Source organism: Anolis carolinensis, chromosome 1, assembly GCF_035594765.1.
Source record: "Anolis carolinensis isolate JA03-04 chromosome 1, rAnoCar3.1.pri, whole genome shotgun sequence".
Lineage (NCBI taxonomy): Eukaryota > Metazoa > Chordata > Lepidosauria > Squamata > Dactyloidae > Anolis > Anolis carolinensis.
This window is the reverse complement of record NC_085841.1, coordinates 140,986,712-141,058,800: the sequence shown is the minus strand read 5'-3', so window position 1 is coordinate 141,058,800 and position 72,089 is coordinate 140,986,712. Positions and strand designations below refer to the sequence as shown.

General features: G+C 39.5%; 1 long non-coding RNA gene across 1 annotated transcript; it reads right to left on the bottom strand.

Moving 5' to 3' along the window:
* Window positions 1–32,460: 32,460 nt before the first annotated feature.
* LOC134299676 (uncharacterized) lies at window positions 32,461–43,524 on the bottom strand. The gene is made up of 3 exons (XR_010006942.1): window positions 41,786–43,524; window positions 40,782–40,882; window positions 32,461–38,523 (listed from the first exon to the last, which is right to left on the bottom strand). It is a non-coding gene; the product is annotated as an uncharacterized LOC134299676 (long non-coding RNA).
* Window positions 43,525–72,089: the final 28,565 nt, after the last annotated feature.

Below are 72,089 nucleotides of genomic sequence, written 5' to 3'. Positions count from 1 at the left end.
AAGGATAGGCACATCAAGCCAACCCTGACCGGAACTGTCTTCCACCTGGAAACCGATGTCCTCACTGCAGAAGAACATGCAAGTCAAGAATAGGTCTTCACAGCCACCTACGTATCCACTGCCAAGACACTACACTTGGAGGGCCATCATACTCTGACAATGATGGATCGCCTAAGTAAATAAGTAAAGTAAGCGTGCATATGCGTGTGTGCATGCATGTATTCCTTCCAATTGCCTGTTGACATGGTAACCCCAAGAATTTCATAGGAATACTCAGAAGTGATTTTCTTTCCTCTGGAATGCAGACTATAGCATCTACTATTTGTTGGTGCTCTCTTGTTCATATTACTCTGTTTAGTCTCCATGTTCATATGGGATAGGATTACTTATTCTAGAATTTGAGCATCCTTCCTTGAAACTCACTCTCCTTCCCTTCCATGCCCACATGTAGCCACAGAGCTAACTTAGGCATTAATATCACCAGTTTATTTGCATAGATACTGTTTGCTCCATTCTGCTCTCCATTCCACAGTGACTCCTCTTCCAGAACTTGTTGCTCAAATCTTAAGGTTTACATCATTTGATATTATACTGCTTTTGATTACATCTACATACACAGACAAAATCTGTATTATGAGTCAATCTTAAGAGTCCACTTAAGATATTTTGTTGCCTGTGGCAACAGAAAAGATTGACACTTTCCCATTCAACATATAGAAGCCATCTAGACTGACAGGTGATTTTCACTTCAATGCTGGCAGTTGAACAGCATCCCCTACCATGGTACATAGTGGAATGGCATCTTGTGTGTGTGTCAGGCTTCTAGTTGCCTGTAACTCATGGCAACCCCAACTCAGAGATAGTTTTTCCAGTTCCTTAGGGAACTTATATGTAAAACTCTCTGTCCCATATACAGAGAGTTGTAGCTGCTTCACCCTGTCGGATGGCATGGCGAGCAAAGAATAATAAAATCCCTAGTAATATCAAAGCTCATTCTTCAACTTTGGAAGAAAAACAAAACTGTTCAATTTAAGTACTCGTGAATTAAAAATCAAGTAATTATCAACTTTGACAGGTAGATGTCAGTCAATATGTCTCTCACCCCCACCTCACATTAAAACAAATCTGAAGTGGCCTTTAATGTAGTCTTTTAATAGATTTAATGGTGTAGTTAATGGCAGTTTGTTGATTGACATATTCTTTTAATAGATTCCATCGTTTGTTGACTGATTTTTATTACAACAGTGTGGTTCAGTGTCTTACCCAAGGGTACCCTAAAATTGTTTGAATTCACTACAGCAAAGAAAGGTTTCCTGTAGTGAAGTAGTCCTTTTGATGGTATTGTTTACTCACATTTTACTATAACCACCTCTCTACACTAAGCAGTCTGCCTACCTCTCAGCAGTCCAACTCCGCAAAAATCACCTGGAAGGGTCTATGACATCCTCCATTCACAAACAGATTAGATATTTGGGTCTTTAATAGCTTATTTCATGGTAATATCTTTAGGAAGTTCACATATTGATCAGGAAATGTAAATGGGGTAATCTAGAGGCATTAAAAACCAAAATCTGAAGGAAAAACCTTTACAGGTACATTTATATTCTACAAAGCCTGTCCATGCTTATATGCACATTGGATGCCTGTCGCAATAATTCTCTCATAAATTTAATGGCCCAGGGAACAGGCCAGATGATTATTTTGGCAATAACATTAGTTATTTTCTCATCATACAAGGACTTTATGCACTTATTTACAGAGTCAGACAGGGTCACCAGATCAGTTTGTTTCCATTTTCATAACATCTTTCTGCGTCATTTGAAGCTGTGACTTGTCTTTCTGCAGGTTCTGAAAGCACCCTTAGATCAAATTGTCAAAATGACATCTTTACTATGAAAGAAATGACTTTAGACAAACCTATAAAAACAGGGAAATTAGAACTGGCAATGTTTTATGAACAGTTATGCAACATTATAACAAAGATGGGCAAAATGCACCCCATGGGCTACAGTCAACCCACAGAGGTTCCTTTTCAGCCCCCGACAGACCTCAACAGGTTTCCTTCTTGAGCTCCCATTGAACCCCTACATCTCTTCCAAAAATAAAAAAAACATAGCAGTAAAACTCAACTTTCTCCACTTTGGAGGTAAAAATAATTCTTGGAGTGGTCCACAAATGGGAGATGGCATTAATAAAAAGGTGAAGGTAAAGGTTTCCCCTAACGTTAAGTCCAATCGTGACCGACTCTGGGGCTTGGTGCTCATCTCCATTTCTAAGGCGAAGAGCCGGCATTGTCCATAGACATCTCCAGGTCATGTGGCCAGCATGACTGCATGGAGCGCCATTACCTTCCTGCTGGCGGGGTACCTATTGATCTACTCACATTTGCATGTTTTCAAACTGCTAGGTTGGCAGGAGCTGGGGCTAACAGCGGGTGCTCATTCCGCTCCCAGGATTTGAACCTGGGACCTTTTGGTCTGCAAGTTCAGCAGCTTAGTGCTTTAATTCACTGTGCCACCAGGGGCCCCATGGCTTTAATATATCCCTCCACATGAACATTTTCTATTTACCAGTCATTTGATTGTTGATTAAAGTGACTGCAGGCATAAGAAAAGACAGCAAAATTGCCCCCCTCACTCTCCATTCCTAGATTAGTAGAATTTAGAACAGCTAGTGAATGCAACCTCTAGCCTCATGATATTACAATAACTTCCCCAAGTTAGTTCAATCTCCATCATTTATGTAGGCTGTGGAATTAATATCACTTTAAGGCAAAATTGATCCTATTGTGGCATCCATTCAGAGCAGTTAATAGTCAATAAGACCAGGGCTAAGGAACAGCATTGTAAACTTTGTTGCCCCCTTATTGTTTCTGTGTTTTACAACACATAAACATTCAGTAAATTTTCCAAATCCAGCTCTTCCCATATATTTCTATTTTAAGAGGGGTCATTCCTTTCACATCTTTGTTCTAGGTTATTCCTAAAACAAGGCCAATAGATATAAATGTGGCCCATGATCTTCACATGCACTCCTGTCGTTGTTGCTGTGTGTGCAAGTGGGTGAAGCTTCACAACTCTGTTTTTAAAAGCAAGGCAGTTTGTTCAGTTACACTCACTGCTTTCTTCATAGGAAAGACTTTTAAAGGTCATGCACATCTTTGAAGAGGAGATGATTACAGCTGACACAAGTCAATACAACTTAGGAAAAAAAGCCTTGGCCTGTTTAAGCCAAATAATAATACCTACTGTAAAACTCAATGGATGATAAATTGATTGCCTTTTGTGCCACATAAAGCTTAGAAGGAGGAGAAAGAGGAGGAGAAAAACAGGACTTTGAGGCAATGATTTCAACAGTGCACTAAATAACTGTAGTCTAGGACAAATCAATTGGTAGAGTCTCTTTCTCTGGAAGTTTTTAAACATAGTCTGGATGGCCATCTACTCCAATTCTATTGTGTCATGCAGAAATACACAAAGCATTCCCAATAGAATACGGTATGTGGAACTTGAACATCGCAATTAGAGAGAAATGTCTTTCTCATATGCTCTTAAAATCTGAGCAGAGGTCATGAAAAATCCATTGTTTCCTATTTTATATAAATAAAGTGCTGAAAAACAGAAGCTGTAGAAAAACCTTTTTTCTCTTGTTTGTTTGGTACATTTCATGTCTGTGTGGGTACATGCACATGCATGCGCTCACACAGCCTGCTTACTTAATCTTGCCATATGTAGAAGACAATCCTAATTCATAGAAGTTAGAAGGATGAATTAAGCAGGCTGTGTGTGTGCATGTGTGTGCCCACGCAGACATGAAATGTACCAAATGAACAAGAGAAAACAAAGGTTTTCCTACAGCTTCTATTTTTTGGCACTTTATATATAAAATAAGAAACAATGGCTTTTTCATGACCTCTGCTCAGATTTTAAGAGCATATGAAAAATAAGTTTCTCTTCAGTTATGATGTTCCAGTTCCACATACCATATTCTTAATAAAATCTAAATGAAGCCCCTAGAACAACAAAAACCAAACCAACATACAGGCTTGGAGCCAACTTTGAGTACTGGGGCCACAAGAGTCTCATCTGGTTCATGGAGCACAGCTCTTAACCCAAGGATGTGCAACATATTGGGACCCAAGAGCCATAACAGTTATCAGTGGAAGAGGGCAGGGACTCGGGCTCATGTATACCTGCACATACGTGCATGAAGCTCAAATATTGGCATAGGAAAAAGAAGCTGTGGCTGGGCAACTGGGGGAAAGGAAAAGATTTATTTATTGCCCCCTTTCTTCCCAATAAAGAATAAACCCATACAGCACTGATGCTCCCATGCCATCATTAGCAGCATTGAAGCATAACATTACGTAACACAATTTTTGTTACTGGATTATAAATGTCATTTCCTAATTGGTTCTATCATAAAATATGGAAAAAGTTTATTGCAAAAACTTTGTTTTCTGCAGGACATCCTGCAGCACATTTTGCTATAGTCTTTCGAAGAATATCACATATGCTCCTTCTAAACTGCCATATAATCCATATTATCAAAGCAGAAAATCCACATTATCTGCTTTAAACTGGATCATATGATCCTACACTGTCATATAGTCCAGTTCAAAGCAGATACTCTGTGGATTTTATATGGCAGTGTAGAAGGGGCCATAGAGTCTCAACTAAAATGTGCTGGTATATAGGCTACAACTCAGCTATTGAATTGAAGAACATTGCCAACACTTCAGCTTCAACTTCTGAGTTCAGGAACGTCCTCTTTGGGAGCAAGATTCTTTAACTGAGGAAGCATAACGCCTTGCCTCACACCAAAACATTCACCATTCCCTGGACTGGCCTAGTTAACCCATCTCTGCTAGACTGACAAACCAAGTCAAGCAGGGATCAAGAAGGACTACATACTTAGCCAGCAATAACTTGAGCCTCATGCTGCAGCCTATAACTGGATGGGAAACTTTTGAAGCCCAGTATCATGTGGATGTAAGTAGGCTTTTGCTCAATATTAGGACTAAGAGAGAAAGGGTAAGATCTCCCCTTCAAGTCTGCTATGGCATTGTTTTTTTCTTCTTTCATGCCTATCTAAAACACTTTTTTAAAAAATGGTATGCCTCTGTTTAGTATAGGTTCTCTCAGAGTGGTCACATCCCATTTCTCTTCTCCTCTACCCTTGGAGTTTGATTTGCTTGATAAGAATCTGCAACTGCTGCTCATGTGCACAAAACAGTACAAAGACAGCAGAAATAGTGAGACGTGGAATTTCTAACAGAGAAAACTGAAAATTCAGCTAGCTATTCATAGTTCCTGTTATGGGACCAATTTATCTATGGAAGGCATTTTCATTAACATGTCAAATAAGCAGCAGATGCTGCTGAAACACTATTTTTTATTTCTAGTCCAATTGGGGAACCACAATGCACAACAAACACACTAGTTTAGGATTTTTTAAAATGGCTAAAATCTTGAATCAACAAACAGTTCTAAATAAAGAGCATTTAACTCAACCATGATCTAATTTTACATCTAGTTCATATTCCTAGGGGTGTCTTGTTGCTTTGTATTTGTGATAATAGGGCCAGATGTTGGGTGCACCTGATTGGAAGCAATTTTTACCTAATGGACATTTTGAAAGGATCCCAGTGGCATCTACTCAGCATTTTAAAAGAAATAAAAGTGGTTGATTGCCTCCAGAAATCTTGACCAAGGCAAGATTAGTCTGAGCTGAAACTACCAAATCTGCAAGAACAAGGGATTTATTCAATCGGCATTTTTTCTTGCTTTTTGTCTTCTTCTTCTTCTTGAATTCTAAGGTTCTGTGGGTTATTTTCAATATCATTCAACACAAAAGCTTAAATTTGTGCCAACATCACTGCCCCCATGAAGCAAGACAATAGGGTACAAAAGGAAAAATATCAACTTCGGAAGGGGGGATTAAAAATAGATGAAGGCTAATCTTACTAAACCTTCAGAAAATGTCATTGTACTACAATTTTCTAATCAGCTTGGTGGTAAGATTGTGGGCCTGCCATCCAAATCTTATTTTCCATCTAGATTGCCAGAAAATGCTGTGTAGGTGTTGCATTAGTTTGGGGTGTCCAAATGACACACCCAGGCTAATGCAGAATAACCTGGGATTAACCTTTTAATGTAGTTTATACCCACATTTTAAAAATGCCTGCAAAGATCCAGATCTTCTTTCAAGATCCAAATCTTTGCAGTTGTTGAGACAGTGGGGACTGACATCTGGGATTGCTCTCAGCAATCTCAGGTGGTGTTCCCACAACCTTCCGAGGTTCCCTGGGCTCAGGCAGCTTCCCTTTCCAAGCTCCATCATTGCAGGAAATCAAGGAAACAGTCAGGCTCCAGGAATGGTAAGGAGGCTTTCTATGGATTTTGGGGGAGATATGGGGAGCAGAGAGCGTAGGTTGGCACTGGCCATGCCCAACTATGCTGATCTGGTGTCAGCACTGCTGGGCTTGTGTGGCCAATCCCCTGCCAATGAGGCAGGTTTTTAACACATGTGCGCCCAAAATGCCATGCTGATCTGGCATTTTTATTGCTGGTTCATCCCACATTTTGTGTCAGTGTGGAAGGAACCTGGAACAAAAGGAAAGGATTACGTTTTGATGAAGCAGTATCATAAACTAGTACAATGGTTCATGTCTAAAACTATGAATGTTTGCTATTTTGGCCTTCCCTTGAGAATGTTGCCTACTCCTTTTCTTTGGATGTATGAATTCTATTCCTAAATATTGAACTAAACTTTTAAGTAACTGCTGTACTAAACTTGTAAAAATCCAATTTCATTCTAGCACTAAAATAAAATACAAAATAAATGATATAGGGGTGTAATTGATGCAAGGGGAGAATTTTAAGTAAAGTAATTGTCCCCAAATAAGAAATAACCTCCTGCTTATAATTATCCCCCAGGCCAAAAATTTCTAGTACAACTACTTAAAACTTTAGAAATAGAATTCAGATATCCAAAGAAAAGGAGCGGTCAACATTCTCAAGGGAAGGCCAGCATAGCAAATATTCATAGTTCTAGGCATAAACCATTTTGCTATGCTATAAATGTTTACTTTCTTATTATATTAGATATTTGGGGATCCAGGGGAAAATTTGTTGGAATAAAGTAATTCCTATTGGAGGCATTGCCTCTATTCCCATACACACAGCTGTACTCCTGGTTTGAGTCAACTCTTACACGCAGTTGCAGAGTGTGTTGCAACTTTTTCATCTAGGTGTTCCTAGCACAGGTGTTGGTTGTTTTGCTTTATTTTATTCTCATTCAAATGCATAATAAAACAGTAAATACATATGGGATAATTTAATCACCTATTTTCATTAGTAACTTAATCAACCATTTCATCAGTAGCATTTCAATAGATTAGCACCAGCATGCTGTAATCTAGCAAGCAAGAGCCCCATTCATCGTACATTATAATATTTATTTGAAATTTGTATTTCTTTAAAAATAACATTTTCTGTGTGCTGCTCACATCAAATATTCCTTTTTTAAAAAAACAAATTAAAATTAAATACAAGAAGCATTACATAGAGGAAAACATAAAAAACCATATATGAATTTAAATGAGAAAAAATTAAAGGCCTGAGGAAATTCAATAGAGTGGGGAGGAGCAAGACCCAAGATAACTGAAACACAGCAAAAGACTCACCAGCTAGATTCTCAGAGGGAGGGTGTTAACTCATATACAGTATCCATCCCCTTCTCTGAGTCAAATGTTGAAAGGTGTTTTTGAGTGTCGGTGGCAGCAACGAGGGCAACTGGTCCCTGAGAAGTCCTGCTGTGCCAACCAGCCAGAACCCAACTGGCAACTGTCACATAGAGGACATTTTCATTGGCCAACCCACAATTGTGAAACAATCTGCCAGAAGAGCTCTAACAGCTAGATGAGGTGTCGGAATTTAAAACGCACTTGAAGACCCATCTCTTCCGGCAGGCCTATCCACTCAACTTTAAATTGTGAATTTTGATTTGCATTCTATTACCACTATATGTCAATTCTATAGCTGTGTTTGATATAAATTTTCATACACACAGAGATAGACACACACACAGAGGATGTACATAAAGTCTCTTTACCATTTCTCTTCACCATTACCTAAGCAACCCAAAAGACAGATGCATCTGTAAAGTACGGAAAATTTAGGGACTGCTTATGCGGGGAGGCTAATTTGACTAATTTACATCACAATAAAAATGTTCAGGAGCATACATGTGGAAAAATGAGGAAGTACTCCATCACGGACTCAATGTCACAGTGGATGATGAAGCAGCAGCTCCCCCTGTGGTCGGAATTGAGCATACCCTCATGAAGGTATGGAAAATAGTTTCTGTGTCTCTGTCTATATGTTGTATGTCTAATGGCATTGAATGTTTGTATATTTACATTGTGATCTGCCCTGAGACCAAATACTGTAAATAAATAATAATAAATAAATTTGGTAAATGATAGAATTGTAAATGGTAAAGGGACTTTGTGTAAACCTTGTATTTATATGTGTGTGGGTGTGTCTGTTTATCTGTGTGTTTTATCTATGGAATTTAGTAATTTATTGTATTTTATATTCATTTTTCGTGAATTGGTTGTATCCCATCTCAAACAATCAGGGGATGTGGGTAATAAATAAAATGTAATAATAATAATAATAATAATAACAACAACAACAACAACAACAACAACAACAACAACAACAACAACAACAACCTTACAAGTAAAACAAGCAGTCAAAGGAGAAAAACATGCCCTGGCAGAATATGTAAAGCAAAGTGAAGAACCTGCTTTGGTTGAAGTCAAAAATCAGAAACTCCTCAAAGCACAGCAGAAAAAAAAACCAGTACAAGAAAACCACACTACAAACTAGAGCTGACAGCCGGCACAACAAAACATCGCATGGAAAGTTCCTTGACAGAATTGAAGGGAAAACTGATAAGGAGAAGACCTGGCTTTGGCTCACGAATGGGACCCTGAAGAAGGAGACAGAAGGCCTGATCCTTGCAGCCCAGGAGAAAGCCATCAGAACAAATGCAATTAAGGCCAAGATCGAAAAATCAGCTGATGACCCAAAATGCAGACTGTGCAAGGAAATCGACGAAGCCATTGATCATATCCTCAGCTGCTGTGAGAAAATCACACAGACAGACTACAAACAGAGGCACAACTATGTGGCCCAAATGATTCATCGGAACTTATGCCTCAAGTACCACCTCCCAGCAGTAAAGAACTGGTGGGATCACAAACCTGCAAAAGTATTGGAAAAGATACTGTGGGACTTCCGAATCCAGACTGACACAACACACCAGACATCACAGTTGTGGAAAAGAAAAAGGTTTGGATCATTGATGTTGCCATCCCAGGTGACAGTTGCGTTGATGAAAAACAACAGGAAAAACTCAGCTGCTATCAGGACCTCAAGATTGAACTTCAAAGACTCTGGTAGAAACCAGTACAGGTGGTCCCAGTGGTGATGGGCACATTGGGTGCCATGCCAAAAGATCTCAGCTGGCATTTGGAAACAATAGACATTGACAAAATTACTATCTGCCAACTGCAAAAGGCCATCCTACTGGGATCTGCGCGCATCATCCGAAAATACATCACACAGTCCTAGACACTTGGGAAGTGTTTAACTTGTGATTTTGTGAAACAGAATCCAGCATATCTATCTTGTTTGCTGTGTCATAATAATGCAATACTGAGTGTTGCCCAGGGTCTGGTTAGGGAAGCTGTTAGTACTAAGCCACGTGGGCAATTGCAACCATAACATTATCTAATTAAATGTTTTCAGGGGTTGCTAAAATACAAGTCTCACACAGGCACATTTCTTTCATTTCAGAAATGGGGATTTCCTCTTTTTAAAAAATGAAGGGATTAGTTAAAAGGAAGTGTAAGGGAAGAGTCAGGAAGGTCAAATCCCTTCAGGAAGCTGGGAGGTTATTTAAAACCACTATAATAGAGGCTCACATAAAATCTATACTACAGATTAGGAAGGGTATGAGAAAATCTGAGAGGATGCTAGAGTGATTAAATGACACAGTCAAAGAAGTCATAAAATGCACGAAGTCTTCTTTTAAAAATGCCAATTCTGTCCAAATGAAATGGGGAAAAGAGAGAAAAGAGGGAGAAAGCACACACTCTGGCAAAACAATTGTATAGTTCAGATGTATAAGAGGGAGAAAAAAAACAGGCATGGAACTTGAGAAGTAAATACCTAAAGTGATAACAGCAAACCACAAGCACTTTTAACCCCCTTCATGGGAAGGGGAAACCCCTTAATTTTTAACTCCTTTGTGGAAGGCAGGGAGTTGTTGATGGGAGCTTTAGGTAGCAAATGTGTATAAGTTGCAGTGTGCAAAATGGGAGTGTGCAAAATTATTTTTCCCCTTCAGGCTTCTCAATGGAAGATGTTGGAGCAAGGCCAGTGTCCAAGTGAATATATTTAACTTGTACTTAATAGTTGCAGTAATATCAGTAGTAGAAATAGTAGCAGCAGCAGCTGCTCTGTGTTTGCCTTTGAGTAATCTTCAAGTCACCATGAATTTCATAAGGTTTCTTAAGCAAGTAAAACACAAAAGTGGGTTTGCCAATTCCTTCTCCTGCAATATAGGTTAATCACACTAGGAGACAAAGGCCTATCTAGAATCTATAGATTCTAGTGGGGAGCTCAGAAACAACAAGCAAAGTGAGCAATAGCAAGACAGTGAGAAAAACTATTTGAGTGCAGAGAATTGTGAGAAAAGAGTTAAAAGATAAAAAGAGCCAGTAATGCCTCCATATATGTACAGAATGGCAGCCCAATTAGAATAATAGATATCACACACACATCCAAAAGAGGATAGTATAGCAATGTACAGGCAGTCCACAAGTTACAAACACCCAACTTGTTACAAATGGGGTGGAAAGTGAGACAACAGGAACTGAGAGGAAACCTACTCCTGGAAAGGGAAAATCATTCATGGAACAGTTATAATGGGAAAAAGATATATCCACTGGAGCTTTCTTGCCAATCCTTGTTTCCACAACAAGCCAAAATTTTCAAAATCCAATTATCAGTGGTACAGAGAATGAGGTAAAATCCTCTGAACAGGGGCACAGACAGCAAAACAAATGTAACAGGTGTTAACCCTTTTCTATGCTATCTAAAACTTTTAAAAAATTCACTGGAGTTACACTTAAAAATCTACCTGTTCTGAATTACATACAAATTCAGCTTAAGAACAAACCTACAGAACCTATCATGTTCATAATCCAGGAACTGCCTGTACTATGTTGTGCATTCTATACTATCCAAAGAAGACTAGAAAAAGCAAAGGGCAGCATACAGGTTTGAAAAATTAAGTTTTTCTTAGTAATGAGTGAAGTAACAAGTAACATCTTGGGTGATTTCCAAACATGATAATTACTATATGTTATTTTTTTAATATGATAGCTAGCACATTATCTATTTATATAAAAATGTATTGTTCGTTTTACTATGGAGTAAACAACAAAACTACTGAACCAAATCACACCAAATTTGGCCACAAAAGACATAGTCATCCAAAATGTGTCTTTCAATCAAAAAGACCTAGAAAAATAGTCCAAATTACAGAGGATGAGGAAGAGCCTTTCTCCCCCAACTGCCAGTTAGAAAGAGCCTGCTGCCTTTAGCCCCCCCCCCTCCCGCTGCCTTTAGGCCCCGCCCCTTCATATCCTAGCAACTCCCTTAGCCAAAATGGCGCTCAGAGCACAGGCAGAGTGCACTGCCTATAAAATACAGATTATTTGATTTGAACTGGATTATATTGCTGTGTAGACTCAAGGTTCTTCCACACAGCTATATTACCCATTTATAGTCTTATATTATCTGCTTTGAACTGGATTATCTTGAGTCCACACTGCCATATAATCCACTTCAGTGTGGATTTTATACAGCTTTGTAGAAGGGGCCTCATATAATCCACTTCTAAACAAATAAGATTATAAATATAATATGAAATAATTACTGTGGCATAATAATACAGAACAATATAATCTCTAAAACCAGGACAGTAAATAAAGAGCAACACTCTGAAAGCAGGGAAATTGGGAATTTCAGAAAGGAAACAATCAGGGCCAGCTAACACTTCCCAACAAAGGATTCCCCCAGGCAGGAAGTAGCCATGCTTTGAAGCTGCAAGGCCATTAAATGCTAATCAAGGTACCTAACTGCAGCATTCATACCTGCCACACCGAGACTATTGATTGCTATTCAAACTGGCCAACCAAGGATTCCGCAAGGTAGAAAGAGGCCAGGCTTACAAGCAGCAAGGCTATTCAGTGCTTTTCAATCCAGCCAACCAAGATTTCCCCTATGTGAAAAATCCCCAGGCTTTGAAGTCATGAGGCTACTCCGTCTCATTCAACCTGGCCTAGCAAGGATGCCCTATGTAGAAAGCAGCCAGACTTTTAAGCTATTCAGTGCAATTCAATCTAGCCAAACAATGATTCCCCTACAAAGGAAATAGCCAGGCCTCTTTGATTGAGGGTGCTACTCCAGCTACTCCAGAAAACGGCCAGGATTTGAGGCTGCAAGTCTATTCACTGCTTTTCCACCTGGCCAACAAATGATTCTCATAAGCCACAGCAACGCGTGGCCAGTCAAAGCTAGTTACTCCTAAAAGGTAACTTTCCAAGTTCTATCATTGATCTCTAAGCCTCCATTCCCCCACCTCCCAACAGCAATGGACAAAGAGAACTACTGAAGTGAGATATACAGAATACTTTGAACACTCAGAATGTGCTGTATAAATGCTAAGTGCGATTATTTACTCTATTGTCTCCAAAGCAGCCATTATACTCCATGAGAAAGTATAAATTGTAAGTGAAGCTATACATCTTTAATTGATTAAAAACTTAAGTCTGGAAAGTACCAGCAGCAAAGCATTCCCAGACCAAGAAAATATGCTGAACATAACTGAATTACTTGTAATCCAACCTAGTAAATGAAAGGGAGGAAAGACTTTCATCTTCCAAGAAGAAGACATTTGTAGCAAATATATGTGTTAGACAAATGTCCAAGGAAAATACATTTTAAAAAATAGGACATTACTGTCAGCACATATAAATAATTATTGTTACCAAGTCTCCTCTAGTGGTGAATCATGTAGCCAAGACCAATCATGGTGTAATGAATTGCTATCAGAGTAATAGTCTGCTCACGTCACTAACAATGGAACCAGATGGACCTCTCCAATTCTATCTTCCTCCTCACCCAATTTTTTTCTTTTGATCACTATGATGTTCTCCTACAGAAGGCACCCCACAGAAACAACACAGCAGACTTTAAAAGAAACATGGGTGCAACAGTGTTTTAAATTAAGCAGTCTTTGAATTCAACAGCTGAGTTGAACTGTGGTGGCGGCTGTCATGAATATTAAGAGCTGGGAAGATTAGTTTTCAGAACTGGAGTTAGCAGGAGCCTAGACAGTGCTGGCTGAAAAATTACAGGAACTCGGTGTAATCTGGTGATTCTGGAATTCGTAGACTTAATACACATTTGCATCCTTAGCCCCATGAAGATGGATTGAGGGCTAGAACTGTTCAGAGAGCCACATTAATGTTTCTAGGGCAGGGTTAGTTACCATCACCCTGGCTGAGCACCATTAGAATAAATGAGTCATTCACTGAATTCATATAGTATTGTCTGCTCTAGACATATATCAAAATGCTTCTGGTAGGATGCTGTTTCCAAACACCATTAAAAAAAACTTGAAATAAAAAACCTAGCCACGGTCTTAGCCCAATGTATTTTTCTTCCTTCCTTTCCATTATACCCTGCCTTTCTACCAATGCAGGAACCAAAGCGCCCATTGTGAGCTGCTCTTCTTAGCTGCGAAGCAAAAATTTAACCCTTTCTCCCTCGATCATGCTGATGGTTCCCTTTAAAAAAATGAAGTAACTGCAATAGTTTTTGCCTCATATATGAATTTTTCCTGTTAATTGAACTTTTCTCTTCTTGCAAGGCAACAACATTTTGCAGAATTTCTGACACATACATGCTTTTGCCTCATTAAAAAGCTCTAAAGTTTAAAGTACACTTTCCAATTGCCAAATAAATACAAGAAAAATACACCAATTCCATAGTGTTTGTTTAAAAAAGAAAGAAATACAATGCATATAATAGGAGATTCATTACTGTGAAAACACAAGTGTTCAGTAGGTGCACAACTTTGAATCTCTGAACATGTAATATTTTTTCTTACATAAAATACAAGAAAAAAACAGGGCATGTATGAAGACAGGGACAATACAGAATGGGAGGAGTAATATCCAGGTAACTGGTTTTTGAGCTTTCTCAAAGTGCATTCAAAAATGCTTTGTATTATAAGATGAAGGGCTAGGCAGGCCTGCTTCCATCTCTGGCAAGATGGTTTTACCATGGCACAAGCTGTTTTAGGAGACATGTGTGATCATGTTCTATGTTTTTAGAGTACAAGGTAAGGAATCATTTACCCTCATCTTTATCACAGTTTAAGTACAATAAGTAACTAAGGCCAATAAATATTTATATTCATGCTCTACAGTTTAAGCAAGAAGCATTGATGACTGCAGATACCTCCAGATCTCCATCCTATGTCATGATGGATCCCATCAAAAGTTACAAAGGGGAAAAAGAATGATTTCAGCTCTTAGATGTTTGTGCTTTTAAAGTAATTTAAAAAACCATAACCTTAGCCTTTGCTCTTTCTTCAAGAACTATCAACTTTCTGCAAGTTCATTTGCCTTCCTCTCCCCACCACCCACATACTCTGCAAGCTATTTTTGCATGTATGAATCCTGTCCCTGCTGGCCAGTCAGCCTTGACTACTGCCCCAGCCCATTGGGATCAAAAGGCCTGGAGAAAAAATGCTTTGAAATAATAGGCACCAAGTGTCATTTTATTAAAAATATTATTCATGTTTACTGTGCTTGCATCTGGGGACCAACTAAAAGCAAGAACCACTGAGCCAAGCACATTACAGTCATTCCTCCAGAAAGTATTCAGCCTAAAAAGAGACAATGCAAAACACAGTTTGGTGGAGAAGATGGGCCATAAAAATAATAGTGAGGAAGAAAATGGAAACATTCCATGACATTCTAATTGTTTTATAAAGGAAGAACAAAAGTGTGTGTTGTGTTGTGTTGTGTTGTTAATAGAGTGAACATTTACTCAAATCCTCTTTGGAAGGAGTGCAGAGTGAGGGCAAAACTCTCTCATTTCGAAGAGATATTAGAGCAAAGAAATGGGTAAAACCATACACTGACAAAATAAGCTTTCTCTCTAGTAGCATGGGGTTGGATCATTTTCATTGCCCACCTTTATATCACACTGGAGATTATTATCCTATGGACTGAACCAAGACATTCTCCATCACTATCTATTTTGTTTTGTTTGTTGTCAGTGACAATGGTCTATAAGCATAGACAAGAAAAAGGAGTTCCCAGATCCCACCAACACCCCTGTCCCCAATCATTGGACTTCCTGACATTTCTTCCTCTTTTTAAGTAAATGAATTCCAGGTGTTCCTGGTACTTATAAATGAATATTCTGTCCCAGAGCATTCCATGCCAACCATGAAGAGTGAGAAACCTCTACACAAGACTTAAGGTCCCAAGAGATTTTAAAACTTTCAAAAACACTTGAATAAATAGGGTTGTGTTGCCTGTAAGAGTAAGGAGAGAATATCATTATACATTTTCATGAGACTGGGATACTGTCTGCAAAGACTGGTGCAAAAATCACATATTTCTATAAAATAAAAGGGGAGGGGGTTGTGTGCTGTGGGAGACTGATGGGAACTTGAGGGGACACAAAAGGGGCCACATGCGACCTGTAGGGTACATTATGCCCATCCTGAGCTATATTCAATGTCTTAGGTTAGTTATGGCATTTTGTAGAGACAAGTATCCGTGCAGACGGGGTTTAGATTTGAGAAAGTGCAATTTTGGAGGTGTGCACATACTAATTCCCTCTACATTTCTGAGTATGTCACATGTGTTCCATTATATTATTAGACTTGAAAATCTCTTGCAGCATAACAGTTAAGCCTGAAATGAACGGTACCTGGCCAAGTAGATGAACAGAAAGAGAGAGCTAGGACTCCTCCTCCCTCTAATTATAACCAGAATCCAAATGTGCTAACTAGACAATAGGATATGTGAGTGAGCAGATATACACATACAAATGTTCATTATCTGTAATATGCCCTCCTAGCATTTTGTGGATTAGAATTTATTTTCCACATGTTTCTGCATATGAAAATTGGCTCACACTTTGTAATCTTATTAGCACTGTGGTATGTCATGTATTGAGACTGTGCTTTAATTTCTAAATTATAAGTCACTGGTTATTCTAAATATCTTCCAGGTTTCATTATGTCCTTGAAAAGCCTTCTGAAAGAGAAAGCGGAATGATCTCTAATTATTGTAAGGAATGGAATCTTGCATTTCCATCCCATTGCTATGATAGTGGGTTCAAAAGGTGCCTGCTAGAACAACTCTATCTATATGCTAGGGTTCTACTAGATTTAGGTTTACTATAAGCCTGAACTTTTTTTCTTGCTTCTGTTTTTCTCGCAGCTACTTAATGTGACCTCCCACTGAGCCAGGAAATCAAACAGATATCTCAGACATCTGTCTTTATGCCTGCCTCGCTTGGCTAATCTTCTTTACGTATTTATTAGAAATATTTCTATACAGTTTCTCATTTGTGCAAATCCCAAAGAGGTTTACAACAATATCTTTAAAAAAACAGACAATATAAAATACAATAATACAATGGGCGAGAGAATCCCAAGGGTCTTATGGCAAAAAGAAAGACAAAGTGAAAAGATACATTCTGTTGATGAGAACTGCTTCCAAACACCTTCATATGTGTATACGCAAACATCTGTCAGTACTCCATTTTTGATATATAACTTCCTATTGGTATTACATTCCATTACAAAAATGAGCTATATCAGAGGTAAAACAAAACCAGGCAGTTCTGCAGAAATTGATTTCTCTTTATTGAACATATGATGCTTTTTTTTTTTTTTTTTTTTTGGAATCCCATGCTTACAACAGAAATTCCAGTAGTTCAATCAGTAGAAACCATGGCAGGCTAACAAGCTGTTCTGAATCAGTATTTATGCACTCTCATAACTGTTGACCATTATATATTAGGGTATCTCTACACTGCAGAATAAATGCAATTTGACACCTTTTTCACTGCCTTGACTCAATGTTATGGAATTCTGGGATTGGTAGTTTTGTGAGGCAACAGCATTCTTTGGCAAAAAAAAAAAAAAGCCTAAAGATCTTGCAAAGCTAAAACTCCCATTTCATAGCATTGAGCCATGGTGATTTGACATCACTTTTCACCTTATCCCATTGAGAAATTTCCCAGTCTTAGGTCATTTCAGTCTCTTTTCAAGTATGGAGATGCACTGAGCTCATCACATGAGTTAAAGTGCATCTGGCTCTCATACATAGCCCTTAGTGGTTGAAAAGAGGCAGAAGTGTCCTGAAAGGAGGGAAGTCTGGCAATCTGACCTCATCACATTGAGAAATTTCCCCGTCATAGGACACTTCAGCCTCTTTTCAAGCATGGAGAAGCACAGAGCTCATCACATGTTCCAGGGCTGAAAAGAGGCAGAAATGTCCTGAAAGTAGGGAACTGGCAATCGTATTCAGAGCACCTACCTCTTACCACACTTTACTCCCATCTTTACAACTGAAAAACCGGTGCAAAGGGAACCATCAATAGTTTCCCCTCCTGTTTCCTTGCCCAACTGTCAGCAGTCTCTTGTATCTTATGGGGTTTGATGCAGAACAATAGGATCACATGGAAAGCAATAGTTTTAACCTGGAGCACTGTCTCTTGTATCCTATGGAGTTTGGGGGAGAACAATAGGATCCCATGGAAAGAAGTGGTTTTAAACTGATGCCAGTCTCCTTTAATGTGAAGAGGTTTGGCCAGGGCAAGGGATCTCTTGGTTTTTGGATACTGTTGTTTTGCCTGATTAAAAACAAAAAGTAATACTGACCTACCTTGTGATGAATGTAAATGATGAATATATTGCCAGCTCTTAAGTTTCCACGTGTGAGTGTAATGGGGAGGCAACATTCAAAATGGAACTGCCAACGATATAACAGGGGTAATTCTCTACTCTCAGTGTGATGAGGTTGTTTGTGCCAAACTACATTCATTCTACATTCATCTTTTTGACATATCATCCATCCTTTTTTTCTATTAGGAACTCACATGTGTCATTTGAATTATTTCTATTTTGCCTTTTGCTTTATTATATTATGTAATAAAGCAAAAACAAACCCCCAACACTCCAGCTATATATGTTAATAGCATTGGCCTAGTCCACATATTAACTGATTTATCTATATTCTGATTGATAACTGAATGAATGAACTAATTCTCATGAAAAAGCAATGTTCGAGCAATGTTAAGTGTGCATTGTGCCTGCTGATGGCCTATTCACAAATTCTGTCAGGAACTGTCAGAACTGGAGCCAAGTACATTTAGTTCTGGATGCAATACTATCTAGGGTACTTTCAGTACTGTAGCTTGGAACATCTTGCAAGCTCAGTAGTCCAGGTCTGCTTGGGTCCTGCCCACCTAAGTTGATAACTGGGCCTCCTGACAAAGGCATATTAGATATTAATGTGAAGCAGAGAGTGCCTGCTTAGTGCAATGTAGATTTATAACAAAAACAGGAGTCATCATTATGGATGTTCTAATAAGGTAGATAGAAAAACTTACTATATCACAAAATTTATCTAAGATAGGAAAGGAAAGAAATTAGAATTGGTTAGATGAGCCCTGTGACATGTATATAGCTCTACATCTGGATCTACACTACCCAACCCTATATTCCAGGATCTGACCCCAGGTTTTCTGTTTATCCCAGATTATCTGGCAGTGTGGATTCATATAATCCAGTTTAAAGCAGAACACCTGGGATGAGATCCTAGGCTATAGGGCCTGTCTGGAAGGCCCCTGAGTCCACACTGCCATATAATCCAGTACAATCCAGTTATACAGCCCTGAGGCCCCTTCTACACAATCATATAACCCAGAATATCAAGGCAGAATAACCCACAGTATCTCCTTGGAACTGGAATATCCACACTGCCATATATTCCAGTTCAAAGCAGATAATGTGGGATTTTATTCAGCTGTTGGAAGGGGCCTAAGTCTTCTAGGACAGCAAAGTCATCCTAAATTCTGTGTCCCATTTTAGCTGACTCATATTTTTAAACAGTCAGAAAAATCTGCTTGAGGCACTTGCGTCACATTGCCATAGCTCTTGGGTTTCTAAATTTTGGAAAAGTCCTGTTTTATTGGTCTTCAAATGCTTCAATTAGAGGCAAAGAAGTTCCTGAGCCCCTCAGTCTAGATTTTTTTTGAAAAAAAGTTTGGATTTTTGTATTGGAAGCACAAAACTCCAAAGTCCTTTAGGCACACAGCCAATTTACCATGGGCTACAGCAGCTAGAAGCCAGCCTTAGCAGTGCTTTCTCTGCATTCCCTGCATTCAGCCAGATGGCTCATGCAAACAAGCCATTAGTTCTGCAGCTGCTTAAAACAGATTTGGAAGCAATGGATGCAACAAAAATTCAGATTTTTACTTTTCCACCAACAGGCGAATTCACCCCTAAGGAACTTTGCCTGATGCTTCAAGAGCTACACAATATTTTCTGTTTTGGTTGTTTTTATCTGGAGTCAAATGCTGAATTAAGATACAAAAAAGGAGCATTCTCTGAGTCAAAGGGAATAAATGAGGAGCTTACGATTAATCAGGGGGAAAACATGATTTTCTGGGGAAGTGAAAATCTGTCAGTCATACATTTGCATTTTCCTAGTTTCATGCTGTATTTCAAACCCCTTTTTAACATTCCTGCATAGGAATTCATTCACATTTTGGTGTGCAGTTTATCCATTGTTCTAATGCTGATAAATAAGGATACATTTTCTAGTCACTAAAGCCTGCTTGTGTGGTTTTTCAAATGTACCCATTTTAAGTGAGTATACGTTTAATGGTTGTTGCGTTTTTTTCTCCAGAAAACTCACAAATGAAAAAATTTCCAAGGCCAAATGTGCTTTATTGTATTGTAAGCCGCAGGAAATGCAAAACTAATATTTTCAAAAGGAAACACAAATCCAACCATTTTCCTTATTATAGTATTTCAAACTCAAAGTCAACCTGTGTTACGTGAATTCCGGTACTACTTTGCAGATGACACAATGCTTCTATTTACACCAACATCCTATTCCATTATGACAAAGAACAAGATGGTTCATTTTCAACCTTTCAGAGGATGAGATGTGATGGCAAAGAGATCAACAGATTTCCAAAAATATCCTAATTCATTAAATGAGACATTCTGTTCAGCTATGTTTGTTTATAAGACTGTGACTCTTCCCTCCATTTAGAGAGGCAGCATGACATTGTGTAGATCTTTCCAAACTGTGTGTCGCAACACACTAATGGTTCACCTGTGATTAACAGGTGTCACAGACAAATGCTCTCTTCACTCCACCCCCACGAACAAAGGAAGACACAATTGAAGTCCTCCCAACAGACAGCCATACAGCCTCCAGATAAGGATGCTCTACTGGGCTCCCAGGCACTTTATACTTTGGTAGCATTAGAAGAGACTCCCCAAAGGGCATCTAATCCAACCTCCCTACATCCAGGCAGGAACGCTCGATCAAAGCAACCCTGGATGACCATCCAGCCTCTGTTTGAAAACCTCCAGAGAGGTTTAATCATTACAGAAGTGGAGTGCTGGTGCTGTTCAAGTATGCTATCTTTTATAATTTGCACAGTTTGTCGATTAAGTTGTAGTAATTACCACTAAAATTGATAAAATTCTAATTAAGGACACAAAACTTGTTGACAATGATGTTTGTGATGAACCACATGAAGCAGCTATAGAGGACTACACATAAATCAATCAAAACTTACGTGTATTATATATTGTAATGGGAGAGAGAGAAAAAACTCTTATAAGGGGTTAGTTTAATCTCCAGTTGGCTAGTAAAACTGAATTATCATGTTGTGAAAGGTTGCATGTCTAAAAAGTGTTTCACCAACATGAAAGTTCAAAATCATTATCAAAGTGTATCATACTTGTGGAGAATTGTATTTAACTGATACTATACACTAACAAGCTTTAGCATCTTAGAGTTCAGTTATAAAAGCACTAAAATAAAATTCAATGGAAATTTAAAGCATAACAGGTGGATCTGTCTGTGTTAGTTCCCTTCCTACCAAGCAGATTTTTAATTAATCTTTCTAAAAATAGTTTTGCTAAGGAGAATTATTTTTCCTTACGATGAGCATTTTATGTGTATCATCTATTACTAACTGAAGGGAGTGGATGACTTTAGCGTTTTAGAAAACCAGACATAAAGAGCTTCTTAACATTCCTTCATAATTACCTCAATGCTTATGTTTTAAGGGAAATACAAAGTTTTGGGTTGGTTTTTTAATTTGTTTTTATTGTTGTTTTATCCCGTCTTTTCCTCTCTCAAACATTTCCTAATCACCTTCTCAAATGGACTGTCCTGTTCTCTAATTTTTTCCCTCAGTCTAAAAATTTCCTGTCTTATAGCCCAGCTTTGAATCCAATTCCCTGATCCTATCCAATTCTGAATTTCTTTTTGTTCTACGGGGTCTCCATCTATTGTATACAAATCCTCCACTAATCTTTTCCCTCTACTTTCAATTGATCTCAATGTTCTGCCTATAATTTCATTATTATTGTAATTAATTTGCCATATAGTTGCCATCTCATTGCCTGGACTTTCTCATTGCCTGGACTTAGCTTCTTTCTTTTTTCCACACTTTTATTGTTGCTTTAAAAGGTTCCTTAAATTCTGCTTCTTCTCTCCTACTCCATTCCCTAAATATTATTTCTTTTTCTTTAGTATTATTTATTATCTTCTCCATATTTGCCCCTTTTTTTTAGTATACTGTATTTCCAATAATCTTTGGAATTGAAACGCATCATGGTAGACTTCTAACCTTGGAATCCCCCAGCCTCCCTCTTCCTCTTTTTGCATTTAACCATTTGTCCCTTATTCTGGGCCTTTTTCCTCTGACTGCCCATTTTCTTATTCTCCTATCCCATGTCTTTAGTGTCTTCCTATCTACTGTGTTCGGTAATGTTTGAAATAAATATATCAATTTTGGTATTATAAACATTTTAGTGCCCTTATTCTGTCCACTCTTGTTAATGTTTTCCCTCCCCAATTCTTAAATTATTTCTCTATTACTTTTCGTTTTTGTTTATAATTAAAGTTTTGGGTTGTTAATGACTATGCGATCCCAATAAGATATGAAACAGGTTTGCCTTGAGCCAAATGCTACATAATATATTGGCCATTGTCTTGTGGACAGTAAAGTCTCACCAAAAGAAGTTATCATATTACTCAGTCTTTAACGCAAAACTGGGCAGCAGATAAAAGTTTTCATTATTCAGGTATTCTCTTTAATGAGCCATTATTCCCCAGTAATTTCTTATTTCCCAAAAGTAAATGTAACAAAACTCTTCAAGACAGCAAACAAGACAAAATAATATCTGCCAAAAAATGGAATCAAAGGAAAGTAGCCGGGGGGGAGGGGGGATGAAAAAAATCCGACCATTTAAGGTAAAGGTAAAGGCTTCCCCTTGACATTAAGTCTAGTTGTGTCCGACTCTGGGAGATGATGCTCATCTCCATTTGTAAGCTGAAGAGCTGATGTTGTCTGTAGACGCCTTCAAGGTCATGTGACCGGCATGACTGCATGGAGTGCCGTTACCTTCCTTCCAGAGCGGTACCTATTGATCTACTCACATTTGCATATTTTCAAACTGCTAGGTTGGTAGAAGCTGGGGCTAACAGTGGGAATTCACCCCGCTCCCTGGATTCAAACCACCAACCTATCAATCAGCAAGTTCAGCAGCACAGTGGTTTTATCTGCTGCGCCACCAAGGGCTCCAACCATTTATATATCTGTTAATCCATTTATTGATAATTCTGTTTACAAAATTTAATTGTTTTAACTGAGTGGGGGTTGTTTTTCCACAGATGAATATGTTTTACCTTGATATATAATACTTGTATAAATGCTTGGAATTTCTTTGGGCTTCATTTGTGAAATGGCCAAAGATAAAATCCCAATGCCAATGTGATTTCCCTGTCCCTGGTTCCCATTGTAAGCCATTCTTACAATGGCACAGGGAAGCAGCCTTCACCTCAAAAGCTGGTTCACATGGCATGATGGCACAGAGCAGATCCTGAAGCCAACCATTTCCCTCTTCACATTTCTTTTGTGTCTTCACCTCGTATGTTCTATTGAACTGCTTTCTTCTTGGCTTTCAGCCAAGTCAGTGCTTTCACTAAGCCTTACAAATATTGAAACAACCCTTACAGTCTTCTGCCTGATTTCTCTCTTCTCTTCTAGGACTTTCTCAAGAACACATTCTTCAACCCTATCAATACAGCTGGACACAGATTCTGTACCCAGAGATTCAATCATCCACAGCATGTAAATATTTTCTAAAAATCCAAAAAAGGAAACTTTGATTTTGCCCTTTTATATAAGGGACATTATTTTGCAATGCCAATGTATATACAGTGTTCCCTCACTTATCACGGGGGTTAGGTTCCAGGACCACCCGCAATAAGAGAAAATCTATGAAGTAGGGACACTATATTTATTATAATATTTATACATTATTTTACTAGTTATATACACTATTTTAAGTCTTTATCAACCAATCGTGTGTTGATAAATGACCTCCTCCTCCTCCTGTTGTCACTTGGGCTCCTTTTCTCTCCCTTTTCTCTCCCTTTGGCTTCTCCTTCCTCCCTTTCTTAGGCTGTAAATTTTAATCTTTATGATTCATAATACTCTTTTAGAGTTTATTGAAAAACCGCAAAACAGCGAACCCGCGAAAAGTGAACCGCGAAGTAGTGAGGGAACACTGTAATGGGATTTGAGCATCCATGAAATTTGATATCTGCTTTTGAATACCTGGGTGGGAAAATGATAGTGTCAGCATCTGGGGGCAGCTGGCCCCACATTGGCATTGTTGCTTTCCCCTCTTTGCAGAATGACCCTCAATTTATCCAGAGGTCAGGTCATATCAAAATCCAAAAATGTAGGCTGACAACCTGCCTTTGACTTATACATGAGGTCGACTTATGCATGAGTATATATGCTACTTATATTCTTTTCTGTATTCCTAAATGCCTTTGTGTGATTTGCATGAAGAACACCATTTAAATTAAATTTTGGGACATTCATACAGTTCCATGAAATTAGATCTTATAGTTTCCACCTATCTTTTTTGCTATGCATTGTACAAACAATGGGGTGGTGGGAATGAGATTAGCTTCATCGTCATAGAGGGAAAACTCTACAGGTTAGAATTTACTAGGAATAAAAATGGTGCTCACTTCTCTGGCTTAATAGACTATATGGAAAAGAAAATTGCGGCTAGTTAGTCTTCCCAAATATCACACCATTTCATCCTTGAGATTCATGATTATATCTGTAAAAGACAGAGAGCCACTTCTTTTCTCTGCTGATTAAGTATAACTGAACTAAAATGTTCCCTGTAGGCCAGCAACATTCTTCCCTGCCTCTATCCTTACCTCATCTCACCGAATTAGCAAATCACATATATAAAGGAGTCAATACTCCTAAAATATCATAAATCTTAGTTATTGCAGCCTATGACCTTTGCATAAGGGGCCTGAACTGTGTAGAGGTGAACACATTAGCTGCATCAAGCTGCATCAAACTAATTTCTCCATATATGGTGATGGCACTTGATAAATTTACAGCTTTTGGAGCTGAACGAATGACTTCAGCTCCCTCTGGCTGCTTGGCAAAACAAGATTTGTGGCTTCAAGATGCCTTGTATTTGGTTATAGATCAAAAAATATGTAACACCGCATTCAGTAAATAAAATGTGTGTTGACATAAATCAAATGACTTCCTCTGTCCCATCATGGCTTACTGGAATGGAGTACACACATGTTTTAAAAAGAACATGCCTTAAGGCAGCGGGGAATGAAAGACACCAAGGCTATTCTTGTGTGTTATCTTGAGATCTGCAGAAGTATTCTGTAGAAAACCAGGGTTGTAGCTGCTAAAAAACATACTGCCATAATCAACAGTGTCATTGCAACAAAAATTATTACAAATCTCTCTCACACCCTCCAGCAAAACATCATCTCCACTTCTTGTCACTTGCTTCCTTCTAACTGTCCTTCCTCCACTCCCCTTTTTCTATTCAATAAAATCTTCTGAGGAGGGGATTTTTGTCAAGGATACAAATGCGGAGGCCTTTCTTCGGCTTCTATTTACTTTTTAAAAAATGCATCTTCTTCACATTTACACGTTAGATCATCTAGTTTGACTGTAACTTTTTCCAGACCAGGTCCTCATATTTCACACCCTTCTTGAGCTTCTGTAAATCTGGAGATTTACAACTTGTACAAACTACCCACATTAGTCTATCTAGCGCACTGGCGCAGAAAACTGCCACAGTGTAATATGCCACCAAAATTTTGCAGAGACTATGCAGTTGTCAAAGTCACTACGTATTGGTCAACTTGTAAGGGACACTTCAATGACTCTTGTATATAAATCAACACTGATATTATCCATTGCATTTCGGAATTGTAATAGTATTTTCAAAATCTGGAATTTTTCTGCGTTTTGTTTTTGTTGCTGGAGCAGTGATCCTGCCCAGTTTCTGCTTCTGGGTTTTAATGAGAAGCAGCCAAGAGCTCTTTGGAGAACTTTCGTTGGGTTCAAATTGGGAGTGGGGAGAAATTTTTTTATCACAGAATGTGCTTCCCCTGCTCCCGTATGTTTCTGCTGCCACAGAATATGTGTGAGATCCCATAGGTCACATAAAGTATTACATTTGCTGCTGCTCAATTCTAGCTGTATGGTTTCACGGAGAAGTCATCAGAGGAAGGCTGGGCAGGAAGCAATCTGTCATCACTACACTCTGGCAATCCCTGATTAATAAGCTGCAGACAGTGGTTTGGACATAGACAGATGGGACATCTACATTGTAGAATGAATGCAATTTGACACTAGTTTAATTGCCACAGTTTGATGCTGTGGTGTGATGGGAGTTGCAGTGTTACAAGGTCTTTAGCCTTCTCTGCCAAAGAATACCTCCCCAAACCAGAATTCAGAATTCCATAGCACTGAGCCATGGTAGTTAAAGTCATAGAATCATAGAGTTGGAAGCGACCACATGATAGACCATCCAATCTAATCCCCTGTCATCAGGCCTGTAGTGAGGGGGGGGAGTTAGGGGTTCACCCCCCCCCCGAAATTTTTCAAGTTATAAAAAAAATCTCGTTTACTCATGAATTTTAACTGGTTAACCAAATCCCCATGCTAAGTCTATGAGATGCAAAACATTAAGAGTCCCTCCAGGCACTATCTCAAGCAGATATTGACAGGTTTGTAGTGGGGAGAAGTATGTGCTAGGGGTTCAACCCCCCCCCCCCCCAAAATTTTCAAAACCCCTCCCGAAATTTTTTTCTGGCTATGGCCCTGCCTGTCTTGCAGGAAAAGCACAATCAAAGCACCCCTGAAAGATGGCCATCTGAGGCAGAGAGTTCCACTGCTGAACAGCTCTTACAGTCAAGATATTATTCCTAATGTTCAAGTGGAACCTCCTTTCTTGTAATTTGAATACAAGTTTCATTCATTTGACAGTGTAGAGGCACCCTGAATTAATTGAGCATAACTCCTACCCACAAGAGACTAACTTCTGTTGTCATGATAGCAAAGAGACCCATGTTACAATTTTTTACTGATACACCCCTGTCCCATTTATGGTGGACCATGTCTGGTGAACATGCTTCAGGGTTTATTCACATCACAGGTCTATTCTAGCTAAGAGACACATTTCATTCTATATGTGTATACCTGCTGATTTATGGAAACCCCATGAATTTCACAGGGTTTTCTTAGATAAAGAATATTCAAAGGTGGTTTTGTCAGTTTCTTCCTCTAAACCAGTGGTTTTCAACCTGTGGGTACCCAGATGTTTTGGCCTTCAACTCCCAGAAATCCTAACAGCTGGTAAACTGGCTGGAATTTCTGGGAGTTGTGGACCAAAATATCTGGAGACTCACAGGTTGAAAACCACTTCTCTGAACTATAGCCCAGACTACAATCCTGGTGTTTGTTCATTAGCATCCAAATATTCTCCAAGGCTGACCCTGCTTAGCTTTCAAGGTCAAATGGGATCTGATGTAATTAGCATTTATATAATAATATTTTATTGCAAAGTATAATTATAGTTCTAATTGAGTCACAGTAGACCTCTTCCTAAATGCCCTCAGGATAAACCTTATTTCAGAAATATTTAACGTAAACAGAATGTCAACATTTCTTACTCAATTGGCCTTTGCTGTCGTAAAAGTTATAGGCTCCCAAAAATCAAACAACAGAGCACTCTCCAAATATAGACCGACACAATCAATTTAAAGTTTTGTGTCACTTCCTTTTTTAAACAAAGAAACCTGGATAAGGAAAAAGACACTGTTAAATCTTCTTTGTTTGTTGTTAGCTAACAAAAGAAACAAAGAGAGATATAAGATTCCTCAGTGTCATGTTATTATACCTGCAAGGATTTAACCCTAATTTTATTCTGCTATCACCACTGTGCTCATATTCTTCTGAATCATGCTATTAGAGTATCATAATTTGTCTTCTGTTTGTTGCTGGCTCAAAGAAGAAAAAAACACTGATAGTTGCTTTTTGTAGATAACACAATTAGGGTAAGTCTAATCATGTAATTAGCAATGTACATTTACATAATAATATTTTATTGCAAAGCATAATCATAGTTATAATTGAGTCATGGTAGGCTTCTTCCTAAATGCTCTCATGATAAACCTCACCTTGGAAATATGAAACATAAACAAAACCTCGACATTCCTTGCTAATTTGGCTTTTTCTGCCATACAAGCTTATACAAATGCAGTGCAATATTCAAAGAACCAAGAAAGGCTATAAGAAATGTCAAACAATTAACTCAGACCTTGAAGGCTTGGAGATTTTTTTATACTTTCCCCATTTCACATTTTAAAAATTATAGCAAATGTTATTTGTTCTAACATAATGTACCCTGTGAAATATGAAGAACACTCTTACAGGTGAGGGCTGTGCAGAACTATGATTTGCATCAACAAATAGACTTGGTACAGAATCTGTTCTTGCAAATCTGTTTCAGCACATCATTACAGCCAATAACATAAATTGAACTATGCTGTGGTCTTGTAAGTGAGGGGGGGGGGGAATCTAATAAATTGAGGACTTCTTTGTTGGGTAATATTGATTGCATTTTATTTGAAAGAAGAGACTACCTTCCTATTGGAAGCTATGTAATCAACTCAATCTTTCTTTCAGTGTTAATAAATATTTGACTTCTGAACTCTGAATACTTTTATAACAGTTTCATTCCCAGCATCGACCTTAGAGACAAATACAGTGACCTTTGGAGTTTTACCATTGATTGGTTTTGGTGTTCATTAACAGTTGGGTTCACACTAAAACAGTCTACTCCGGTGCTTTAGAAACATCATTTAAATCAATTAGGTAGTTGGGCAATATTTGAAAAATAGAGAAAAGGGCTTCAAAAAGATTTGAAATTCAAAGGAAACACCTTTGTCTGTTTTAGTGAGTTGTGTGCAAAGAGAGGTGGTCCTCGGACATAATAATTTTGACTATTTACAGTACATGACTTGTATATATGGATATAATAGCCTACACTCACCATGCAGGAGATCCCGGTGGCACAATAGATTACACTGATGACTGACAGATCGGCGGTTTGAATCCAGGGAGAGCGGGTGAGCTCCCTCTGTCAGCTCCAGCTCCCCATGCGGGGACATGAGGGAAGCCTCCCACAAGGATAGTAAAACATCAAAACATCCGGGTGTCCCCTGGGCAACATCCTTGCAGATGGCCAATTCTCTCACACCAAAAGTGACTTGCAGTTTCTCAAGTCATTCCTGACACGAAAAAAAAAACATGTAGTTGTTCCTGCTTGTCTTTATGATTTTCGGTGACATCCAGTCCTTCTCGTGGAGTATATTATGGAAATTCTGGACATGGTCTGGAATTTGGCTTTAGCTCTGGTGCAACCCTGCAGAATAGGCTCAGTGTAGACAGAAGAATTGGGCCTAATGAAGATTGGTCTGCTGCCTCTGCCACCATCCCCTTTTCCGTGCACTCATTGGTAGAGGGGAAAGGGGACAGATCTACACTGCCATATAATGTAGTTTGAACTGCAATGAACTGCATTATATAACTGTGTAGATTCAGCTTGAGTGTAAGCACCATTGATTGCAACCAGGATGTCTTATGAGTTGACACAAAAAGGGTTGTGCTTTGAGGTGCAATGAAATAAAGTGCTATTGTGATTAGTCATTTCTACGTCCTGAGGAAGGTCCCAGTTCTCTTGCCATAAGAGGAACAATTCCACTTAAGAAAGATTGTATGTATGAGTACATAATAAATAGTGAAATATAAAAAATGGTGTTGCACTTATACTGACCTCATAAAAAAATCGTTGTCTCTGTACCTTTCTATATTGCTCCTGGAATTCCGATTCTTGGATTTGCTGCTCAGACTGTACCTGGGACGTGGAAGGCTATAGTAATTCAATTTAGTAATTTACTGGACTGTACAATAACTCAGATGCTGTTGTGAGCAAAATAAAATAAAAGTCCTGCTAGCTCTTGATATCCAGCCAGCCCTATATAGTTAGTCACATGTCTGCTGCATTTTCCCCTTATCATCAGTAACACTCAGTGAAAGAATACACTTTCCTGTGGTCAGCTTCAGATATAGTCAGAACCAAACTATAAGGGTAAAATGTTTCTGCCTATTTACCCTTGTTACGACTTCTCATAAAATGACTTCTAGTTTTTCATGTATCTTGAAACCACCTCCTTTGTTGTTGTTGTTGTTGTTACGTGCTTCCAAGTCATTGACAAGTTATGGGAACCCTAAGATGAACCTTTCCATGGAGCAGACTTGCAAGATTTGCTAAAATGGGATTTGTCATTGCTTTTCTCTGAGGCAAGGGGAATGTTACTTGTTTGAGGTCACCCAATGGTTTCCAGGGCTGAGCAGGGATTTGAACCCCAGTTAGCCAGAGTCCCAGTCCCACCACCAAGCTACGACTGGCACCAGTTATTACAAAACTGCAAAGGAGAAAGCCCTATTGAAGACCTTTGTTAGTACCTCTGCCAGGAAACTGGGTATAACTAAGGGCCCTTCTACACAGCCATATAACCCAGAATATCAAGGCAGATAATCAACAATATCTGCTTTGAACTGGTTTATCTGAGTCCACACTGCCATATAACCCAGTTCAAAGCAGATAATGTGGGATTTTATACAGCTGTGTGGATTTTATACAGCTGTGGGCCTAAGTTGTACCCAATGTAAGTGCTGCATTTAGTTTCGCTCAAGAATTAATGAAGAAGATATACATATATTTCTCTCACAGTGTTCATACTAATGGTAGAATAATAATGTACTAAGCAATCCATCTTACAGTGGTTCTCAACCTGTGGGTCCCCAGGTGTTTTGGCCTACAACTCCCAGAAATTCCAGCCAGTTCATCTGTTGTTAGGATTTCTGGGAGTTGAAGGCCAAAACATCTGGGGACCCACAGGTTGAGAACCAGTGATCTACTTTGCTACTGGAAAAATAATGATAACCAAAACCTTTTATGTATGAGAAAGGTGCTCACATATAAAGGAGGGAGAGCTTTGTATGATTTTTTTAATCAATTTACCAACATACAACCCTGGAAATGAGCCTACAATCCAAAATTATTTGCAGTGAGAATTCTTCAAATTGTCAAGTTTAGAATGAATTACCCTGTTTCCTTATGGGTAAATCAAAAAAAAATTAGTTAACCTACCAAGAAACCCCAATGGAGTAATGTGAGTACTTCACCTTAACTCTTACTTTTTTCTAAGTAGAGTGGCAAAAAGCAAGACGATCTCTTGATAATGTACAAGAAGCACTGGTCCCCTCTACTCTCTCCACTGCAGTGCCATTTCTGGTCTTTCAAAATGCCTGGGTGGAGAAATTATGGCTAGAATTTGAGACAACATTTGAGGCAACTATTGTCTACCTGGGACCGAAGACTAGAGACCTTGGTACACTCCTTCTATACCTGGGCTGGTGTGCAATGAGTGTGCAACTTCAGGAGGGACGCACATAGTCCAGTGAGGGCGGAAGGGGGCACCCGCCTAGCTAGATCAAGCAAATCAACCAGCATGAAATGTTTATGTGTGTGTAAAATAATTCCTAGAGAATACGTAACATTGTGTCTGGAAGCTAGACTAGACACAGAGCTTTGATCTGACTCTTGAAGGCCCTTCCTGCACTCTTAAAAACCATACAAAAGGAACCCATCCTGCAGTTTGTCCTTATCTTACTTTCAGAGAAGCAAGCATGGCTGGAGGAAGATTTTCAAGAGGGAAGGGGCAACAAGCAACACCGCTGTTGCTTTGCTGCCATGGACATCAGTACCAAGACATCTAGACAGGAAGGCATTTGGGACTATGGAAAGGCACTTTCATGATTTGATGTCACAAGACTTCAATACTCCAAAGTACCTGGCAATTTCAAATAAACATAAACTGAAGTTCCTATTTGCATCTCTCTCACGCAAAAGCAAAATGATTTGATTATTACAACTTGAGTTTCCCTTATCAAAAATACTTAGAACCAGAATTGTTTGGATTTTGGAATTTGTTTTACAAAAATTTGGACTACCTGTATTTGCAGATACGTATATATTTTGGAAATGGGGCCCAAGTCTAAACATATAATTCATTTGTGTTTCAGATAAAGGTATTATGTTCTCAGCCACCTACATAGACAAATTTGGATTTTGGAGTATTTTGGATTTCCAGACAAGGAATGCTCAACCTGTATTTGTTTTTCTCACTGGCAAAATAAATGTGAAATGCAGTCAAGGAGTTTTATCTCAGCTGTAAATGCGGCCCACTGTGTATGCTAGCTCTGAATGTTTCCAAGAACCCTGGTTTCCAAAGTGACTGTATTTGCAGATAATCGCCAAATATCTCAAATGTTAACATACAGATTACCTACTTATGATTGCTGACAAGCATGTATATGCATACATATGGTGATGCATGATATGACAAGTATTCAAGGAAGCTTTATACAACAGATGGGCTTCCGTACAAGAAGGCTTTGGAGATTTGCATATTCATGAGATAAGGGCAGTGATTTCTTAGCGAGGGAAATGAAAGGATTGGGGGACAGAACTCAAATCTGTGCAGTAAAAATGCAAAATGCTTATGATGTGAAGTAGACAAAAGACATCTTTTGATAGCATATATGTTAACACTTAGCATCATAGGGGCATTTTCCTAGTTTCTAACATAAACAGGAAAAAGTGGAGACCCACAACAAAAAGTCCACTCCAAAACTGTGCCAAACATCATTTATTTTGTTACAATGGAAAAGAGGGGAAAAGTCAATAACATTGGAAAGAGGAGGGGTAAATTAAAACCCTTATTTCCAGGCTCATTGTGTTCCAGGAATGCAAAGCACCCACAGGAACCAAACTGCCACTTAAAACAAGATATTTCCTTTTTTGCTTCTATCAAAGGGAAATAAAAATCCTTATCCATTTCATATTTAGAGATGAAAATAAATCTTTAAATTTTCCCTTCCCAAAGATTAATACAATCTTCAGCATTTTTTCCCTGAAATGGCGAGCTTCATTTCAATATAGTGAAAAGAGGAAATTTGTGAGAGTGCCACAGGGGATTGGGAGAAGTATTTTTACTCCCTCCTCCATATACCCAAAATGTTGGTTTATAAAGCTCAATTATTCTATCTATATTTCCTTTGTCTTCCTCCTTATCCTCCTCCTCTTTCTCTTTATTCCATTTTATCTTCATTTGTGGGATAAGAAAATATTTATGCATAGGAAAACAACTAGGCTTTGAGTAGTTTAGGATTACTTCCAATAGAATCCAGGGTACTGTTCTGTTATCCAGGCGGAAGCCACAAGGGGGCACTAGAAATATAAGGATAGTCCATTTTATAGGGAGGTTGTTGATGGAGGAAAACCATTTTCCCCATTTTTGCTGGTTATTCCCCCACCCTACTTCCCATGAAGAGGCGGTCCAACCATAAGGCGAACTAGGCATTTGCCTGTGGCGCCATCGATCCGGGGGCACCATCGTCCTGGGAGGAGGGCGCCACTCTCCGCCTCCTTCTCCTTCAGGTCTCCTGGCGGCCGCGCTGGGCCTCCCACTGCCCGCGCTGGGCCTTCCGGCCAGCGCGGGCCCGCCTTCACACCACGTGAGCCCACCTTTGGGACCTTCAGAGATTGTGAGGTCTGTGGGAACTTGGAAGCTAGGTATGTGGGGTTTATATATCTGTAGAAAGTCCAGGGTGGGAGAAAGAAGTCTTCTTTGAAGCAGGTGTGAATGTTGTAATTAATCACCTTGATTAGCATTTAATGGCCCTGTGGCTTCAAGGCCTGGCTTCTTCTTGCCTGGAAGAATCTTTTTTTGGGAGGTGTTAGCTGTCCCTGATTGTTTACTGTCTGGATTTCTTCTGTTTTCAGAGTGTTGTTGTTTATTTATTGTCCTGATTTTAGAGATTTTTTTAAATACTGAGGGCTATCTGGGTTATCTAAGTCCACACTGCTCTATATCCCTGTTCAATGTTTAGTGCTAAATTCGCAAATATAGTCATTCTTACATAACATTACCATGTATTGAACTGCTTTTTCTATTGATTTGTTGTAAAACATGATGTTTTGGTGCTTAATTTGTAAAATCATAATGTAATTTGATGTTTAATAGGCTTTTCCTTAATCCTTCCTTATTATCCAACATTTTCACTTATCCAACGCTTTTATTTTTCAGTGATTGGTTGGGGGGGGGGCGCCAAAATTCTGTTTGCCTACACTTGAAAAATACCTAGGGTCGGCTCTGTTCCCATGTCATAAACAAAGGTTCTTTCCATGAGGGAGATATGGGTGGGGGAAATAACAGGAAACCAGGAAAATTGTTTTACTCTTTCAACCCACTTTCCACCCCCATAAAATGGACTATCCTTCTCTCTCTAGAGCCACCTTGTGGCCTCCATCCAGTTAATGGACCAGTACCAAATCCAGATTAACTTCAACAATTATTTAAACAAATGCTTAGAATTTTGTATATTAGAAATCTAAATAGGAAACCCATAATTTGTTTCTTGGTTTAGCAAGAAACCACTTTACAATGGAGTCTTTAAAGTTTCTGCTATTTAAATAAATGCTAAGATCTCCATACACTGTCTTCAGGCATATAATAGCCATATTTTTAAATTTGGAGGAGAAACCCACAAATCTGAGAAAATATAAGAGAAAAGCCACCCATCTATTCACTCTTGGTGGGTTCTTAACACTATAAAAATAGCTTCAAAAAGGCATTCCAGGATTATTTTTTCTGTTCACCTATCAGCTTGAATCTAGCAGCCAGTAGAGGCATTGACTCAACAGAGTGTACCTAAATGTTGATGTACTAAGTCATATTTGATTCACTGTGTCTATTCTAATAGATTCTAGCAATAGAATTTAGGACAGGGTTTTTTTAAAAAAAAATCATAAAAGTATCTACATGGGGAATATTAAGATTATAATTTTGGAGTTGGGCATTGGCAGAAAACCAGAACCATAGTTTACAAATTTATCTGAAAAACTGTTTATAAAATCATTACAGTATTAACTCCATATCCGCATGGGATAAATTTCAAGACACACATACCCATGGATACCTGAAACTGTGTATAACAGCTAATCTTACATTTTGAATAACTTGGACTGTAGGTATCCTATAGAATAGCAATAGAGGACCTAGAGAGACCCACTCTCCTGAGATGGATAAGAGTAACACTGTGGATATAAAATCCATGGATAAGGAGATGTTTTGCATTTGATATGTTAATTTAGACACAGAAGTAACAATGGAAGCGTAATTTGGAGGGGCAAAAATTCTCTGAAAATAACAACTTCACATCTAACATCCTGATTTGGGAATCCATACATTTGCAAGCCTTACAGTATAGATAAGGAAAATGACCACAAGTCTATAAAATGTGAGTGATAAAACTATGTATATTTTTAAATGTAATTAACAGTAGTCAATGAGAGGGGGAATGCAATGCAAAAAATACAGAAATACAGAAATAGGAATACATTTCCATGCAGAGAGGAAAACAATGGAAATATGATCGGATGAAAATCCCCAAAAAGTGAACCTTGTAGTTTGGGAAGACAAGGAGCTTTACAATGGAGGATTCAAGACAAGAACCGTCCTGGGCCAGGTTCTGTTCAACATCTTTATTAATGAATTAGATGAAGGGTTAGAAGGCATGATCATCAAGTTTGCAGATGACACCAAACTGGGAGGGATAGCTAATACTCCAGAAGACAAGAGCAGAATTCAAAACGATCTTAACAGATTAGAGCAGGGGTCCCCAAACTAAGGCCCGGGGGCCGGATGCGGCCCATCAAAGCCATTTATCCGGCCCCCATGGCACAAGGGCAGAAGGGGGTTGTGCTAAATGATCCAAGGGGTCTCTTCTTCTCTTACAACCATTTTATTATTATTATTATTATTATTATTATTATTATTATTATTATTATTATTATTATTATTATTATTAACATTGAGGCTGGGTGGCCATCTGTCAGGGATGCTTTGCTTGTGCTTTTGGTGAACAGAGGCAGAAAGGGGTTGGACTAAGGGTCTCTTTCAACCCACTTTTTTATTATAAGTATGACACAGCAAACAAGATAGATCTGCTGGATTTCGTTTCACAAAATCACAAGTCGAACACTTCCCAAGTGTCTAGGACTGTGTGATGTATTTTTGGATGATGCATGCAGATCCCAGTAGGATGGCCTTCTGCAGTTGGCAGATCGTAATTTTGTCAATGTCTATTTTTCCAAATGTCGGCTGAGATCTTTTGGCACGGCACATTTATTATTATTATTGTTGTTGTTGTTATTATTAACATTGATTCTGGGTGGCCATCTGTCAGGGATGCTTTGCTTGTGCTTTCAGTGCACAAAGGCAGAAGGGGATTGGACTCAATGGCCCAAAGGGTCTCTTCCAACCCTCTTTATTTTTATTATTATTATTATTATTATTATTATTATTATTATTATTATTATTATTATTATTATTGCTCAGTGGCCAACTATAGTCCAGCCCGCCAACAGTCCGAAGGATCGTGAACTGGCCCCCTGTTTAAAAAGTTTGGGGACCTCTGGATTAGAGAGATGGGCCGAAACTAACAAAATGAAGTTCAACAGGGACAAATGCAAGATACTCCACTTAGGCAGAAAAAATGAAATGCAAGGATACAGAATGAGGTGCGCCTGGCCCAATAGGAGTATGTGTGAAAAAGATCTTGGAGTCCTCGTGGACAACAAGTTAAACATGAGCCAACAATGTGATGCAGCAGCTAAAAAGCCAATGGGATTTTGGCCTGCATAAATAGGAGTATAGTGTCTAGATCCAGGAAAATCATGCTACCCCTCGATTCTGCCTTGCTCAGACCACACCTAGAATGCTGTGTCCAATTCTGGGCACCACAATTGAAAATAGATGTTGACAAGCTGCAAGGTGTCCAGAGGACGGTGGCTAAAATGATCAAGGGTCTGGAGAACAAGCCCTGTGAGGAGCGGCTTAAAGAGCTGGGCATGTTTAGCCTGCAGAAGAGAAGGCTGAAAGTAGATATGATAGCCATGTATACATATGTGAGGGGACGTCATAGGGAGGAGGGGGCAAGCTTGTTTTCTGCTGCTCTGGAGATTAGTACGCAGAACAATTGCTTTAAACTACTGGAAAAGAGATTTCACCTGAACATTAGGAAGAACGTCCTCACTGGAGCTGTTCAGCAGTGGAACTCTCTCCCCCGGAGTGTGGTGCAGGCTCCTTCTTTGGACGATTTTAAGCAGAGGCTGGATGGCCATCTGTCGGGGGTGCTTTGAATGCGATTTCCTGCTTCTTGGCAGGGGGTTGAACTGGATGGCCCATGAGGTCTCTATGATTCTATGAGTCTATGATTCTAATCTATTTGCACATCCAAATATAAAAATGCTAGACATAATCTCCACTCTACTCTCCCAAAACGAAGCATTACTTTATTTTCCAAAGTTCAAACCATAAAATTAGCATGAGAAAGACATCTTCCTCATAAAACAAAACAAATCAAACAAAAAATACAGAAGTCATCAAACTAGTCCAATCATCTTCTAAGGCTGTCATTGAATACTTGCTTCAAAGAGTTTTTAAAACATGATTTCTTTCCAAATCTAATTATTAGAGCTGTGTGATCGATTAAAATAATGTCTCAAAATTCATTACAAAATTAGGGGGCACTAGGGAAAAAATTCAGGGGCTCCTTTCTCCCTCATTTTTATAACTATTGAGATGAAACTTGCTACAATGGTAGAACACATTTACTACTGTTAGCCCGTCAAATTTCAGAACATTTCACTTATCCACAAGTTTTTAGGGAATTTTCAAAGTTTTTATAAACAACATTTTTAAAAAAATAAACTACAAGAACTAATTCCTTTAATTTTCTATACAATGACACAAGATAATAGGGATCATTCCCCTCAACCTTCAAAAATATTAATACATCTACTGATTTTAAGGAATTTTTAAAGTTTGACAAAAACCTTTTTTTAAAACAGCCGTAACAGCTATCTCACTGAATGTCTCTCATATTGACAAATAGAACTTCCATTTAGGGATTTCTTCCCAGCCCAGAGATTTACTTACTAGAATTATCAGTCAGTCCTCCTCTTTGCAGATTCAACAATGTATTGGATGGAACGCCGGCTGCTGCTACGGAGGGATAAATCTCTCCCCTCTTCTGATTGGGGCTTTCTGATGCTGAGCAGAATTGTGGGAAATGTAGTTTAGGGCAGGACCTTTTGAATTCTTTGGCATATGGCTCCTTGTCTTCCCAAACTACATTTCCCAGAATGTTATGCTTTCTCAATATCTTTCCCAGCGAACTCTGCTTTCTGCCTGCTGCTTCCTGCTCTTAATGATGAAGAGGAAAGGTGGCCTTTTTGGCTTTGCTTGGCTTGCTTGTGCTGAAAATGAAACTGACTTTCAGAGGTTTCAGAGGTTTACAAAGTTCAAACAAAAAGTATTGGGTAAGTTTCAATTCTTAAGTTCTTGGTGTGAGTCATGCCCATGTGTTGGATATTGCACCGTAAGTATGAATTTAACAAATTTGATTCGACTTATGAGGACTAATGATAATTTGGCACAGCCCTACTAATTATATTGCTGCTTTCTCTGACTTCCTCCAATCACAGAATAGGAAAGTCATCACTTTGTGCCACAGGACAGCACTTCCATCTTCTCAGTGCCTAAGAAAGGAGGAAGAAAGCAAAGGCCACAATATAGGTAGATAAGGGAAATAACAGTGAAAATGAAAACAATAATTGAAAATTACCATATGTATGAGGGAACTAGAGTGTGTGTGGCGTCTAGAGCGTAGCGAGTCAGACCGAACACAACTATGGGCCTATCTAAGGACATATGCCATGGCAATAGAAGACGCAAAAAAAGCTTACTTTGCAGCCAATATTGTGTCCGCATAGAACCATCCGGTGGAGCTGTTCTGTGTTATCAGAGGGTTGTTAAATCCCACCATACAAGATAGGATGCCTGACAACTCAGCAGCCCACTGTGAAGCATTTGCTCAGTTCTTTGCGGACAAAGTCGCTCTGCCCTGCTCCAACTTTGACGCTATATTAATGGCAGTCTCTGAGGATGTAACACGAGCAACTGCTTGTCCAATTTTTATGGATTCATTTCAATTGGTTGAGCTCAAGGACGTGGGCAAGATCCTTGGAGAGGTGAGACCAACTACATGCATCCTAGATCCTTGCCCATCCTGGCTGGTAAAAGAAGCCAGAGAGGGTTTAGCAGAGTGGGTGAAGGTGGTGGTGAATGCCTCTCTTCAGGAAGGCAAATTTCCAGCAAGCCTCAAAAATGGCTGTGATCAAACCGCTGTTGAAGAAGCCATCACTGGACCTCACTCAATTCGTCAACTTCCAGCTAATTTCCAATCTCCCCTATTTGGGCAAGGTCATGGAATGTGTGGTTGTCTCACAACTCCAGAGATTCTTGGAAGACACTGATTTTCTAGATCCAGCACAGTCTGGCTTTAAGCCAGGACATAGTACCAAGACAGCCTTGGTCACCTTAGTAGGTGATCTACGCTGAGAACTGGACAGGGGGAGTGTGTCCCTGCTGGTTCTGCTGGACCTCACAGCGGCCTTCAATACTGTTGACCACAGTATCCTTCTGGGACGCCTCATGGGGATGGGGCTTGGAGGTACTATTTTGCACTGGCTCCACTCATTCCTGGAGGGCCAATCCCAGATGGTGTCATTGGGGGACACCTGCTTGGCCCTGCAACCATTGTCTTGTGGGGTTCCGCAGGGGTCAGTACTGTCCCCTATTTTATTTAACAACCTGTGCTGGATGGGGTCACACTCCCGTTGAAGGCGCAGATTCGCAGCTTGGGGATGATCCTAGGCTCGTTGAACCTGGAACCCCAGGTCTCAGCAGTGGCTAGGGGAGCCTTTGCACAGTTAAAACTTGTACGCCAGCTGCGCCCGTACCTTGGGAAGCCTGACTTGGTCATGGTGGTCCACGCTCTTGTTACATCCCAAATAGATTACTGCAACACACTCTACATGGGGCTGCCTTTGAAGACTGTTTGGAAGCTCCAACTAGTCCAACAGGCAGCAGCCAGGTTGTTAACCGGAACGGCATACAGGGAGCACACCACTCCTCTGGTACGTCAGCTCCACTGGCTGCTGATTGGCTACCGAGCACAATTCAAAGTGCTGGCTTTAGCCTATAAAGCGCTAAACAGTTCTGGCCCAACTTACTTGTCTGAACATATCTCCCGCTATGACCCACCACGTCGCTTAAGATCTTTGGGGGAGGCCTTGCTCTCGATCCCGCCAGCTTCACAAGTGTGGCTGGCGGGGATGAGAGACAGGACCTTTTCAGTGGTGGCCGCCTGCCTATGGAATACCCTCCCTAATGAGATCAGGCAGGCTCCCTCTTTCCTATCTTTTTGAAAAAAAATAAAAACTCAGTTATGGGACCAGGCTTTTGAGTGATAGATGCAGAATCAACTACAACTATAATAAATTCATGACAAAGTGACAGACTTGGATTGTGAATCGGAATGCTCCTCTGAATGTATATTTATATGAATGTTTTAACCTAATTACTTTTAATTACTACTATTGTGATTGTAATTGTAATTGTTTTATATTTGTAAGCTGCCCTGAGTCCCCTCTAAGGGGTGAGAAGGGCAGGATAGAAATGTTACAATAAATAAATAAATAAATAAATAAATAAATAATACTTATTTGTATATTGTTAAAACATTAACCAGGAAAAACTAACTCAACCTATCTACAGGTCACTTATTTGCAACTGTTTGGTTGTTTCCTCATGATTCCAGTTGATTAACAATCATATAACCATAGTACCCCAGTTAATTTATGTATTTGTTGGTGCCTAAACTATAGGAACATATAGGGATGTATTTAGAGGTCTTTTTACACTATGTAATTATAGCACTATCATTCCACATTACCTGCCATGGTTATATCCACTGCGATCTTGAGATTTGCAGTTTAAGAAAAGGTGGCCAGATATTTCCTTGAATACCTCCACAAGCCAGAAATTCCAGGACCCCTGAAATGTAAGTATAATGCTATAATTGTACAGTCTGAAAGAACTCCAGGATAATCAAATGTGAAATAATGCCATAGACACATAGGAAAGGATATTAAGACATGGCCATTGTAGTACACACAATTTTACATCCCAAAGTGGACCTAAAATACAATGTTGGACTACAGTCCTCTCTTTGAGTTTCCAGAGGTCCCTAGTTTTCCTCAAACGTTGTTGTGTAACAGACAAAACTCTTAATTAAAATTATTTTAACACACAAGTCTGTCTTCAAAAAAATACAAGTTCACTACTTGTATTTCCTATTTGTGATAGACATTTCATTTACGATAGATATTTCCTCATTAGTGTACAAGATGGAAGCAGAGGAATCTGTGAGTCTGGAGGGGTCCTCTCTGACTCAGAAGGGGGAAAAAGGAAATGTTGGCTCCATCACTTCTTTCAGTTATTCTCTTAAGACAGCTACCAACATTTTTAAATAAGTTTCGCATCAATGCCCATTCCTATGAGCTTTCAAAATCCAACTAAAAAGGGAGCAGAGACAAACCACAAGTGATTTGAAAAATTCATCTGAATCCAAATTGTTAAGGGAGATTAAACCAATACCTACCACTCTATACATAGCAATCCTGTGAATTTAGACTCTCACTAAGATGTGTTAGAGTTCACAAGTTCAGTTGTGATTTAAATTTATGGCTTACTTGATCCATAAAGTTCCAGGTAGGTAACAACATTTCCTTATTTCATTTATCCTTGCAACACTTGTGAAATGGCCCATTAGTCTCCCCATTATGGATAACTGATGCAGAAACACAGTGACTTCTCAAATAGCTCTAAGTAAATCCATAGCTGATTCTAGGCACCCTGTTCACTTCTCCCATTGGCTGTTATAATTTTTAAACCCACCAGAACAGGAGAATTTCTTCCCAATTGTTGGAACATCTCAAGAACCATCCTGTAGATACAGAATTAAGCATATATGTGTTAACACTGTACATTAGCATTCTGGTGTGAATTTTGATTGCATTTATGAATGTTTCAAAACAGATACGATGTTGCTTTCATTTTGGAGGCATGGAATTATGTGTCTGTAAATATCCATAGTTTCTCAGTCACTGTCCACAATCAAAAGTCTCTCTCTCTATATATTGTAATATGCATAGCAATATGCTCAAAGCTCTCAATGTCATCCTTCAGCAAGTGATAGAGCTTCTGTCATAATGATGCTTGGCAAATAGAAGTGTCATTGCCTCTCTTGCTTGTTATTGGCTTGGTTGCTCAGATGTCACAGACGAGTTCAGTTAGGCAGGTCATATCATGAGAGACTCTGAAGACCTATGTCATAAAGTGGGTTTCATTAAATCAAACTATGCACATAACCTCTTTACTTTGCTGCATTCATTTATTTAGTAAAAAGTTTGTTTAATCCCACAATAGAATTATGAGAATACCCTGATGCTACTACTGATCTTGGCTGTATTGCAGTTATGAATTTGTAAACAGTGGCATCTCTAGGGTTGGTATCACCAAGGGCAGTAACTCATGGTGTCACCCTCTGGACTTCCTCTCACACTAGAGTACACCACAGTGTTGTAGTTGACATACCAGAAAGAATTAGTGTAATCCATGGCTATAAAAATCTAGCCTCAACGAAGACAACAGTGCATATTTGGAATGTGTCCAGATGAAACCATATGTCATTGTAACTGAATAATAATGACAGCTCTCACCAAATGTATATGTAACAGAAGGTTCAAAAAGAAAATTAGCTTACATTTTTGGCCTTTTTAAGAAATATTTTTGCAGTACATGTGAGCTGGGCTTAAGAAAAATGGTTTTGAGGTTAATTCAAACTATAGGGATATTTGTATAAATAATAAAAAAAAACTTGTGCTGAAACATTGCACACACATTGTATTATTATTTTTTGTCATCTCCTCTTATGTTGTCACCCTGTGCAGTTCACACCCCCAGCACCTCCCTAGTGATGCCGTTCCTTCATGATCTTGAGTTTCAGACCCATAACTACTTTATATTTACTAATACTGCATATTGATGATCATATCACTATTGCAACAATTATAAATGTCCCACAAAGGCTGGATCTAAACTGCCATATAAATTCATAATATCTGCTTTGAATTCGATTATATGGCAGTGTAGACTCATATAATCCAGTTCAAATCAGATAATCTGAATTTTATATGGCAGTGTAGAGCCAACTAAAGCCTACCTTAACAGCCAGAAGCTGCACCAAGTGATGGAAGTCTGTTCGTATGGTAATCAGGGTGTGACAGGATAACGTTACCAGCTCCTCCCATCAATGTTCAGAGGCATGATCAGGAATTGTCACTGGTCTTGCTTCTGATGGTTGCAGATTTACTCAATGGTGGAAAGAGACTGGGAACATCATTCTACTGCACCCTGATCACCAGAAGAACGTGCATTCATTGTTCGAAGTGGCTACTAACTGTTAAGGGAGGTATAAGGGTTCAATCCAAGAGTCAGGCATGTAGCCAAATTCTCAGAGTGGTCCGCGAGAAGGTCTTACATTTATTATTTAAACTGTTATGTTTATTCATATCATGATCTAATCACCATGCTCAATATATCCCATATGCATGGGGGTATTGGGATAACGATGCAAAAGGTTTGCTCGGGTAGATCAACCCAGACTCAGCCCCCCCCAACCAAAATCTCAGCCCCCCCCCAAAAAATCAAAATTCTGGCTACAGGCCTGCCATGAGTCAATTATGTATTGGTAACTAAGTAGGTGATGTATGGTGCATTCACACTGTAGATTTAATGCAGTTTTACCTGCCCTGACTCAATGCTATAGAATCCTGAGATTTGTACTTTGGTGAGACACCACCATTCATTAGCAGTAGCAGAGAAGGATGAAGACATTGAAAAACTACAGCTCCCTTGATTCTATAGCATTGAACCATGGCAGTTAATGTGGTATCAAATTGCATTAATTCTACAGTGTACATGAACCCATAGTTAATGTTATGATCATGGCCTATATCATTAACTATTCAGAGTGTATATTAATAATCATTCATTTTAAACAGTTCCCCCATCTGCTTCTCCAAATGGGGCACAGATATGTGCTTGGTCTGTCTTTACATTGACATGCTATACAATTTATGTTATAGCTGACTGACACGTGTTGTCTGATAGTACATAAAGACAACAAAGAGCAGTAGAGAATAAAAATGAAAGGGGGAAGAAAGAGAAAAAAAACATTAGTGGGTACAAATCAGCTGAGCAATTTCAAAATCTTGTGTGAATATTTTTGTGAACCTTCAGAAAAATATGGTAGGAGGAGTAGTGGGAAAAGGTACTATACAAATAAATATGTGTGACAGATGGCTTAGTTGTAATCTGCCTTCCCATATCCCTTAAGTATCTCATTTTCTGCAGATGTCGCTTCCTCCTTACAGAGCCCTCTCTCCATTCCCCATCCCCAGTTATGTTATAAGAAACTGCATTACTTTTCCACACAGAAAAAAGCCGCACAACATTATATTCCATGTAGCGTGACCAGACTAAAAGAAAAGGGTGTCAGAGATACTTGAGACATTTCCAGAGAGAAATCCCAGCTGTGCACTTTTACACAGAGTGTATATATATGAACTAATGCCAGTGATAGTTCAAAGATATATTATTGACTGAGGCATTCTCTTCCAACTAAAGAGATGTGATGGCATGTTTAATAATAGAAGCAAATGTTTATTATGGATAAACATGTGTGCATCCTGTCTTTCCTACACTGAGCTCAAAACAGTATTAAAAGAGTCTTCTCTATCTTCTCTACACAATAAGCCTGTGAATCAGGTTGAACTAGAATAGGAAGTGGCAGAATTCCTATTTCGTCCCACCTAGAGTAAACCTATTGAGGCAATGGGATGTATATATGAGTTGACTCTAGATTAACAACTTGTTCAGTTGCACTAATCTAATTGGGATGAACCAATGGGATTTAGATAGGAATCTATCTATATAATACCCTTATGATGTGGATCTAAAGAAAGTTTTGCTCTTATCTAGAGGGGAAAAACTTATAATATAAACAGATTTTGTTTCTGTTCCAGGGTGAAAATATCACTGATTTTTCTAATGTGATTTCTTGCCTCCTTGGCTATATGAGTGATGTAATTCTGTGTGTGCATTCAGTAAAACAGCAGGTATATGATTCTGAATATGTCCTATATTCAATGTTGCACTGATACTGCTGTGCCAGCCAAAAAGAACTACCATATTTACTCTAGTCGAATGCACCATTTAATCTAATGCACACACCAATTTTCAAAACTCTGAAACCAAAAAAAGTATTTGCTGCTGAATGTAATGACTGGTGGGCGGGATACACTTTGTCATGTAGAACAAAGCTTCCAGCAATGGAAAATAAAAACCTTGGGATGTATCTATGCTGCAGGATGAATCCATTTTAATTGCCTTGGTTCAATGCTATGGAATCATGAGGGCTGTGGTTTCACAAGGCCTTGAGCCTTCTCTACTAAAGAATACTAATGCCTCACCAAACTACAAATCCCGGGATTGCATAGCATTGGGCCATGGCCATTAAGTTAGAGATGATATCCCTCAAAGAGGAGCTCCAGGTGCAGCTCCTGAAGCAGCTTCCCCTTCTTTGACTAAGCACTAAGATTACCATATTAAATGAATCGAATGTACACCTTAATTTTGGAGAGGTAATTTAGCCAAAGAAGGTGAACATTAGATTAGGGTAAATAGGGCATATAAAGAATGAGAGAAATAGTTTTTCCATAGTATCCAACAAAATAGCTCTGGAGTGTTTTTTGGCATGAAGTGTCATACAGCAAAGATCTCACACACACCAATGTACATTCGCCATTCAATTTTGATTTATAAGTGTTATCAGATATATAAAAAACAGCGTTATGCTATGTATATTTATTCAAAAATTAAGCCATTTTAGTTATGCCATATTCAAAAAATGGTTGTTGAACATTACTGGACATATAATAAGGGATTTCGGGTCACTGAACAAGGAAATTACAAATTTAAGGCTAGAAAGAGAAATAGCTGGATTGAATTATATTCACAAATTCCAGTCCATTAGCAGAGGTATGAACAAACCCAATGGCTTTGTGGCACACTGTATATATTAATACAAGAGTCCTTGCTACTGCACATGTAATAAAAGGAATCTTCTCGGTGAGAATTTTAAACTCAGGGAAATTGACTTTTGGAGCCATGCTAATGGACTCTCATTACAAATACACTTATTCCCTTATAGACTGAATAATATATTCATGCATCAATTTAGAACAGACATTTTTGACATACTCTTAAAGATTTGCTTTTCTGTCTTATTCATGTAATTAAGGAGGGGAAAGCGTCGAGATCAAAATTAATTAGTATTACCAGGTTACTACGAAGTGCTTGAACAAGTTGTACTTCTGTGCTGTGCTAATTTCTACACTTTTCAAACCCCAAAGCTTAGAAGATGTAATCATTTGTTCAAAGCAATTACACAGACATTAAGCTATATTTATGGATTATACAAATAAATATCAAAATATCAAAAATTCTCCATGTGTACATGTTCCTTTAAGACTTTGGAAAGGTGGTGCTCAGTCAGTCTAGAATGACTTGATTTGATGAGGTTTTTCCTTAGATATATACATGATCTTTCTTAAACTGTTCTTGTCCTTCATTGTGCTGAAATGCTTGGTTTCCTTCCCCAGGCTAAACAGATCATTGGTTAGACCAGGGGTCCCCAAACTTTTTAAGCCGAGGGCCGGTCGACAATCCTTCAGACTGTTGAGGGGCCGAATTATCATTTGAAAAAACAAAACAAAAACAAATTCCTATGCACACTGCACATGTCTTATTTGTAGTGCAGCAACAACAACAACAACGAAAGAACAATACAATATTTAAAAATGAAAACAGTTTTAACCAACATAAACCTATTAGGATTTCAATGGAAAGTGTGGGCCTGCTACTGGCCAATGAGATAGTCAAGTTAATTAGGATTGTTGTTGTTGTTGTTGTTGTTGTTGTTGTTGTGTGCCTTCAAGTCATGTCAGACTTTGGCCGAGCCTAAGTCTAAAATTAATTATTTATTTACTGCATTTATTTACTACATTTATATCCCACCCTTCTCACCCCGAAGGAGACTCAGAGCAGCTGTATGTACATACAATATATTATATTATTAGCATAACACAATATTAGCATTATACATTACTATATTGAACTATACCACTATACTATTATATAATATGTAATATATAACATATAATTAATATTATTATATGGTATTACTATTAGTATTATATTGTATAACAAAAGATTATTATCAATATTATATGTATATACAATATATTATATTATTAAAACTGATATAAAATATTATATTATAAAACTGAGGGCGGGGGCCAGGTAAATGACCTTGGAGGGCCGCATCTGGCCCCCGGGCCTTAGTTTGGGGACCCCTGGGTTAGACTAATAATGCTGGTCTTGTTTTCTTTACAAAGTTGCTTTGGTTAGAAGTCTCAACTGGCTAACCTCTCAACCACAAGTAATGCAGGAACTGGGAATATTGCCCTTGGAAGTCATAATCTGGTGCATCAATTTATTTTTTTATCAGACCCATGTTATTGGATGAGTCTTAGTATGAATTGCTTTTAGGAAGTTCTTCCTAATGTTTAGATGGAATCTCTTTCCCTGTAGTTTGAGTCCATTGATCCATGTCCTAGGACGTTATCCCATGCACATCGTTTTTAAACGGTCGTAAATCAGTTTAAAATGAAGAACAACAGAGCCCATCACACAATACAAGGAGACTTCCTGCCTCTGTTTGTGATGCCTTGTTAAAGAAAAGTGTTGCAAATGTTAAGAAATTGGGGGAGGGGCAGAGGATGGGAGGAAATCATCTTCTGAGCTCTTGCTCCACATGGAAATGTGAAATTGTGAAAAAGCATGGGATGGAATCTGTCAGATTTGTCTGTGTTGATTTGTTTTGATAACATTGGTGAATGGACCTTCCTATGGGTGGTATCCTATGGGTTTAGAATAATGTTTCCTGTTACCTTGGAAGAAGAGCCCATGACGAGAAATGGGGTCTGCCTTAAGTGCACTTGTTTGTGAGTGTGAAGTCTTGGCTCTGCCTTTTTCTCTCCTTTGCTTTAGTTCCCCCTGCTTAGGTTTTCCCAATAGTGTATTAGTTTTGGGTGGAGCATAAAAAACCCATAGAGGCCAGCCTTAGTTGGTCTATTCCATTTGCCTGTAAAAAAAAAAAAAACCCTAGAGGCCAGCCTTAGTTGATTTATTCCATTTGCTAGACTCCTCTTTTTTTCTGCAGTAGAGCTATAGAGACTACAAGCCCAGTTTTTGTCTGGAAATTCTAGACCTAGCAATCCAAAACAAGCATTCTTAGCACTAAACAGTAAACACTGCATTCAGCAGTATTCTTATACCAACAGCCCCAGTGACAACAGAAGCAACATGGAGTGGATGAAGGATTAGGGGAAATCCAACCCCAAATAAGGAAACAAATTGTCCAGGAACATATGGCCACTCTAAACAAATTCAAGTCCCCAGAGCCAGATCAACTACATCCAAGAATATTGAAGGAACTAGCAGAAGGAACAATTAACGTCAAGTCATTTGAGAACCACTGGCAATCATATCTGAGAGTTCTTGGAGAATGGGAGAAGTCCCAGCAGATTTGAGGAGGGCAAATGTGGTCCCTATCTTCAAGAAGGGAAAATAGGACAACCCAAACAATTACTGTCCAGTCAGCCTCATGTTGATACCAGGCAAGCTTCTGGAAAAGATTGTTAAGGAAGTGGTCTGCAAACACTTAGAAACTAAGACGGTCATCGGCAATAGTCAACACAGAGTTATTAAAAACAAATCATGCCAGACTAATATGATCTCTTTTTTTATAGAGTTACGAGCTGGCTAGATGTGGGGAACACCTGGATGTAGCATATCTGGATTTCAGTAAGGCCTTTGACAAGGTCCCCCATGACCTTCTGGCAAACAAGCTAGTCAAATGTGGGCTAGGGAAAACTACAGTTAGGTGAATCTGTAATTGGCTAAGTGAACAAATCCAAAGGGTGCTCACCAATGCATCTTCTTCAACCTGGAAAGAAGTGACAAGTAGAGTGCTGCAGGGCTCCGTCCCGGGCCTGGTTTATTTATTTATTTATTTATTTATTTTTCAAACTTATATGCCGCCACTCCCCTAGGGCTCGGAGCGGCTTACAAGAACCGGCTAAAATCAACAATTTAAAAACATCTTTAAAACATCTTTAAAAAACATCTTAAAAAATATCTTTAAAAACATCCTAAAAGCACCTTTTAAAACATCAACAACAGAACTCAAAAGCCTGTCGAAACAGGTGTGTCTTACATGCCCTACGGAAGGCCAACAAGTCCCGCAAGGCACGAACTTCAGGTGGCAAGGTGTTCCAAAGAGATGGCGTCACTACTGAAAAGGCTCTGCATCTGGTTGTTGTTAGACGCAAGGTCTTAAAACTGGGGACTTCCAACAGGTCTTGGTCCTCAGAACGGAGGGATCTCTGGGGTTTGTAGGGAGTGAGGCGGTCCCTCAGGTACATCGGCCCTAGACCATGTAAGGCCTTGAAGGTAAGCACCATCACTTTGAAAGTGATCCGGTGCTCAATTGGTAACCAGTGCAGCTGCCGTAAGATTAGTGTTATGTGGCATCTTATCGGGACTCCCGCAAGGAGCCGGGCAGCTGCGTTTTGCACCAATTTGAGCTTCCGGATCACCGACACAGGAAGGCCAATGTAGAGGGTGTTACAGTAATCCAGTCTCGAGATGACTGTGGCCTGGATCACTGTAGCCAGGTTGTCCCTCGACAGATAGGGGGCTAGCCGTCTAGCCTGCCGAAGATGAAAAAAGGCAGTTTTGGTAACGGCGGAGACCTGGGCCTCCATCTGGTTCTGTTTAACATCTTTATTAATGACTTAGATGAAGGACTAGAAGGCATGATCACCAAGTTTGCAGATAATACCAAACTGGGAGGGATATCTAATACTCCAGAAAACAGGAACAGAATCCAAAATGATCTTAACAGATTAGAGAGATGGGCTGAAACTAACAAAATGAAATTCCATAGGGACAAATGCAAGATATTCCACTTAGGCAGAAAAAATGAAATGCAAAGATACAGAATGGGGGTCGCCTGGCTCGACAGCAGTTCATGTGAGAAAGGTCTTGGAGTCCTCATGGACAACAAGTTAAACATGAGCCTACAATGTGATGCAGCAGCAAAAATAAAGCCAATGGGATTTTGGCCTGCATAAATAGGAGTATACAATGTTCCCTCACTACTTCACGGTTCACTTTTCGCAGACTTGATGTTTCCCAGTTTTTAATAAACACTAAAATAATATTATAAATTATAAAAAATATGATTTACAGTGGCAGTGGTCTCAGTCAGGTGCAGGTGGCAGGGCGGAGAAGGAGCCTAAATAGCAGCGGGAGGAGAAGGAGGAGGTGCCATGTTCCTCTTCCTCTTTCTTCCCTTCTTCCTTTCTTCCCTTCCTCCCCCCCCCCCTCTTTCTACTTCCTTCCTAAGGAGAAGTCTAGTGTCCCTACTTCACGGATTTTCACTTATTGCGGGTGGTCCTGGAATTTAACCCCCACGATACGTGAGGGAACACTGTAGTGTCTAGATCCAGGGAAGTCATGCTACCCCTCTATTCTGCCTTGGTCAGACCACACCTGGAATACTGTGTCCAATTCTGGGCACCGCAATTGAAGGGAGATGTTGACAAGCTGGAAAGCGTCCAGAGGAGGGCAACTAAAATGATCAAGGGTCTGGAGAACAAGCCCCATGAGGAGCGGCTTAAAGAACTGGGCATGTTTAGCCTGCAGAAGAGAAGGCTGAGAGGAGACATGATAGCCATGTCTAAATATGTGAGGGGAAGTCATAGGGAGGAGGGGGCAAGGTTGTTTTGTACTGCCCTGGAGACTAGGACGCGAAACAATGGCTTCAAACTACAAGAAAGGAGATTCCACCTGAACATCAGGAAGAACTTCCTGACTGTGAGAGCTATTCAGCAACTCTCTGCCCCTGGGTGTGGTGGAGGCTCCTTCTTTGGAGGATTTTAAGCAGAGGCTGGATGGCCACCTGTCAGGGGTGCTTTGAATGAGATTTTCCTGCTTCTTGGCAGGGGGTTGGACTGGATGGCTCGTGAGGTCTCTTCCAACTCTATGATTCTATGATTCTAATCTTTGAGCAGTTTAGGCTTTACAAAGAAAGGAGATTGAGACAGCCATTGGGCTCCAGTTTGCGAGCCATTGCTTCACACCAGAGACAGAGGACTCTCAAAGACTCCAGAGAGATGACTTCAATCAGCAAAATCTCCCTTTGTAATTTATTGTTTTAATCTATCTTTCAATAGCCCCATGTGGAGTTAACCCTTTATTCATCTTGCTTTCAGTAATTAGTTATCTTTTCACCTTGGCTAAAGTGCCTCTGTATGTTATGGCTCTTGATCTTAATAGAAGATATACAGATAGCCCCTGAGTAAAGCCAGACACTATAGTTTTCCCAAAGGCTCAGGTCTGCCATCACAGTGTGATAAATCTGAAAATGGGTAATATCAGGAGAAAAAGCAAAAAACAACACTGTGTGATGAGTACCAAATTGATAAAAGATACAATTTGCTTTTTAATGTAACAAGACTAAGAGCCATGGTAATATGACACTTTCACCCTCTCATGGGATGAGGTCCCTGATCTCTAAAGTAGCAGAAAGTAAGCTTACTCCATCCTCAATATGGCATATTTCAAATATTTAAGCATGACTTTCATGTACCTTCTTAACCTTCACTTCTTCAGGCTAATCAAAACCAGCTCTTTCATCAGTTCCTCATAGGGCTTGGCTTCCAGACCTTTTTTTTTTACCATTTTGATCACTCTCCTTGAACATGTTCCATTTTATTATTATCATTCTTGAATTGTGGTGCCCAGAACTGGATGCATACTGATGAGCAACTTTAAATAAATATTTGATGCATGTTAGGAGTTTACATTTTGAATGGTCCACAGCAACAAAATACCCTTAAAGGGGTTCAGTGGTAAAGAGAAGGTTAAGAACCACTGCAATAAAAGAGAAGTGCAGAAAATAATCCATCTGTAATAAGAAAAAAGAAGTAACACAGGCCATTGTAATTTTACAAGAATCCCAATAAATAGGGAATATGTGTGAAGTAAATTGTTATATTTTAAAGGTTTTGAGAACAAGTCTTCCTATAAAAGTGAAAGAAAATTTTATTACTTTGAGAAAAGTATCTAAAAGCACAACATTCAATGAAATCAGAATCAGGGCTTTTTTCTTAGACTATTTTGAATGAATTCTAAAGAAGGAGAGGTGAAAGGTAGAAACCGCTGTGCTAGGCTTTGAAATATTTAATAACCTTCAAGAAATATGGTCAGTTAAGAGCAGGGCTTCCATCGACTCCCAATATTCCTATTTGAACAATATTTTTCCTTAAATGGAACGGTTAAATTGGATTTCAAATGTGTGTGTTTAAAGAAGAAAGGTTTGCCATAGCGGGAGTTAGAGATATAAATATCTGTTATGTATTTGAATAGCTGTTTTAAAAGAAATTTTGTAAACATTATTTCATCAGAATTGTACAATTATTTTTAGGCTTAAACTGCCTCACTTGGTTACTTCTGACACTTCATTTTTCCTTGATAAGTGCAGGAATTCTAATGCACCAGGAGCTTTTGAGAAATGTTCAGACAAGAGCATATTGTAGCTACTCCTAAAGCATCATCTGGGGTACATTAGAATCTACGACTGTGCATCCTGATCAATCCCACCCTGATCAATCAATGCTGCCCTTGTAGAGTTTAAAGTAAAGGTAAAGGTTTCCCATGACATTAAGTCCAGTCATGGTGCTCATCTCCATTTCTAAGCCAAAGAGCTAGCGTTGTCCGTAGACACCTCCAAGGTCATGTGGCCAGCATGACTGCATGGAGCGCCGTTACCTTCCCGCCGGAGTGGTACCTATTGATCTACTCACATCTGCATGTTTTCCAACTGCTAGGTTGGCAGGAGCTGGGGTTAAGAGCGGGCGCTCACTCCGCTCCAGGGATTTGAACCTGGGACCTTTTGGTCCGCAAGTTCAGCAGCTCAGTGCTTTAACACACTTCGCCCCCAGGCCTCCCTTGTAGAGTTTAGGATTACATTATAATTGAGGGAAAAGTGTTTATTATTCCAAAACTGGCCGGAGCTGTGAATGGCAGGGCAGGGGGGTATACATTTGCTGGATTCCCAATAGGAGAGATTTTGCCCACCACAGCATGGTCCTCATGTAAGGATCACTGAACACACCAGGTAACTCCAAAGTGTGTCTGCCTCAAAAGAACATTTCTGGACTCAGAGTGCATCAATACTGTAGAAGTAAAGCAGTTTGACACCAATTTAAATTCTATAGCTCAATGCTATGGGATCATGGGAGTTGTATTTTTACAAGGTCTTTAGCCTTTTCTACTAAAGAGTGCTGATACCTCATCAAACTACCAATCCCAGGATTTCATAGTATTAAGCCATGACAATTAAAGCATTGTCAAATTGCATTCATTCATTCTACAGTATAGATGCACCCTCAGATGCACCTTATGTCCCATTAACACGTAATTGACAAGTAAAATGTAGTTTCCAACAGACTTCACAACCTCTGAGGATGCCTGTCATAGATGTGGGTGAACTTTCAGGAGAGAATGCTTCTGGAACATGACCATACAGCCCAAAAAACTCACAGCAATCCATGTAATTGACTCTTTCATTGTAAGGCTGAGTATGATCCAGCAATAGGGTTTGTTTGATTTTTTTACTAGCAGAAACACCATGCAGTACCATAACTCATGCAAATTAAAGATAGAAAGAAAACAGTCTACCCTCCAAATTTGTGAGTTTGACATTTGCAGATGTGATTATTCACAAATTTGATGAAAATATTCTTCAACTCTGTTCTATGATTAGCTTCCAGAAAAGGTTTACCATAGCATTCTGCTGAAGGACCTAGAACTTCCTTAAATAAGTGTTCTTTCAGGTTAAATAGGGTTTTTTTAGTTGCAGTTTTTCACTTTCATGGGGGTCCTATGCCCTTAGCCTCCAGAATGTGGTGAGCTAACTGTATTTATAATTGTTCATACCAAGGTTGGCAGTTAGGAAGCCCTGTTAGGAAGATAAATAGAATTTTGTGGATTTTCTCCTGGTATTCAATATATCCCAGTTGCAGAAGAACTGTCCTGCAGGGTAACATGTGTAGAAAGGCAAGGATTGTAACAAATACATGTACCATTATCTGCAGAATAAATCCTCTGCAGCATTTCAGAGCATTCAAATATGGGGATAACACTGTAGAGGGACATTTGTTTTCCCTCTCAAGGAGAAAAAATTGCAACAATTATTTGTCCTCAAAGGATAAAATAGTCTAGGATCTGCATCCTAAAAGTAAGTATCATATAAACAAGTATTTGAAAAACCTATTAAGTAAAAATTAAAGCATATTCACATATACAATAACCAGAAAACATAGTCATAATGGATTTTTATAATAAATATACAGGGTGTTTGAAAAAGGACTCCCTAGTTTTAGGTATAAATACATTAAAACTAGAGAGTTCTTTTTCAAACACCCTGTATTACAAAATATATTATAAAATATATAAAATATAGATAACAAACAGATGGCCAGACCCTGCCTGGAAATTTCTCATTCCAAAAATTAGCAGCCAAAGTCCATCTTTGTATGAATTTGTTATTTCATAAGTAATATTTTTCTCATATAAAACACATTATTTCTGTAAGAAAAGCTTTCTTGCAAATGATCTGAAAAACTAGAGGATCCTGACATTTTCCATTGTGGTACCAATACACATCCTGACATGTAATAATAGAGCAATTGGAAGTTGTTAATCTACCAACTCAATCTTTTTTTTAATGTCACAAAATGAAATAGCCTTAAAGTGAGCTGATAGCTGGGATTATTTCAACTGATTGATTGCAATAAGAACTACACTCCAAAACTGGCTAATACCTGATCAGGTCAAAAATGTTATTTTGCAGGGTCCTTGTTTTTTGAATGAAAGTTTTTTTTTATTTTCACAACAGTATTGCAGAGATTACATGTTTATCAAGACCAAATGCAATACAATGGTATTATTGCTTCCTCTCCCTCCTCCTCCTCCCCACCCACAAAATCTATGCACTTTTTAACAGCGCTTACAACAATTTCGTAGGGTCCTGAAATCAAAATATAGACTTTACTGAATTTGAGCAGAGCAAGAAATATCATTGGTTATATTACTAGGTTAAATCTGTACACTTAGGCCCAAATCTTGTTAGTGATTCACGCTGGCACAATTGTTAAAGATTTTGCACAATAAAATTTCCGAAATCTTCTTGTACAATGCTTTTGCTCTGGATGTGCAAAAGGACTCTTAGAATCAGCTCCAGTCACTAATTGACTGCAGGAGAGCCTCACCTAGCCATGCTTTGACCATCTCTGTGTACCTTGGAAAGAAACAATTCCCTAACTTGTCTGGGTGGAAATGGCTGCTGCTGCTTCTGTTGGAATATACAGGCAGCTTTATGGTAGTTGGTTACAGCCCTGTAGCCAACCAAAAAGCATGGGGAAAACTGTGAAATACCAAACATGCTCTTTCATACCCTGAAAAGAAGAAGCAATCATTGTTCTGCCATCCAGCAAAAATGTACATCAAGAACACCATGTAAAACCAAGTCAGTTCCATAGAAGAGTGAAACACAGCCATTTACCCTATATACTCATGTATAAGCAGGCCCGGGCTGTGGCAAGCCAGCTGCAATCAGCTGCAATGAATCACTCTGACCAGGAGGTCATAAGTTCGAGGCCCGCTCAGAGCCTGTGTTTGTCTTGGCTTTGTTCTATGTTAAAAGGCATTGAATGTTTGCCTATATGTGTAATGTGATCCGCCCCGAGTCCCCTTCGGGGTGAGAAGGGTGGAATATAAATGCTGTAAATAAATAAGTCTGGAAATTTTAGTGAAAACATTAACCCCAAAAATTGGCCCCACTTATCCAAGAACCTCCTCAGACGGGGTGAATTCAGTGTCCTAGGACACTTTATTTATTTATTTTATTATTTATTACAACATTTCTAACCCGCCCTTCTCACCCATGAGGGGGACTCAGGGCGGCTTACAAATATAAAACACATATATAAAACAGTTCCAATTACAATTCATTACAGGATAAATTAATTACATCAAAACATTCACATAACATTCATATAAATACATTCAAGGTGCATTCCGAGTCCGATCCGGGTCTGTCACTATATCTTAAATCAAAGTAGTTGATGCTGCTTCTATTGTTCAAAAACCTGGTCCCACAACCAAGTTTTCACCTCATCTAGAGGATGGAGCCCCACACCGGACATCACATGACATTGTATAAGTTCCAGCGGAGTCCCCACCCCCAACCAGGGTGAAAGCATGGAGGCTTCCCATGTTGTGCTGGCTCCAATTGAGCCAGCACGGGGCCTCTCCATGAGGGTGACACTTTCCCCTTGTGATGGGGACAGTGTCACTGAGAGGAAGCTGTGTGCAGGGCAACATATTTGCCCCACTGCTCCCTCTTTTCTCCTGGATGCCAAGCAAAAAGGGACTCTTCACCTGGGTTGTATGCAATGGTATTTTAAAAAAGGAATTGAGCGGCAAAAGAGAAGACCTCAGTTTGTCCGAGGAGAACTTAAAAGTCACTCTATCTGTCATGATGCCACTTTTAGCTTTTTTGAATGCCGGTGTGAGCAAATGATGCTGGCAGCCAGAGGCAGTTTGCTTCCAATATAGCATTAATGCCCCCCCCCTCCATATAATTATCCTCAATTTATCCATTAGTCATATCATACCCGAGCTAAACCATCTCCTTGGTTCACTGAGGAGCTGGCAGCGATGAAGCGAAAGAAGAGGGAACTAGAGGGTGTGTGGCGTTCGAAGCCGAGCGAGCCAAACCGAACACGGCTATGTCTCTATCTCAGGGCATATGCCGCGGCAATAGATGCTGCAAAGAATGTTTTCTTTACAGCTAATATTGCGTCCGCAAAGAACCGTCCGGCAGAGCTGTTCCGAGTTGTCAGAGGTTTGTTATATCCCGCCCCCCAAGACGGGATCCCTGACAACTCGGCAGCCCGCTGTGAAGCATTTGCTCAGTTCTTTGCGGACAAAGTCGCTTTGATCCGTTCTAGCTTTGACACCATATTAACGGCAGTCTCCGAGGATGTAGCAAGAGCACCTGCTTGTCCCATTTTGATGGATTCGTTTCAATTGGTTCAGCCTGAGGACGTGGACAAGGTGCTTGGAGAGGTGAGGGCTACCACATGCATCCTAGACCCCTGCCCATCCTGGCTGGTGAGAGAAGCCAGAGGGGGGTTGGCCGAGTGGGTGAAGGTGGTGGTGAATGCCTCCCTTTGGGAAGGCATATTTCCAGCGAGCCTTAAATTGGCTGTAATCAAACCACTGTTGAAGAAGCCATCACTGGACCCCACTCAATTGGAGAACTATTGGCCTATTTCCAATCTCCCCTTTTTGGGCAAGGTCGTGGAACGTGTGGTGGTCGCACAACTCCAGGCATTCTTGGTAGATACCGATTATCTGGATCCGGCACAGTCTGGCTTCAGGCCGGGGCATGGTACCGAGACAGCCTTGGTCGCCTTAGTCGATGATCTACGCCGCGAGCTGGACAGGGGGAGTGTGTCCCTGCTGGTTCTGCTGGACCTCTCAGCGGCCTTCGATACTGTCGATCACGGTATCCTTCTGGGGCGCCTTGCCGGGATGGGGCTCGGAGGTACTGTTCTGCAGTGGCTCCGGTCCTTCCTGGAAGGTCGGTCCCAGATGGTGTCCTTGGGGGACACCTGCTCGGCCCCACAACCATTGACTTGTGGGGTCCCGCAGGGTTCAGTACTGTCCCCCATGTTGTTTAACATCTACATGAAGCCGCTGGGAGAGATCATCCGGAGTTTCGGGGTGAGGTGTCATCTGTACGCAGATGATGTCCAGCTCTGTCACTCCTTTCCACCTGTCACTAAGGAGGCTGTTCAGGTCCTGAACCGGTGTCTGGCCGCTGTATTGGACTGGATGAGGGCGAACAAATTGAAACTTAATCCAGACAAGACAGAGGTCCTCCTGGTCAGTCGCAGGGCTAAACAGGGAATAGGGTTACAGCCTGTGTTGGATGGGGTCGCACTCCCCCTAAAGACGCAGGTTCGCAGTCTGGGGGTGATCCTGGACTCATCGCTGAGCCTGGAACCCCAGGTCTCGGCGGTGGTCAGGGGAGCCTTCACACAACTAAGACTTGTGCGCCAGCTGCGCCCGTTCCTTGGGAGGTCTGACTTGGTCACGGTGGTCCACGCTCTGGTTACATCCCGTTTGGACTACTGCAACGCTCTCTACGTGGGGTTGCCTCTGAAGACGGCCCGGAAGCTCCAACTAGTACAACGGGCGGCAGCCAGACTAATAACTGGGGTGGCTTACAGGGAGCGTACTACCCCCCTGCTAAGCCAGCTCCACTGGCTGCCGATATGCTACTGAGCCCAATTCAAAGTGCTGGTTTTGACCTATAAAGCCCTAAACGGTTCCGGCCCAATCTACTTGTCCGAACGTATCTCCTCCTATGAGCCAGGAAGATCCCTGAGGTCATCTGGAGAGGCCCTGCTCTCAGTCCCGCCTGCCTCACAGGCGCGGCTGGTGGGAACGAGGGACAGGGCCTTCTCGGTGGTGGCTCCCCGGCTATGGAACACCCTCCCCAGAGATATACGGCAAGCCCCAACCCTTTTGAGTTTTAGAAAAGCCTTAAAAACATGGCTTTGTGCCCAGGCTTTTAATGAATAAATGATAAAGACGACCCAGATTGTTATATGGATAAAGTTGGAGGATATTGGACGAACGGATTTTAAAACACATTTTATGTTTTATATTTTATACTGTATTTAATTGGTTGTATTTTTTATATGTTGTTGTTTTTAATGATGTATCGGCATCGAATTGTTGCCAATTGTACGCCGCCCTGAGTCCCTCCGGGTGAGAAGGGCGGGATAGAAATATTTGAAATAAATAAATAAAATATCATAATCCATGGTTTTGGCCCTCAAATCTGACCATGGCTTATTCATGTCATTGACTTATGCATGAGTATATACAGTACATTTAGTTGGAAACGCTCCTTTCCAAGTTCTACAATATACCTGCTATAATGTAGCCACTGAAAACAAAGTCCCATTGTCGATGCTTTCCAAAATTACTGTTGAAATCTAAGAACAAACATTATGTGATACAGTATTGTCATCATATAGTTTATCACATGGGGAAAGCACATCGTAATGATAGAAAAACAACAGCATCTTTGTCTTGGACTTATAGCATTATTTCTTGCTCATCATTCTTGTGATGCAAATAAAAAAGTATGGAAAGTGTTTCTTTTAGGAATAGAAATGATCCATTAGTGAACTCATCTTATAAAAGAAACATCTTCCAATCATTTCCCACTGGGAGTGGGGTGGGAAAGAAGCAACATGGTGATAAGTCCAAGGCAAAGACATGGCTGTAATTGTGATTTGCCTGTCTGGTGTGAAAGGCTATCATGTTATTCTGTCATGTGTTGTATTTCTATTAAAATTATGGTAATTATACCCAAAGGAAACACACTAGAAACAGCAGAGAAGTAAACAATGCTGCCTCTTCCCTCCTACCTAGTACCCATACACAGAAGAAGACAACAGCACTACAATCTGATTTCCTACCCATGAAAATTGACTTTTTTAAAAAGAGAGATAAAGTAAAGATGGGAGCTGCCCAAATTGCTTTATTTCCCTAAAGCAATTTCAGAAGAGTGGAAAAAGCATAGTTAAAGGATAGAGATGTATATCGTCCTATGTAGTATAGTAAGACACCTAAACAGTAGTGATGGCAAAAATTCAGCACTATAAATAATGTGTTTTTTCCCCTTGCATTGATTGCAGAGGACATATACAGATTTTTTTAGAGTCTTCTTCATCATTATTAATGATCTTTGCCTGCTCATTTATTGCTGTTCTTTGCTCTGCCACTCATGAGTTACTGGAGGCTATCAATAGATTGTGAACATAAATAATGTAGCCATAAAGCAACTCTTTTGAATTCACAAGTATCAAATATATTGAAAGGAGTATTGTACACGAGAGAAAGATTCTGTTGAAAGCAGAAGTCTAAGAGCATCCTGGGAGATACTGAAGTATTGCTAATGATTAGTATTGTGCATTTGGCAAGTCTGTTCAGGCTTCTTGATGGACATATAGAGTCGGGCTTCTGTTTGAAAGAAATAAAGCAAGCCTAATCAAGCAAGGAAATTATGGTATAGGGATGGAGTATTTTGTGCTTTTAGCCAATTTTTTCAAACTTCCATACAACAAATTGAGCTGCCTTCTCTGTATCTTTCCCATAAATATCGCTATAAGATTTCTGTGTTTCCCACATTTTTGAACTGTAAAATTATGTCATATAATGGCCTGACTATATTTCTTTGTGAAATTGAACATTTTCTCCAAGTTGAAAAAGATGCTTTTCTCCATGTCTCCCATTGGCACTGACTATGTATAGTCATCTTCCACAGCTGACCTGTCACAAGCAGCCATGAAATTGCGTGGAATGATTGGACATAACTAGATCGAAATTGGACAGAATTGTACCCTCCAAGATTATCAGCATACAGGACTTGTAGTAGAGAATGGAACCAAGCATTCAAGCATCAATTGGGGAAATTTCAGAAGTTTCACAGTGCAGTTAGCATGGTAAAAACTATAGGGTTTATTATTGGTGTGCGACACTTTCCTCTTTTGCAAAATATTAATACTGCAAGGAGATCAGTTTAACATAAAATGCCAAATTATGACTTTTCTGTTATTCATACTTGTTGAAAGAGGTACTTAAAACACTTGAAATATGGCCATGGGGCCCAATCCAGGATATCATCCCATTGGCAGCAATGAGTGGGCACGCTCCCCTTCTACTCAGTTTTAGGGCTAGAAGGATTAAACTAGACAGCTCCACCACCATTTCTCATTTCAAATGGGAAACCTACCTTGTGCCACTGCTTAAGTCTCTTCATTGGAGCTAGGGGCAGGCCCACAATGGGATCCTTGGCACTGGGCTGGAACATGTTACATTCGCTGACTGCTTGCCAGGGCTTGCCCTCCATTGCATTTGCTGGTGGCCTTGTTCCGCAACTGTGCAGGCCCAGAAAGGCACTGGCAGGCATGGGCCTTTTCTGGGCCTGCATGCCACACACCCACTCTCATTCCAAGGAGAATGTGTGTGTGGCGCGCAGGCCCAAAACGTCATCACCTGTCAGGTCCTGCCCTGCAGCCAAGCGTTGGGGGCATGTGTGGCATGCAGGCCCAGTGCCAGCGCCTGCCAGGGCCTGCAGCCAAGCACCAAAAATCAGGTGACCAAATGGTTACCATTCCCACTTTCCTTTCGTTTCACTGATATTTTCATACTGGAGGGGGGTGTACTGTTTCATGCCATTGTATGAAACAAATGGTACAAAACACGAACTAAATGGCTGAAATAGTTACTGAGCACAATACTATAACGTAATCAGTAATTTGGCCTTTATTACATAAACTTTATATCATTATGTTATGTTACACTTCAAGATGATGCACATAGGTGTCCTGCACAAAATATTCCTTTCGCATACAGGCAAGAGTAACTAATATGCTCTTTCTTTTAATCTTTTCAGGGTCTTGGTCTGAACTTAAAGGGTATATTCAAGATATTTACCTCCAGCTAGCAAATGGGTTCAGTACCCATTTGGATAGTTCCTTTAAAATAGTTCTAGATCTCAGAAAGGTTTCAACACTCAAATGAAATGGGAAATATCAATTAGGGCTGATTTTTACCCACTAAACCCAAAGGCCTCCCATTCTCTCTTGAGAAAAGTTATGCTGTGCTTGACACTGGTATAATACTTCTACTTTTAATTTGAGTCAACAGTAACTATAATATATGTAAAAGAATTTTTAAAATGTTAATCTGGATCAGTATACAAATATCTCTTGTAACATCTTGAAGACTAACTCAGAGAAAGAGCTTAGTAGCATAAACTTTCATAGACTTAGTCTACCTCATCAGATGCATGAAGTACCTAGAAACTAGTGTTTATTCCTATTTTATCACTTCTTTTTTCTGGTTCCCAGCCAACATCTTACTACATCCCAATAACTCTCTCTACCATTCATATGGTTATCTACCATAAGTTGCCTTAGGAAACTTCTTTCTTCCTACTTTTATCCCCAATTACCATAGTTAAAACTGAAGTCACCTCACAGGTTTTGCAAACGTTGAAAATCTACAGGACTGTTTCCAGGGGGAGGGGGTGGGCTAGTGGAGCAATTTTATAAATGAAATGCCCTGCCTTGGACCTTGAGTAAGATGAGCCTTCATATTGCGCAATGGTTCATGTCAATAAAGTCACCGCCAGTTTTTATGCCAATACAGAAATAGCTTATTCCACCCTTATTAATAAGTAGCTTTTCAATCAATGGCATTTCCATTCATTGAAGCTGAAGCCATTTCAAGTTGTGGCATATTTTAAGTGCATGACAGCATTTATTTGAGCTCTGCCTCAACAATGTTTTGCTATGATTTTGGAAATGAGAGCTTGACTGGGACGGATTCGAGAATGAATAGAGAATGGGTGAAGTTGCTTCCCTTAACCTTTTCTTTGTTGGAAGCTTCTCTTCTAAAGCTTCTTTTCCTTAGGAGCAATGAGTGCAACACAACTATAGATATAAAATTTAGTTAGGCCCTTAAAGATATTAATAGCCTGAAAATCTACCATTATGCATTTGCTTATGTTAGGAGAGTGTGTTCTACAAGTTTTTTGCCTGCATATATAGCAAGGATTATCTCCATATTATTTTGGATTCTTCTCCAGAATATCTGACAAACTGACCTAAGAGCTGAAGAAAGTTCACCTTTCAATGGCTGCTCTTTTCTCTTTTTTTCAGGGAGCTTATTTTGTAATTAAGTTAATCCCTAATGGCATGTGGATAGTAGGCCTAATTGCATAATTAGACAACTGCCTTATTAACTGATCTGTGATGACATGCCAAATGAATCTTTTAAATTCCATGGTCTCCACAGAGTCTTCAAAGCCTTTTGTATGTAACCACCAGCCTAAAGTTCAATAGCTCAATTGTGCAGTTCTTTCCTGGATAGATAATAGCTTTCAGCAGAGTCTGGTGGCTGTTTTTTCAATACTGTAAATTCAATACGTTTTATTTATATTAAAATAGCTGTGTGTGTCCACTAGATTTCAGAAATGTTTTCTAAAAGGATAAAAACCTGAGGAAAATTTAATCGAATCTTTAATATGTTTATTTTTCCCCCTCAGATAGCCATGTTGCTTTATTCTATTCTAAACATATCCTGACCTGTTCCTTTATCATGTTTTGCTTAAAATACAAAATGTTACAATTGTTCACCACCATCACCTGCCACCAATAGAATGGACACATATGGGTGAAATATATTCCACCACAATCCCAGCAAAGCTGATTTTTAAAGCAGATTTGTGTAGTATAGAAGCAAGGATGGGGAAGTTCTATTGCATGTATGAATGTCTGCTTGTATGATGTTGGATCCAATCCCAACTAAGTAACATGTGATGATCATACAGATACATTTCCCATAGCCTCTTACGACATGAGACAAGTAATCACAACTACATCAGGATATCAGTATCTTCCATTGGAGATTACCGTATCATGTCATCACTCTTCTTTGTCATTCCATAGGAGATATTTTAGAAGCATGGATTGTTGAAGGCTTTCAAAGCAATTATTTTATTAACAGAAAAAAATAATTGTTGACCCCCTTTCCTGTGTCTATCATGCTATGATTCCTTGTGCAAAAGTTCAGTTTTGGGTGATCAATAAGCATGTGCTTTTGGTGGAAGATTCAACACTTTTCTGGAGTCATTGTTAATACAACAGTACAATGCCATGCTGTGACAATTTATTTATTTATTTATTTACCATACTTATAATTAATCTCATTAACCTGCATTCCTTGTACACCTACAGTGCAATAAGTGTCTTTGGACCATAATAAAATGTTGTTGTTGTTGTTTTTATATATATATATATATCCTACCCTTATTAACCATGAAGGGGACTCAGTACAGCCTTATATATAGGAAACTATTCAATGCCTTAAAACAACATACAATTAAAACAAACATTTATATTTAAATTAAAACGTTTAAAAACATTACATTCACAATGTCATATTCACCCTTACCTGCTGGCTCATGCATGCGTGCACACAGACACATAGCCACACTAGTGCTGCTGTAGGATCAGGATGCATAGGAGCAGGTGGAAGAGAGATACAGGATAGAGAACTTGAGTTTTTAACTTTGCTTTCTGCTTTGCTTTCTGCTTTCCCCTTTTTTAGGGAAAATGCCTGAACTTTCTTCCATGATGTCCTGACTGGAAAACATGGGGAGGAAGGAGAAGAGGGAAGGGAGACTACTCTGAGGAATCTGACCATAAGTCAACAGTGTGATGTAATGGCTTAAAAAGCCAAATGAAATTCTAGTTCCATTAATAGAAATATAGTGTCTAGATAAAGTTAAGTACCCCCCTTTTCTGCTTTCGTAAGACCTCATCTGGAATATTGTGTCCACCACAATTCAAAAATATAGACAAGCTGGAATGTGTCTAGAGAAGGGCAACCAAAATTATAAAAGATCTAGAAGCTATGCCTTATGCTGAGTCGCTTAGGGAGCTGGGTATGAGAAGAGATGGTTAGAAGATTTTTAATCACAGGCTGCATGTGTTTGGAAGCATTTGTATTGGGCATTCCTACTTAGAAGAATGGGACTGGTTGACACTTTTGATCTCCTCCAACTCTGTGATTCTAAAAGAAGAGTCTCTAGTCTACTTTTGATGGAGGCAGTCCACTTGTGCTCTCACACTCCTTTCATCCCTTTGTCTCTCAATCCCAATAGTTTTAGAAAACATGCTCTTGAAAAGTGTCAGAGAACATGTTGGAGAAAATAGTGAGTTGGCTTTCTGTGTAGATGTTGGCACTAATGGGCTCTGTAATCTTGAAATGGCCCCAAAGGCACACAAGCAAAAACAGAACAGCATTTTTATAGACAACACAATTATGATGAGGTTCATAGCAAGGGCTCACTACAGCTTCTGGTTGAAGTCAGTCGTGACTCTGCAGGATTGTTTGCTATGCAATCTCTTGGTTGGGGTATAGTCAGAATGTATAAGAGTTCTTGTTCTTCAGTAGAGTGATCAACCATTTCAAAGATAGCTGGGAGATTCTGTGATCTATACTCCACAAAATAATTGACTATATGACTAACGTATTCATTTTGGTCTGTCTGCAAGAAAGAGAACAGAAGCAACAGCTTTCCCACTTAAATTAACCTTGGTTTGTCATGTGTCTGATCAAATGACAAAAAAAGCTCTTGCCAGACCAGTTGTTAGCTCCATAGCACCATATCTAAATCTGTGAAATTAAACAGAAATGTCAAGTGTGTTGATATGCTAATATTAGGAAGTCTGACAGCTACTTGTTTCTAGCATTTTTCTACTTTACCTCGCTATCTGAACAGACTCATTCCATCCTAATTTCAGGAAGAACAGCTTGTCACAGGCAGAATGAGCTCCCCAGTACAGCCAGGACACTACACAATTGATGGGATGCTGCAGAGCCTTGTATATGGCAGATGAAAACATCACTTGATGATAGTTTTATAGCAGCAGCTTTTCTTCCTGAAGTGTAAATGGATTGTACGGTTGCCAGCCGTGCTGCCCTCCAGATGGAATATGGAGGAGGGAGTGAGAAATATCTGTCCTCCTTGGCTGATTCTTCTGTTTGACCCTCTTCCTTTGTTTTAGAAATGACATCCAAAAGCACTGTTTCCAAAATGCAGCCAGCCACTTTGAGTCCCCTTCAGGGTAGATAAAGAAGGGTAATAATAATAATAATAATCATCATCATCATCATCATCATCTTCCACCAATCTTTTGGCATTCCATGCCTGACCTTGAAAAAGGAGAGGGGCCGTAAGTTGTTGTGAACATGCTATGAAAGCAGAAGGGCCTGGATTTCTACTAGAATACCCTGCTATGATGGTCTAGACAATTAGTAGACACATAACCTTAAATATGGGGCTGTTCCTGTCCTATGCAAAACTATAGTATGACTAAGCATGAGCTCCAAACCTCTCTATGTGTGTTGTTTTTAAACTTATATTGCTGTTTTATGCGTATGTACTGTTGTTTATATGTGGCGCTTCTGTGCTTCTGTGAGCCACCCCGAGTCCCTTCAAGGAGATGGTGGCAGGGTACAAATAATTTTGCTGTTGTTGTTGTTATCTCTCGGCCATCACCCAAATATGTTAGTCACCCTCTCTCCAAATTGCAGCACTGAAAAGAAGGCTCTGTTAGATGCAACCCTGCTCCAAAAAAGTGAGCATTCTTTTGGTGCCCTGATGAGATTATCCCACAGCAAAGCATGGAAAAGCTACCCCATTTTTCAGACTATCATAGCTCCTATGAGTCTTCACAGGATGCCTTTTGGCCCTTTGGATAGGACTTACATTTTGGTCTTTGGATAGTAGCATTAAAATTCACATTACAAACTGAAGTGAATTCATCATCCCACTAACATGGAAGCCATTAGCCACCATTTATGAGAAAACTTGTGGAAACTGCCCATCTCAACACAAGAGGTATGAGTCGACAAATGTGTCCCTTTCCATCTTTCTCTTTCTCTAATTTTCCAAATTTAAAATTAATTTCATCTCATGTGTAGATTAGTTTGCTTTTTTTTAAAAAAAAAAAGTGTACAAAGAATAGCCTATCTGGTTCTCCTAAGCCACACTTTTTTGAATACAACTTTGCCTAATTCACACATTTTTTTGTTTTTTTTTCTCATTTGATACTTTTTTTGCCAAAAAAAGCATAGATAAATTAATTATGTGCACTTATATATTTGTTTTGTTTGCCATTGGATAATTATAATTTAATAGTCTAAAATGCAAACATTGAGGTATAATTGTGTTGTTAGAGCAGGAAGTATAAATTACTTATACTAGCATTATAACTGAATGCATTTCTCCTGCATTTCTATCTATGGCTATGATGACACCAATGGTTCTGTTCCTCTGAAACTTCCTTGTGATTTCCCTGATAAGATTGAACTCAACTCATTCTGGGTTGTTGTATGTCTTTCAGGCTGTGTGGCCATGTTCCAGAAGTATTCTCTCCTGACGTTTCGCCCACATCTATGGCAGGCATCCTCAGAGGTTGTGAGGTATGGAGAAACTAGGCAAGGAAAGGAAAAAAATATATATCTGAGGAGAGTCCAGGGTGTGGCAAGAGTCCTTTGTCACTGGGAAGCCAGCATTCCTGTTTCAGTTAATCACCCTAATTAGCACTGGGAAGGTTTTGTCTCTTGCCTGGGGGGCATCCTTTGTTCAACCAATAGCCGTCCTTGGGGCTCCTCTGCCCTCAGAGTGTTGGTTCCCATCTACTGTTTTGATTTTAGAGTGTTTTAATACTGGTAGCCAGATTTTGTTCATTTTCATGGTTTCCTCCTTTCTGTTGAAGTTGTCCACATGCTTGTGGATTTCAATGGCTTCTCTGTGTAGTCTGACATGATAGTTGTTGGAGTGGTCCGGGCCCGGGCTGTGGCGCAGGCGGGAGAGCAAGCCAGTTGCAATTAACTGTAATGAATCACTCTGACCAGGAGGTCATGAGTTCGCGGCCGCTCGGAGCCTATGTTTGTTTGTCTTTGTTCTATGTTAAAAGGCATTGAATGTTTGCCTATATGTGTAATGTGATCCGCCCCGAGTCCCCTTTGGGGTGAGAAGGGCGGAATATAAATGCTGTAAATAAATAAATAAATAAATTTCTGTGTTCTCAAATAATATACTGTGTCCAGGCTGGTTCATCAAGTGCTCTGCTATGGCTGATTTCTCTGGTTGAAATAGTCTGCAGTGCCTTTCATGTTCTTTGACTCTTGTTTGGGCGCTGCGTTTGGTGGTCCCTATGTAGACTTGTCCACAACTGCATGGTATCCGGTAGACTCCTGCAGAGTTGAGAGGAAGTAGCAGAGAGGGATAGGGATGGGCTTTAGCTCAGCAGGCGAATCGCAAGCTGTCAGCTGCAGTCAGTCTTGCCAACTGGAAGGTTGTCGGTTCAAAGCCCGGATCAGGATGAGTGCCCGACCATTCAGCCCAGCTTCTGCTCACCTAGCAGATCCAAAATAGTGATGTAAGTAGATAAATAGGTACCACGTTAACGCGAGGAGGTATTAAAATAAGGCAGGGTGATAAAAAAAGTAGGAAAGTTTACAAACGCTCTTTGGCAGGGAAGGTGGAGTGACAGCACCCCCTGTGGCCAAAACTGAGCACAGCCTCCAAAAAAAGATGCCGAAAGATGGAATGCCTCTGTCTGTCTGTCCTGTCCTGTCTTTGTCTAATTGGCATTTAATATTTGCCATATATGTGTTCTGTGATCCACTCTGAGTCCCTTTTGGGGTGAGAAGGGCGGAATATAAATACTGTAAATCAATCAAATTAATAAATCATTCCCCCTGACTTTCAGAAATATTCATACATCTACTGAGAGACTGAGTAAATCTGGAGTTGATGATGATGTTGATGTTGACGTTGAGGATGAGAGCTGTTGGAGTGGAACTGAAGAGAGTTTGAAGACGGAGAGTCTGGAAACCAGAGAGTTTGAAAGGTTGGAGCTTGAAAGCTTGAAGATAAGAACATTTTGTTTCGCCGTTTGAAAGCAGCTGATAAAAGCCAAGGACTGTTGTGTTTGTATATATTTTCATATAAATCTTTCTTTGCTAAAAGACAGTTTGTTTTGGGTTTTCTCCTTGAATGAAGGGTGCAGCTTCTGCAGAAGGGGTTGAATGTTTGGAACCCCAGTTTGATAGCTGCGACAGGTCAGTCCTTCTATTTTCAGATTCGACAATTTATTGGAACTCTGGCTGGCTGCTGCTCTCCTCTCTTCTGATTGGGGCTTTTGAATTCTCTGACACAGGGCTCCTCACTTTCCCAAACTACATTTCTCAGAATTTTGTGCTTTCTCAGTCTCTTTCCGAGTGAACTCTGCTTTCCCCCTGCTGCTTCCCTCTCCTAATGGTGAGAGGCCATTAATTTAAAGAGGAATTGCAGCCTTTTTGGCTTTGCTTTGCTGGTTTGTGCTGAAAATGAAACTGACTTTGGGAGGCTTGTGACGTTTACAAAATTAAAACGAAAAAGTATTGGATAAATTTTTATTCTTAATTTTTTGGCACAGGCCATGCCAGGTGTCAGATATTGCCTTGTAAATATGAATTTAACTAATTTGATATGGCTTACGAGGACTAATGAAAAATGCACACCCCTACTATAGACATATTTCATTCATCATTGAGGGCAATACAGGATGCCTTCAAATCACTTATCAGGGTTTTCTTAGGCAAGCAATATTCAGAAGTGATGTGGCAATGTTTTCCTCTAAACATGGTATTTCTTGGGATTTTCCCTTCTAAGAAGTAGTCAGGCCTGACCCTGCGTGCTTCCAAGATCAAAGAGAATCTGTTGCCTTTGGAGTGTTTAGGTACATATTTGTGTCTTCATCTTCTGATCCAGCAAGTGATATGTGCAGATAAATCCACTTCTGAGCATGGGTCACAACTAAATTAGGTTGGCTGTGCACTTAATCGGAGTGTGTCATTGATATTTTAGCTGGAGAAGTGATTTAATTTTTGAACTCTGAAGTTCAATTTAAATTGCTGCTCTCTCTCTGATTCAGCACTTTGCTTAAGTCATTTTCAATTCTCGCTCAATCCAGTCTATGAGTGTATATGAACCACAGCAATCAATCCCAGTATCCCTATGAGATCCTTCACTAGTAGTATCTTTCCAAGATGTCACTGATGACCCCATCAGATAGGCTGATTTGCCCATCATACATTGCTTGCTCTCCACTTTCGACACAGAGCCCATTACACCACTCACAGGGACTTCTGGCTGGGCTCCATGATGAAAGGGGAGAGTGAGCAACGTATGCCACCATAATGGCAACACATTAGGTTTCCTGTGCTGCCTTTGGATCAACGGGGGAGCTGGGCAGTGACAATTCTCCCCATGGGATGGGGGTCCAGGTAAATCAGGTGAAGAAGGGCATGGAGCAACAGGTTCTCCATGTACCTCACTAGGACCTCACAGATTTGCCATGGCGAATCCACTGCCCTTTGTGATGTAGTCCTGAATCCACCTGCAGATGCCACCTGGCAAAACAGTCATTCTGTGAATAAGTTACAGACAGAAGAATATAAAGTTATGTTAGTGCTTTTCCTACAATTCTTGGAATCTGATAGCAAACAGGGCCATTTTCCCAAGATCTACAGTACAGTCCTTCCTTAGACCAAAAACCCTTTCTTCAATTGGAAGCTAATATATTTATTTTGCAACACTCCTTTCTCTGCTACTGTTCCTTTTCTTTTCACCTCATTCTACCTATTCTGTATATTTATTTATTTGATTTTATTTATTTCCTGTGTTTTTCCTAATTCCAATACAGACATTTAAGTTGCTAACAATAAATATAAAACAATGTTAATTAAAGTAATATGAATAAATATAAAAATAAAAACAATTGAACTGTTTATGTTATTAAAACCATTAACTATTAAAATATTAAATCACATTGAAATCTTAACTCATCAAAGCCCATGGGATTTGTAAGAGGACTTGATCCTGAGCGAATAATTGGAGCCACAAATAGCAGTGGAGAACTTATGTTTCTCATGAAATGGAAAGACTCTGATGAAGCAGACCTGGTGCTGGCCAAAGAGGCAAACGTAAAATGCCTTCAGATCGTCATTGCTTTTTATGAAGAATGCCTAACTTGGCACTCATGCCCAGAAGATGAAGCACAATAATTATTTGAGTCCCCCATTCCTTTTTATATATAAATAAATCTATATATATGGTTTTGACTTACCAGAAATGTGGGAAGCTATTCTAATTAAATGAGTTTACTTATTTCTGGAAAAAAATGTTAACTCATCAAATCCATATATCATCCTCACTAGTTCAATGGTAAGAATTAAAAGGGAATTGTGTGATTAAAACTATGATATAAGGGCCCCTGGTGGCACAGTGTGTTAAAGCGCTGAGCTGCTGAACTTGCGGACCAAAAGGTCCCAGGTTCAAATCCCAGGAGCGGAATGAGCACCCACTGTTAGCCCCAGCTCCTGCCAACCTAGCAGTTTGAAAACATGCAAATGTGAGTAGATCAATAGGTACCCCTCTGGCAGGAAGGTAATGGTGCTCCATGCAGTCATACCAGCCACATGACCTTGGAGGTGTCTATGGACAATGCCGGCCCTTCGGCTTAGAAATGGAGATGAGCACCAACCCCCAGTGTCGGACACGACTGGACTTAACGTCAGGGGAAACCTTTACCTTTACCTTATAAGTCATATATAAGTCAAGGAAAAGTTTGGGGGTGAAAATTAAGGATTTTTGCATGACCAATGGATAAGTTTTTTAAAAAAATATGTTTTTATTGTAGATATCAGCGAAACAACAACAAAATCCATCAACATACACACCAATTACATATTCTCGGTAACATTACACTTGTTAGTTCCACTTTTATCTCCCACTTATGTCCAGTAGTTTTTCACCCCTCCCCCCTCCCCCCCCCCTCTGGGAACAGTACTTTCTTCCATTCAGATATTATTTTAATTGATCAATCGTAAGTAGAGAATGATTCAATTCTTTATATTTTCTTTGTCCTTTGACTCTATCTATCAATCTTCCCCATTTCAGATCCCAATTCTTTTTGATTCGGCCTGATATATATTTAGTTCTCCTTTCAAGGATATAATCTTGAAGCATAAAATCAGCTAGGTATTCATACCATTTTTTAACTTCCCATTTTGTTTGTTCTTTCCAACCCAAGGCAACTGTTGCTTGAGCGGCAACTAACATGTATTTTATGATTTCCCCCCAGTCCTTAGTAATTTTATTCTTATCTAATTTCTGGATGAAGAATTCTTTTTTTTTCAAATTCAATTTATGTCCTGTTAAATCTTCCAT